Here is a 72,089-nt window from a genome sequence, read left to right on the forward strand (position 1 = left end):
GAGGTACCTGACACACAAAAACACCTTTCGATATATCGACGTCCATTCAGATCTTATTTATGCTTATAACTATAGTTACCACACGACTATTAAATGAACCCCGGCTTCTGTTACGTCCGACAACTCCCTTGAGGTGTGGAGAACGGTCTATTACAAACACTTTAAGAGAAAACCGTCAAAGTTTTCATTTAATGTGGGTGATCGCGTGCGGGTGTCCAAAATAAAGGGAGTGTTTGAGAAGGGATATGAACAGACCTTCACAGATGAAATTTTCATTGTCAAAGAGCGGACCTCGGCTCTGAGACCCTATTACAAACTGCAGGACTACGCAGGCGACAACATTAAGGGCTCCTTCTATGCAGAACAGCTACAGAAGATAAACCCCGATGTTGAGAACGTCTACCGCATCCAAACGATTTTAGCAGCCAGGGGTCGTGGCAAAAACAAACAGCTTTTGGTAAAGTGGTGCGGCTTGAGCGATAAATTCAATAGTTGGGTAAAGGCTTCCGAGGTCCGAGACATATAGAGGTGGTGAAAAATGAACCCCAGTGGTTTCTATGTGACGCTGGCCAGTAATTCATCCTCAAAGATGTTTCCAAAGAACACCAACGCGTGCTTCACAGAGCATCTGGTAAAGGCGATTGACCTGGACGGGAGCTGGGAAGGCCTGGTCGAGCTGCACTATCTGCATACACTAAACACTTTTGATGAAGACAAAGTTTTTTTGTTCGTCAGCGATGAGCTCAAGACTATATGGACATGTACCTTACCGAGAGGGTACTACAGCAACATCGAGCAGCTCTTGCATGAAATGAAACGGGCTGCGGAAAAATCCAAGTTAACGGCTGTAAATCTTAAATACAACCCCATTAGCCGGTCGGTAAGGATTGTTAGTGATAAACGGTTTGTTATACAGGTGCATAACCGCCTGGCGAGGATGTTGGGTTTCAAATCGGGTGTCGGAAGTGTAAAATCACCGCACCCCGTTAATATGACTGGCGGATTTAACACCATGTATATATACACCGATATCATAGAACACCAGTTAATAGGCGACATCTACGCACCGCTTTTGCGTTGTGTGCCCTTCAGAGGCGTGGATGGTGAATTCGTCACAGTATTGTACGACAAACCCCATTACGTGCCGGTGAGCATCGATCATTTTGACAACATCACTATTGAAATAAAAACGGATCAAAACGAACACGTGTCATTTGCATTAGGAAAGGTCATCGTCAAGCTGCATTTCAGACCTGTGAAAGCGACAAACATCTAAAAGGATGACGGTCATCAAGAGCTACGGGGATCCTTCTTTGTATACGCACTACTACAAACAACAGGCTGGTTATGGATTACCAGGATTTTCAGGGCTACCGGTTCAGTACGGCGCGGGTATGGGGGGTATTTTCAGAGCGCTATTTAGAAAAGCCGTGCCTTTCTGAAACGCGGGTTTGAAATAGCACATGGCATCGGCGGCTAAAAACATTGCCAAAGACGTGGTCGGCAACGTTACAAGTGTTGTCATGTCTAAGGTGGCTGCACATCAGCAGGAAGGTTCGGGTCTAGCATACATCCGCAGGGGTGTCAAGAGAAAAAGACAGACGTCATCATCTCACCGTCGGGGGCCTCCGAAACCTGATAAAAGAACGGCTAAGCGCAGACAGTCAACTCATAAAAGCTTCAGGTTGACCAAGAAGGGCGTGACACACCGCAATCAACGAGACACAAAACGAGACATATTTTAAATATGGCTTTTGTTCACGGCGGGTTGGCAGAATGCGCCAAGTCGGAGCTGGACATATTTCAATTAGCGCCTACCCAAACAAGCATCGAGAAAAGCTTTTACATAGAAGTTCCACCCCTCACGGCCCTAACGGAAAACGCACCTCTGGAGTTCTACGTCGCAGGCAATGGAGAAGATTATTTAGATTTAAACAACACGCTGCTCTATTTGACCTGTAAAATAACGGAAGCAGGCGGTCGGGACAATGATGCGGCAGCCCGTGTGAGTCTGGTGAATTACCCCATCGCAGCCATCTTCAGCCAGGTTGACATCACCGTAGGAGACCGATTGATCAGCCAGAGCAACAACTGCTATCCTTACAGAGCCTTTATAGAGTCTGTCCTGAACTACAGTGAAGAGACGCTGAAGACGCAGTATTCAACAGGGCTCTTTTACAAAGACACAGCCGGGCAACACGAGTCCACAATTTTGGATGGTCCCAATCAGGGGTTCCGAAAAAGAGCATCATACATGACGCAAAGCCGAAAACTGGAGCTCCTGGGTCACATTCACGCAGACCTGTTTTTTCAGGACAAACTACTACTGAATGGTGTAGACCTGAAAATAAAACTCACGCGCAACAGAGATGCTTTCTGCTTAATGAACAACGTCGGAGAACACAAACTGAGTGTACTCTCTGCATCTTTGTTTGTGAAAAGAGTCAGAGTGTCACCCGGGGTCAGACTGGGACATGGCGAAGCACTCCTGACGGCCAACGCTAAATACCCCATAGACCGCGTACAGATGAAAGTCTTCAGCCTGCCTGCAGGGAACCGTGTGTGTAACCAAGAAAACCTCTTTCTCGGGCAGTTACCCAAAGTGGTAATTTTGGGGTTTGTGGACAACGCGGCATTCAGCGGCAGTTTTACACAAAACCCCTTCAATTTTAAACACTACAACGTTAACTTTCTGGCTCTCTACGCGGACGGTGAACAAATCCCCACTAAACCGCTTCAACCAGACTTCCAGAATGGACATTGCATCCGTGAATATTTTAATCTGGTGGAAACATCCGGGAAGCGTCTGAAAGACAAACCACTTCTGGTGGACCGCGAGGAGTACGCGCGTGGTTACACATTGTTCGCTTTCAACCTCAGCCCCGACGACGAGTGGACAGGGCATTATTCACTTATCAAAACGGGTAATCTGAGAGCTGAAATACGCTTCGCGCTACCGCAGCCCACTACAGTTAACATGGTTGTGTACGCGCTGTTCGACAACGTGATAGAGCTTGATATGAGACGTCAAGTCATTTACGACTTCAGCTAAAAAGCACGGGAGGCCACACAACCTGCACATAAAGATGAACACCAAACAGCTGGAAGACATTCTAACCCGAGACCACTACACCCGAGACAGTTTTCTAGGCCTGTTCCCCAGTGATGCCCTTCCGCGCGAGAGACTGGCGCGGTGCCCGCTGAGTTTAATAGTTAATACTCACCCACACGACCGCCCTGGTGAACACTGACTTGCTATTTACTTACCCGATGATGAGGGCGCAGAATTTTTCGACTCCTACGGATTTTCACCCAAAGCCTTTTTTCTTTCCCAAGAACATTATTGATTTCTTAAACAGAAATGCTAATTCCATATTTTACAACAACAGACAATTGCAAGATTCTTTTGCGGTGACCTGCGGTCTACATTGCGTTTTTTTTCTATACCATAGATGTAAAGGTTTATCTTTTAGAAACATTTTAGAACTTTATTCTACGAACGCAATCCAGAATGACCGCATGGTGGAAATGTTTCTGAAAAACCGACGTCGTGTGAGACGAAGACCCCTGTACCCTTTCAAACCATTTGAAAATACGAATGTTCAATTATGCGGGTGTTTACGACAATTTAAAACATGTCATAAATGTTAATCGACCGTCTAAAATAAAAATGAAATCGAACCATTTTGTTGTCTGTGTGGTTATTATTTAAAAAAGAACACAAAACATGAATTAAAATCAATACAATATGTTTATTATACATTCGCTGTTATACCGCTCAAGCTTTTTTTAATACGTTACATCCAAGCCATTTTATTACAAACATTTTTAACTATATTGCTCACGCTTTTTAATATACATTTCAAGTCATTTATCACAAACACACATACCCAGAGAAAAAATGTTACAAAGACAACCATGTGGGTCTAGGTATTAATGATCGTCTCCTTTCAGTGGTTATCTTAGAGACTGGGTCGACCATCGACAACTCTACCGGTTGTTTTAAAGTTTTGACCAACGCTGCACACCCCAGCGGGGTAGCCTTGAGTTTTTCAAGTAGCTCTCGGTTACCAGCGTTGGCTAGCAAGGTGCCCGGCACGTTGATTTCTGCCATAGCCTCCATGAACACATCCCAACCTTTTGGCTTCTTACAGACCGCAACTGCTTGCTGCTGCGTGAGAGCCCTGACAAGATCAATCATGTGAGAGCCCTCAACGGGTGCCCCCTTGTACACAAATTCCCCTTTTTCATTCCAGGCTATTAATGGTTCATTGCGGGCCATGGTCTTTAACAATATCTCGGCATTTCTCCGGAACCGCTGAGACACGCTGTCCAAAATATACCCAAAGTCAGCATCGCTCGATGACGGCGGTTGTGCTAACGTGCGTGATAGCTCGGTGGGTGCATTTTCCGGTAGTACAACAGTTAAAGTCCCCTTTTCGGAAGTCTCCTGGCGTACTAATGTCAAATACCGTTGTAACACCTGACTGTACAATTTCACTTTTTCATATTCGGCCACATGCGAGTTCTGAAGAATGTCTCTCATTTCATTATCCAACCGACAGGTTGTTATTTTTCTTACATCGCTTTTGAACCCAGACCGCTCTCGGAGTAGATCGAGCTGTTTCTGAGGTACCAGGTACATTTTTTCAGCGTGCTCCATTATTGACGTTGTAGAAGCCCCATAATCAATGGTACTGCAATACTCAACAGGGTCCCGATAAAACCGCCGGACTGGTTCACCAAGAGTCTCTTTCTTTTAAGAGAAAGAGCCTTTCGACTCAAAGCCTTTATAAGCTTACGCTTTCTCTTCAGGGTCCCAAACTGCTTAGCAGATAACGGTATGTTCCCTTTCAAGGTATTCAAGGCGATTTCAGCTATGGCCTGTACAAGATCATTTGTAGCCCTGCAGAGAATAGCTTTCCGCTGACTGGGGGTGGCTTTTACCAGAAAATGTAAGAGAGTCAGGTTTCTCCGAACGCGTGAAGACATGACGACGCCCCGAACGTGTTTTTTCGACTGAGTCTGTGGTTGCGAGATCACCGACTTTTAGATTTTTTAAATACATAAGCCGTGGGTACATCTGGGGGGAAAAGACCTGTTCGCAAGCGATAGTCATCTGGGGTGTCGGCATTTAAATCCACCAACAAGTAACCAAAAGGTTTTTTAGTAGCGTCATCGAACGTTTCCAAAAAAAATGTGGCTTTACCGGGACATCTGCCGGGACAGGGTTGTAACCTGTAGTTTATCTCTAGGGTTTTTAAACAGCACCATGTACTTTGTATTTAACGCTATGGTCTTACTTTTCCAGCCTTGACAAAACACATTTTGGACGATATACATGATGCTGAGGTTTCGGTGGTGTACGTATTTGGTAAAAGCTTTTTCTATCTCATTATTTTCACACGCAGACTCCATCAAATCGTCAACTATAATCAAATTTACTCTACCCGGCGGCAGTAGCTGGTCGTCGGAAAACGACGTCGGTAGTCCTTCTATAAACTGAATGTATGCAAATTTCACAAGCAACTCAGCGTATAGAGGTTGCCAGCAGCTGTAACACCAGACTATGTTTTCGGGTTTACAAGTCATAACGGTATCACCGTTCTCCAAGAGTTGTTTTATAAAATAACCTTTACCGCAATTCGAGGGTCCGGACAAAATGCATGAAAAAGGGTGTTTTAACCTGACATCCATCGTGTTAATATCCGTAGGGCAACGATGTCAAATTTTCTTACAGCACCCGCTTGTCGTACACCACCTTCTGGGTTTTCTTTAAGGTCCGGGTCTCAATGCGCCAATCCTTTTTAACACGCACGATCATCGGCTGTTGAATAGAAATGTGTTTAAATTCCCGGCACTCTGCATAAGGGTTAACGCCATAGTCAAAAACCAAGTCCCGCAGACTCTCAAAGTTAACTTTTTCACAATTGTTCACATTGAGCGTAATGCCTTTCACCTTTAAACAGGCTTTCCCGCCAGACAGCTTGTACCCGTATGACTTGGGTCCTGTTGACACAAACTCGGTGATGTGTTGTCCAGCATCGATTTCGCTGGTCAGCTCACCCAAATAGTCACCTAGCCCCGGATTCCACTCACCCTCCCGGCTCACAAAGATAACGGAATCTGTGTCGTGGTACAGACAGCGGCCTTGCAAAGCATTTAGCAGAGTGAATAACTGCAAGCGGGCATACAGATGCAGCCATTCAAAGTGCGCGTTACAGACACGTACTGCAGGTGGCGTCGCGCATTGTGACGCAACATGACACGAGGCACCGCAGTACGTAATTGGTTGACCGACAGGGGCACTCGTGGTCCGTTGGTCTGTCGTAGAAAGACTTACAGTAAACGTCTTTGCTGTGCCCGTTGTAGATATTGAATTTTACCACTGAAAGGAAATCTTAGTAGCTGAGCATAAAAAGAATAGGAGCATACTGTAACGCGTGTGAAGGCCATAAACGATATTAATTTTGGAACATAAACATACAGTATATGGTGGTCTTGGTACTTTAAAGAAAAAATACACACCAGTATTCCATTTCTCCCTAAACATTTTAAGCATCGAAGTCTTTAACTAAAGAGATACCGGAGTCAACAGGCATACTTTTAGAATTTGATTAAAAGGGAATATAATATTGAATTGCGTATATATTTTATGAAAGCAAGATTGCACAGCTGGACAAAAGTACACAACCTACCTTTATCAGAAATATTTATGCATCAAAGCCTTTACCGAAGATATTACTAATAGTATTAATAATGAATGACTTTGGACAAGCTGTATACTCAAAGTATAATTTCTTTAGCACATTTGTACAAGCACTTGGAATCTGTCCAAGCCATACTTTGTCAGGCATTTTGTTTTACTTCAACGGGCATAAAAACTCCCTTGCTTTTAACAGGGCGTTTCATAATTTCTAACTACGAAAATGATTTAAAATGCGACACTTATCATTCAACTAGAGCTCAAAACATCACAAGGATCCTCAAGAGCACAGCAAAGACTGTATTAAAAGATACTTGTATGAGATACATGAGAATCCAGGCTTTTTTTATCAATGCTTTCTTTTCCGTATACCAGATTTTATGGAACCACTTCAGAAGGGTGTCAGCCAGTCAGATTCCAGGAATCGGTACTTTAAAGGAAAAATACACACCGGTATTCCATTTCTCCCTAAACATTTCAAGCATCGAAGTATTTAACTAGCATGTGAAATAGCGTGTGAAAAAGTGGTAGTTTTAAGCTTTTCCGCTAATATAATATGGAATCGCGTATCTAAAGAATTTAATAACGATATGATTATATTCGTGTACTGCGACAGGGCTGTGTAGGGCTTTTTCGCCTCCCTCTTCATGCGAGTTGTCTTGTAGCCTACTGGTCTACGTGCCTGATTAATAACTTGTAGGTTGTGTGTTCAAATCTAGCTGGTGCTGGACTTTTCTTTTAACAAACATTTCTTCGAAAAAATAGAATAGCGATATTATGGACAATCAATTGACTTTTATATTTCAAAATATCGCAACATGATCGATTCTAAGTCATTTTTGATAACAATGAATAGTCACCTTCTTCCCTTCTGACAACGGTCCCTGCTTCTGCTTCCTGCTTCTATTGTGTGTGTGTGTAATAGAGTAAATTTTTATAGAGAAATGGAGGCTGGACAGTATGCGATACAATATAAACATTTATATTGATTTAAATAGTGTTTTGATTTAAATCGCAAATGCGTGTTTAATTATATGTGTTTTTTTAATCATAATCAGGCTAATGCAACATAAATTGATACAGTATCTCTGTCTTATTTTAAGTAAATAAAGTGCATTTTTGCACACTATATGTGCAAACGTTTAATGATATGTCGCTGTTGTGAATGTCTGTGGACATGTGCTGGCTGGACAGGAGGCTCCACTGTACACAGAGAGCTTAGAAGACAAAGATATCAATTTATTTTAGTCAAAAATTTATATATCACCTTTAAAAGTGGAATCTCAAAGCAAATTAAATACCCAGCACTGATTGAACCCCATCTGCTGTGCTAATAAAACACCTTGAATTGAATTGAGGGAAAGAGGGGGGGAAGGGCGCGCGGCAAATAAGATACACTCCACAGGCATCCACAACAGCAACATATGAAACGTTTGCGCATATAGTTAAGTTATTACTTGGTTTTCAAAGTCGGGAGACATTAGAGGCTTGCCACACCCAGACTGTTAAACCAACGCATTAGCACGTCAAAGCCCATTGAGGACCCGGGCGCAATAATTGTTTTGTCCCTTGATTTACTGATCTGCATTAATTATGGAAATCGAGTTCCTGCTCTGTGCAGACGACCTGGTCCCGCTGTCGCCCACAGAACAGAGGCTGCGCCAGAACCTGGCACTGCTGGAGCAGCACTGTCAGACCTGGGCGCCGACAGTCAATCTGGACAAGACCAGTTATGGTTTTCCAGAAAAAAAGCCAGACCCCAGGGAAACAGCTACAAATTCACACTTAACAACACATTAACACCTAACAACGGGAGCAGGGACGAATTAGGCCAGTACCCACTATTGTTAAACATACAGAAAAGGATATTAAAGTATTGAATATTAGTATTGGCTTTAGTATTAGCCATACAGAACATTAAAGTGCCCCTTTTCCATTCAGCGGGTGCCTGAGCCGCTGTGTCCTATCTTCTGACAGTCGCCGTTGTGAACAAACATTTCTTTGAAAAAATGAGACGTTTCCCTTGGTCAGAGATATAAATATATAATATATAAATAAATTAAATTTAACTAACATGTGAAATAGCGTGTGAAAAAGTGGTAGTTTAAGCTTTTCTGCTAATATAATATGGAATCGCGTATCTAAAGAATTTAATAACAATATGATTATATTTGTGTACTGCGACAGGGCTGTGTAGGGCTGTTTCGCCTGTCTCTTCATGCGACTGTACCAGGAAGAGGATTTCTTTCTATTCGAAATGTGTATTTTAAAAGTTTAAGAAGTAAAAACCTTACAGCGTACACAGATTTCTAAACTGATCAGGATCGTTATCTTTGTCTTATGCATAATAATGTTCACCGCTCTGTCCAGCAAATTAATAATAAACTTTATTTTATATAGCGTTTTAACGAATAAGTAATTAGATTGCTCATAAACCTAATCACTTGCTTTTTCTTTTTATTTAGGCTCAGATTTCAACTATAGATCGTATTATTAATAACCATAATAACAACCAACCAACAAAAACAACCATATAAACATAATACCAACCAAAAACATAGATAACGACCACAATACAAAATCAAATATATCAAACCATTATACTCTTGCAAATTCCTCCAATTATCATAATCCCGCCCCTTAAGCAAAACCAAACCCTCCTCCCATCCCAGTTTCTCCTCTTTATCATAAACAAAATCCACCTCAATTTTCAACATAAAGCCTTGCTGCTTACTGGGTTTTTGAGACTGGAAATCTCGCCTGCTTCTACTTTACGAGTACAACCCCCTCTCTGCAGGAGTGCTGGCTGTGACGAATTAAACCGGTTTCACAAGTATTTTTAAAGTAGGAAGTACAGTGTTAACTGGTAGCTGGGCACCTCAATTAAGTCGCTTTAACATGCTAATGCGTTGGTGTAACAGTCCGGGAGTGGCAAGCTTCTAATGTCAACTCGACTCGATTGGAAGACAATGAACGTATTTTAGCCCTAAATGAATTAATAGCAAACATGGTTTACATAAAATACATTTTTCCAAGAAAGTTTATAATAATGCAATCTATAGTTGAAATCTGAGCCTAAATATAAAGGAAAAGCATTTTCAGAGAGCAATCACGCTGTGTTTATGTAGAAAAAGCGATTAGGTTTATGAGCAATCTAATTACCTATTCGCCTAAAACGCTATAAAAAATAAAGTTTATTTAGAGATGACTGATCAGTTTCGCAGTTTAAATAATTTTCGTAGGAGGGCTTGGACAGATTCCAAGTGCATTTTTGCAATTTACGTTGTAATACAGTTTAGAATACAGTTAGTCTAAGCTTTATCAGCTTTATTTATGGGTTGCAGCTTAGAAAAAGTCAAAAACCGCACTCAAAATGCAATTTAGAGCTTTCTGGCAAGGGGAGACACCCAAATTATAATGTAACATGCCACTGTTTGTGCATTAACAAAGTTATACTGCAATTTTCCTTAGATACGCGATTAAAAAAATAAATTTTTTGAATCCCCGGCGGAACACACTCCATAAGAATCAGCGCTTTTATACAGTATATCGCCTTTAAACACATATATTTAAACACGCGTTTACGATTTAAATCAAAACGCGATTCAAATCAATATAAATGTTTATTTTGTAACGCATAGGTGACTATTCATTGTTATTAAAAAGACTTAAATTCGATCATGTTGTGATATTTAGAAATATAAATTTGTTTGGTGCGAGTGAGGTTTTATTTAATCTCTGACCAAGGGAAACGTTTCATTCTTTCAAAGAAATGTTTGTTAAAAAATAAAGTGATACTGTACAGTAGTTCCATGGGATTCAATCACAGACCATGTGACATGGGAGTCAGGAAACTAACACACAGCGCCACCAGATTTGATAACGCTATAAAAACGCTATAAAATAATGTGACTAGGCACAGAACAAGTTTACAGCACAGTACAATAATAAATGCTGACCATGACTTTAGAAGCATAAATTACCTTACACTCAATTTAAACACAAGCTGTCTTTAGCCCTCTAAGCTGGTTCATACAGAAATGTAGAGATCCAGGCTCAGAACACACAGCTTCATTAGCGAATACATATGCAGGACAACTAGAGAAGATGTTTTACAGAGGATGGATTTTTAGAAACATCCCATCAGTGACATCACTGAAGTCAACTCCTACTGTGGGTAACTGTCGTGTGGATAGTTTCACAAGAATCAGACAAAGGTTTAAGCATCGCTTGTTCTAGATAAAACTGCAAAAAAAAACAACAACCCATAATGTACTTCTTTGCGGCTCTGTTTGCCCAAATCATATATTCACAACGTTAAATTAGAAAATAATATTACGTAACCAAAATCCGCAATATGGAAACAGAACCTGTGTAATTGTTGACAGATGATGTTCTCGTAACATTTTTACAAGACAAACTACAACATTTAAAAAATGACTTGTATGTACTTGATATCTCTAATCAATCCACGGCGATATAGTTAAAGCAGTCCCCGCACAAAACGAAACTAAAACGCCCTGGGCATACCGTTTCGCACTTCTTATCAGTTGCTCAAAAGTAATTTGACCATATGAAATGCATAATATAAACCTAGAAACATATACAGTACGTGAGCAGTACTTACGTAGTATCGGTGTCAAGACATACCTCTCAAATACTGTAAATCAAGTTAAAAATATCTCAAGACCAATTCTGGTCATAATGAAACCATGTTTCGTGTATGTTTTCTTTAAAGTACCGAGACCAGCCATATACTGTATGTTTATGTTCCAAAATTAATATCGTTTATGGCCTTCACACGCGTTGCAGTATGCTCCTATTCTTTTTATGCTCAGGCACTAAGATTTCCCTTCAGTGGTAAAATTCCATATAAATATTCAATACTTAAACGGGCACAGTTAAGACATTAAATATACATATACATACTGTATACAGTACAGTTTGCATACGGTAATATGTTTATGTTCTTAAATCAATCTCTTTTATGAGCATGTGTAAGGCATGGTGAATCGATTCTCAAAAATTACTGTACTTTGCATGATTGGAAAAAAATGCGTGATTGCGAAATGCTGTGGTGTTACTTTTACAAAGATGGTCAATGAAAAAAAGAATGTGGACCAGGGCAATACTTTGAGTTTACAGCTTGTCCAAGGTCATTTATTATTAATACTATTAGTAATATCTTCATTAAAGACTTTGATGGCTACAGCTCAAACATGAGAGGTTGAGCTTTATTAGCTCCACCTTGCGGAAATTCCGGATACTATTATTTTGCTAGCGGTATTTACCGGTAACTTGCGGTATTTAACGGTAACTTGCGGTAGACTGCGTACAGCGTACTGGAAAATAATGCGGTATCGCCCACGCATTTTGAATGGCTGTATCTGTAGGTGGTTGTAAAGCTAGCGATGAAAATGTTAGTGTTTGTATGGCCTGTATAGTGGTGTTTAGTGTGTTTCCACGTAACACAGGCTGTGTTTTCATCTATAAACTCGCAGGCTGACACCTCATGATATGGCGTAAATAAGTACCTGAACAATTCATCGGGGTTTCTCACAATGGTGGTCTGTGGTAAATTGTCTCTTTGCCCATACTTGCCCCACAAACTGTTCAAGGCAATTTTTGAAAGCTGTCTTTTGGCCGGATTCTTTTTAATGTTGCTGGGGTCCAGCCGGACACCCTCTTTTTCAATATTCGCTAATATATCTTTGTTGTTTCGCGACATCTGTACACCACTCTGGAAACCCTGAAGCTTCCTGTTTCCCTTTCAGATGCAGTTTGATGTAGTCAGAAAAAAGATCGTGTGAGGCCTTTTCGAAATGCCAAATTTAGTAAATTTTACACACTCTATACCCCAGATCTAAGGCCATCTGTAATTCAGGGGTGCACCAGACACCAGTCAAGGTGCGATCTTCATCACTGTGCTCGCAGGGAGTGGTCTGTTTTGTTTCAGCACACGTACGACACAGTGTGAAAAACAGTTTTTTGTCAATTTTGGTTGGAAGAACTGGAAAGTACAAACGTCTGGGTGGGTAAACTTTCACCTTCGCTAAACCGAAATACCGTTTTAAATCTCCAAAGTTGTTATATATTATTCGGGGGTGCCCCAGTGGGTATTTTTTAGTTTTGTTCACAAACGGATACAGACTGGTGAAATCATAGTAATGAATTTTTTCACCGGGCTGCGCTGTGTAATGTAAACAAATAGCAATTGTTCTCCCCCCAAAAAGCGACTCGCGCGGTTGCAGAGGCTCTGGTAACTGCACAGCTGTTAGAAATTTACCCAAGTCTCCATTTTCAACAAGCATGTCTCTGAACTCGTGCTCACACAAAACACGCACGTTTTGGTTTTCATCATCGTCTTTCTGTACAACCAACCAAAAGTAGTGTTTGTCAGCGGATTAAAATCGTTTTCACAATAAATGCTACAACCGTGAAAAAAGCAACCGTTTAACTCAAAGGCTGTCTGCACTCCGTCAATTACAGCATAACCATCCAGAAAATATGGACCAACCTTGAACTCACTGGCCGTGGTTAATGCGTGTTGGATTTTAACGCGCTCTGTGTGTTCGATGTACATAAGCCACTGAATGCTGGGTGTAGAAAATCGTTTTTGCTGGCGGTGGTAATTGTCATGGGGTAGCAACGCTATCGTCTCTTCCTGTAAAAACATAAGTCTGATCATGGCCATGCAGACACTAGCGATGGTCACAAACTGAAAGGGGTCGATGCACACAACACACGCATGTCTGTCTAGTCATGACCTCGCCCGAAACCTGACACAGCCTTCTCTTAGAATTGCCACATCCAACTGGCAGTAACGTTTCAACTCTCTCTGTAAGTTAAACACACTTCCCTTGCATTCTTCATACCAAACCAAAAACTCGTCTTTCTCGCTCGGCAGCATGTAGTTAACGCCGTAAAGTTCTGGCGGCGGCATCGGGCCGACATAATTTTGGTTTTCTGAAGTGTTCATCAAGTGTGGAAAATAACCCTTACCCCCGGTGGAACCCCATGGCTGCCGGCAGTTTGCTTAATTTCATAGGTAGAAAGTTTAAAGAATCGATAAATCTGATGTTCAGAGCTTTTACGGTCATACACATTATCTTACCACCCTGATTAATTAGTTCAACGTCCATCTTTTCATATAACAACTGTCTGATTACTAGGTAATTGTCATATCCCTTGCCATTGTGCGATATGAACGTATGGTTTTTGAAACGTCTATCGATAAATTTACACACAAAATCCTTTAGACAAGTTTCACCATAAAATTCCCAGCTTCGTTTATTGTTAATATGAAGGGCATGGACGTAATTTGGTATGTGTGTCCCTGTTTCTTGCATGCATTCAAAGTCGAAAAAAATGTACTTGTTTGAAATTTTGGGGTTGTCCAAAGGCGGTATGTAGCACAAATGTGTGTCAGGGGTGTCGATCACGTTGTTACAACGCGAGCACAGTTTCTCTTTACATTTGTGACTTGCGAGGTTATAAACCCCACATTTCTCACAAAAGACCCTGCGCTCACACTTACTAACACCCGTCACCGCATTCTGAAAGTGTCTCGCCAAACACTGAGAGCTACGACAAAAGACCTTACAGGCCAGGGAATTCTAAATTTCTGCATCAATTTCGCAACACTGGGGATCTAAACAGGTTTTACAAGCTTTAACACAAAAGCTTTAATATTTAAAACCCCATAAAAATGCTCTTCATGCAGTAGAACAAAAAGTATTTTAGAATTTGGTGGTGTGGGCCCCGTTGTAAAATATTTCCAATCACCCTGGTCGTGGTACAAAATTTTAATGACCACCTTTAAATGTTTTTCAAAAGCGGTAATGTCTGACAAACTAATTTTCCGATTCTCTGGAAAACCCAACTCTTTGTGCATTCGTTTAGCTCCCTGTAACATTTCCCCATCGGTACAACCTTCATTCAACAAACCGTACACACTCCCGGCGAAACACAGATTACCGCCCGTGTAATGTAAGTCGATAAGGTGCGCTTTTTTCCAAGCAATTACCCAGCTGTACAGAACGGATTTGTTGTCTCCTGCGTGAGAACAAAGGTTTGTTAAAACCACCCGCAGTCAAACGCAGCTGTACAAAATCATTCGCCCCGATGTTTAGAGAAAGTTCATCCAATATTCTCTGGACTGCACCATGCACAGCGTCTATAGCCTGTACATACGAGGCTATTCTGTCGAGATTAACAAAACTAAATTCTTCATAGTGCTCTGTTGCTCTAAAATTATTACAAGACCTGTTATAACTATGTATACGCTCCAGGAAAACTAAGGGGTCTCTATTCGCCCCTGCACCACCACCAACCTGATTCAGATCGTTCAGCAAAACCGGTTCTCGGTTTTCAAAGTTACCGACATCCTGTTCTGCTACAGCACCCTCGGGCATTAAGTTATTTTCTACCACTGCATTCTCATTGCGTGGTTCGGGCGTTTCCCTTGGGAAATCTGATGCCTCTCTCTGAATCTTTTACGACGCAGCAAACATGCTTTTGCCAGTTTAATTCTTTTATTAATGTACAAACGCTTGATGTTGGCAAGCGGTCGGTCTTTTAAACACTTTTTAGACCGCATGCTTAGTCATTTATCACCGGAGATTTGCACCAATGAAGCATGAAATATCATCATCATGTTCTGAAATCCTGAGCTTAGAGCTGCATCCTCTGTAGAAATTATATCTAAGAGGTTAGCGGTGAAAACCTGGATCGGTTTTGGAAACAAGCCCTGTACACTGGCTAAAGCCGCTCTTAGACACTCTAAAGCTCGTTTTTTAGACATCTCATTAGAGATCGCCGTTGATAGTGACTGTGTAATACAGCGCACTGAATCTAGCACATCACCCAACACCAAGTCTTTAGGCGCGTTATGATTTCTCTCCGAAGGCTTGACACGTCTGGCTTTGGTCAGCGTCTTAACGGCCGTCTTCGACGCTGTCACCACCTTAGGGCCTGACGTTTCCACCACACTTTTTTCACCGTTCATCGATACAGCGGCTGTGTGAATAAAAATAAAAGACTTTTTAATACCACGCCAGTGTACCATATCTCAAAATCAGAAAACTACACTGTGATAAAAATAAAAGACTTTTCAACACACCAATCAATGCAATCTAAACGGTCAAAATCAGAAAACTACGATAACTAGGATAAAAATGCCACACATGTGGCGCATCCTTACACAAAGGGCTACGGGTGAATGGAACAAGTTACCCGGACATGTTGTTACACCGGTTTCCGTTAAGACTGTGGTGGCGCTACTGGGTCAAGCGGCATGGTTAACGGCATATAGACCCCTGGCACAGACCAGTCGCTTTTAACTTTAAAAGCTAAGCAGTTTTAAAATAAGGCTTTTTAACAATCCCAAACAGAAAAGTACGTGAACTAGGATCTTTCAACGAATTAACATCCTAACAAAAGAAGTAACGTTTGCCGTAAGTGGATCATAAAACATCTTGACCACGCTTAAATTATATTAACCTTTGGTTGTTGATTTCAGATGTTTTGAGCTCGTTGACCCAGTTAACGTGTTGGCACAGCGTCGCAGTTTATTTTTTGAAGGTTCTGGTTCTGCACGGAGTGGGAAAATACCATTAGTGAAAGAACTCAACACCGCAAATTACCAAAAAATAGAAAAACGGTGGGGATTTTTATTATAGACACGTTTAAATGGACATGCTAAAAGAATGTTTTATATAATACTGACCTCTTCTCCCAGGCGATCTGATAATATGCTCCGCACCCTCTGGTATGACGTGAACATCTGCATGTGTTTCCACAAGGTTTTGCTGTGGTATTGTAAACCCCAAACGAGGTTTTTTAAACGTGTAGCGACTTCGCCCGCATCTGCGGAATAGATACATGCATGTATTGGTTTGGAGAAAGTACCCCTGTGTCTTTAAGACTCGCATGGTCGTAAAGCGTTATTCAAAACATTGTCGTAATTACTCACAAGTGTTGGGTTGCGCCGTAACTGGTCTTTTTACAGCTGTGGTCACGACCACATTACGGAACAACTCCCTGGTAATTCCATTATAATAATTCAATATTGCCTAGTATACAAATATTATACAATGTTTTGCAACTATAGCTAACATGAGACATGCACCGTGACGTTGTAATTTTCTCACAATAAGCCAGATACACATACCGCTGAAATTCGTGGAGTCCTCGTCTTCGTCTATCAAATCGAACAGTGTTAAGTCTGTAAATAGACTATCTTCAGACTGTTGTAATTGATCGGCGTGATCCATTCTGACGAGTTAGGTGATAACGCGAGACTGGAAGAATTGGAATCCTGCCAAAACTTCGCCTGTTACACTGCTGGTACTTATACCCCAAACCGATAAACATTCTCTTCTAAGAAACACACATGCCCCCTCCATAAAACCATTAATCTTAGGTATCATTGGGCGTGCACGTACTGGTCTGTAGAAATTATTTTAAGAAACATTTTAGAAAACGTTTTAGACCGTTATAATGTTAAAATCTAAATTATTTTAAGACATACAACGGTGTCTAAATTTCATAGCGGTTAAAACGTGGTGAAAATGTGCCTCGGTGTCTGTGTTTGATTCACCAACAGACCGCTAAGAATATTATCAAGCAAAATGTTTTTTATTAACGGTATAAGAAAATGTATCTATTCTTTATAGCGACGTGTTCACAAACCAAGCTTGACGTTTTGAGGTTTTATTTTTTCGCGATGCTATGTTAAGAACATTTTTGAAATACATGTGGTGATTATAAATTAGAAAACTTTACATGAATATAAAATGTTTATAAACTTTCCCTGAGGTCAATTTTAGCCCCCTCCCCCCCCACTCTGCATTCCAGAGCCTTTAACTAACCCCCCACTGCACGTCGCCAAAATATCTCAAATTATCTCTAATACGTGATTTTAAAACTTTAAGACCAATCTGTTAAAGTATAAAGAACAACACCCCATCATTTGTTGCCTGTTAATACCTTAAAGACTTTTACACTTGCGGTGTGTGGAAATTTATTTCAAACTTTCGAAAAAAGCTGTAGCGAATGTGTTATTAAAAATAAGCTGTGTCTTATTACATTATTTTAAAAACTTTAAGACCAACCCCAGCGTGTTTAAAATTTATTTTCTGGGCAAACACATCATTTGTGTTTGCGTTGTGTGTTAATACTTTTAAAGTTTAAAACTTATAAACTGATAAGTGAATACTTTTCGCTCTCGATAAAACAATGGGGGGGGGGGGTCGTTCTAAAGCAACACAACCAATTGAAAAATGTCTTGTGTTATGTAGGCGTGGTTACACCATTGGCGCATATTCTTAAACGCTCCGGCCTGACAGGGTTGCAGCGTGTCCCTGGAGCTGTCAGACACCACCCATTGTTGGGAGCTACGAAGATGGCTTCTTTGTGTAGAGAAACATCAGGGTCCGCTACTCTACAAAGTGAAGAGGTAGGCGGCTAAAATATTTTTTCTGATCATGGAATTGTTGTATCGGCGCTTAGCATATATCATTTTAATACTTGGTCTTCTTTTTAGCAAAACCCGACCCCGCCCTCTGCGCCGTGTGACAGCGGCAGGCGTGTGAGTTCAGATGGGGTACCAGCTATTGAAGAACTGCCGGGTGTTAGTGATGATACCTCGCTACAAATGGTAAATATTAAAGAAAAACCTTAGCTCAAAAGTACGTTAAATGCTCGATATTTTAGGTACAAAGCATATCTATTTTGTTAAGCCTTCCTTTTCTTTTTCCTTTAATAGAATAAAGAGGAGGTGGACGGGTCAATCTTCAGACTACCAGCACAACTGAATGTTTCGTGTCTATGCTTGTGTGTTTGGCCAAATGTTAATAAAGCTGATGCCCAACCAGGTTTAGCTAACAATGTCCCTAATGAGCCCGATGTTATGGTCCAGATAGTGAAAGCAGTAGTTTATTGCATCTTCAAACACTGTTTAAAGGGGGTCCTGGTTGATGACTGCCCGGCCTGTTTGATTGACCACCCCGGTCAGCGGGGTCACACATGCCTGTCTGTCGGCTACACAGATGGGTTTGAAGATGTGACTTTTGCCGATTTAGAAATTTATAAGTCTCTCAGTTTAGCCCGAATTTTATCGGCTGTTCTGTATACCGCCAGGTGTCTCAGTTCGTACACCATTACAAATGACACTGAGCGGGGCATAAAACATTTGCTGAAAAACATAATTGATGACCGCTCCCCATACGAGCATGTACACACCATACTTGAACAGCTGGATGAAAAATTAGTAAACGTGACTTTTGATGCGTTGCAAAAGAAACACTATTCTTATTTTTACAGACGCAAAAAAAAAGACCTATGTAAAATGTGAATACAGCTTTCACTCTGTTTTACAGACCTGGGTGTGCCATCGTCCGAAGAATGAAGAATTTCGAATGTATACGTCTGAATTCTTACTAAGAGTGCTTTACACACTTCTCTCTACAAAGCTTGATATGCAAAACAAAGAGTCGAATGCTAATGTCCTTAAATTTGTTAAAGAGATAGATGTGTATGTCAAGAACTTGAGTGAAATTATTGCAGATCTGATGTTTTCAGATCAGAAACGAAAGCCTGGGGGGTTCTACAGTGTGTATTCCAAAATACAGCGTGTTTTGCACAGAACCTGTGGTAACACCATCCCGCTGATTACGCCGGCAAATTTTTTTGCTCTGCTAGATCGGATCGCCCAGTGTGGTTCGCATGGCTTTAGACATGGGGAGCGGAAGGGGGTTATGAATGCTTTTTCAGATGCCTCAAAGTTTCTCAGCAATGTTGGGGTGGTGGTTACGCGTACCGAACTAATTTTCGGCACCAACATTTAATTGTTGAATGCAAACAGGGGCCGGTAACGCATGTGTACTGCGATGTTTCTGCGTTTGAAACCCCCACTGTTGAAATAAAGCGGTTCACATTTCATATACTTGCAAACTGGAGTCACAAACAGGGTATCCAATTTACTGCAAGTTACATCCATCAACAGAAATGGTCATACTCTATCACTCAGTGAAACATTTTCATTTAATGTTATCCTTGTTTTACTTTAATTGTATCAGTCTAAAAAACTAAACCAATTTATTTTCCCATTTTAAATAAATCACATTCCTATTAACTAAATAAGAGAAGTTATTGTAGGAAACAGTGAGCCATGGATGATAAAAATTGACGTAGATGAGGTTTGGAGTTAAATTAGGAGCAACAGTGGACAGGAATTACTCCAGGCCCTAATTAGCATATAGGTACAAAGTATTCTAAATTATATTGTAAAATAAAAATATAAAGCCATGCATACAATATCCTGTTCAAAGTGAAAATTTAAATTTGAATGTTCCCTTATGTCTTTTAATGCACCAAGGTTAAAAACTCAGGGATTCATAGCATAATTTTGTATTGTTACCTACCTGACTGTTCCCTTCTCAAGAAGCCACTGGTGAAGATATCCTCTATCCAGGCCTGCAGCTCTGTGTCCTCCAGGACATCCTTGTCTTCTGGGTTTTAATGTTTCAGTATGCCCCCCACAAACCTGACAAGGAAGCACAGAACTTGTTTTTGCCATAATCTGAATGTAAAGAAACTTTTGCGTTTTTATTTTTGAAAGCACTGAGTTTAAGAATGTTTTCACATGTTTTGAAGACATACGAATAGTAACAAAGGAGAGGACCCACTCAGCCCATTCCGGCCTGTTTGCTAATCTAAGGATCCTGTCAGGCCAGTTCTTAAAGGAACACAAGCCTATGCAGTCCTACAAACCGCTGTGTAAAGATTAGTTCTGTATTCACATTTTAAGATAACTTACTTATCCACATAGAGTTTTGTACAATATTTAACCCCAATTAATCTGGTATTTCTTCTCTGCAGTGAATCTAGGGCAGTAATATCTTTTATTTAACGTGTAAAACTTTGGCCATCAGATTGTAAATTATGCTGTACTAGTGCTTTATACAATTTAAATACAACATCCACTGATGAATATGAATTCTACATTATGTATCCTTGTTTATATGCTAGAATTTCCCTTCCCTTTTCCAGTAGATGTATTGTAAATAATGATGTCAACACAAAGATCCTAACTCCTACATAGACTCATGTACGGTAGCTCAGAACCTTTACACAAAATCCTGTGCTTGTTTACATTACATGTCTGTTGGGTTTGTCCAGTCAAAATATTTATGAATTTTTAAAAATTGTCTGCTTAATGTTCACTAATTCTCCTAATGTGGAATAATTTAAAAATATGACAAGTTTACTATGTATATCAGATAATGTCACGAAAGTCTGGCAGGACCAACCGTGGAATGGAAGGAGAGCGATAAAGACCCTATGCGTAGCGGCAAGACGGGGGTTAGCCCGGGCTCAGCTGTTCAGGAGAACCCCTTATAGAAACCTATGCCCTCAGGCCAAGGACAGGAGTGACCTGGTGCTAGGCAGGTCTCACAGCAACTGAACAACAATGCTGAGCAAGTAGCAGAGCAGAAGCAGGAAATAAATAGGCTACACAACAAGACACACCAGAAAGACATGAATAATCACAGGGAACTAGGAACAGAAGGAACGTAGAGTGCCCTCTAGGTGTAACGAGGGTGACAGATAACTGATGTAAATTAGGAGAAGCAATGCAGATTCTTGTGGTACTTCACTAAATAAAACACCCCAATTTGAACATAAACCCCTTAACAGTATTCTATTTTCATGACTTTCATGCATGACTTTGTTCAATCTGAAAATTAATATTTTTTAAAGAAAATGTATTAAAGGCCCTCTGAGAATCTTAATATGCCATATTATACAGATTCAGCCATTCAGATTGATCCCATGAGGGAAACTGCAATACTTCTTTATATCCACTACACCAATCAACTAACATACTTGAACAAATGTAAGCTAAACAGGTACTTATAAAAAATATTTTGTAATTGTTTTCATAGTGTGCTTCTCAGTAATTTTGTGTATTCATTCAGTGTTTATTCATATTGCTTTATCTCCAAATACTTTGGTTTCACTTGCAAGCAATTATAACATTAGTCATTTTAAATGATGGCATTAATATATAATATTTGTATTATGTTTATTTGCTGTGAATTTAATTTAGTGACTACAAATCAAATTCATTCAAATCACTACTGACCTTTTTCCAATTTTGGATTTGTTTAAAATACAATTTGAAAGTATAATATTATATACAGTACATATCAGTCAAACTCTAAAAATGTTTTACTTACTATTTATACACAATTGTCATTAATTCTGTATACTGTATAATTAAAATTGTTATACAGTATTGACAGACAATACTGTAACTACAGTATTAATAATTTTTATGACTAAACTAAGATGTGTGACAGCTACACATTGTACAGTATTGTACATTAAGGATTCATTGTGCCACCTGACTGTCTTACAGAGTAGTGTAGCTCTTCATCAATTTATTTAAATAAAAGCAGCAAAACATAATTGTTTTCCATAGTGTGGCACTTGCTGCTGTATGTTGCCTGACACATTGTGTGTTTTAAATGCTTGCATCTGTGTCCTCTATGCTAACATTTACTGTTCTTGCTTGGTCAAGAAACTCTGGGTAGGCATCACTAAATCCATATTGAGTATTATCCCTCTGATATTATTTCCATGTATTGATCCTCTAGTTTTTTACCAACATTTTGATAACCCTACGTGTCATAGAAGTCATTAGAGGTATCGGTCCATGATTACTTACGTTTTTTCACCCTTCATATTGATGGGCACTATATTAGTGATTTTCAAGGGTAATACCACTGTCACTGCTGGAATAATGACATAAATCTAAATAATTTCTCGATTGAGTACCACTAGTACCCACATCAGTTAAGCACTGAAAATTGTATTAGCTCTTCTCTAATGAGAGGGAATTGGAAATGATAACCATGTCTCCCTTAGTACAAGAGTCCAAATTAATGATGGTTACAGTTGTGTTTCCACATCTCTGCTCAGACGATGCCTATCAGACCCACCTGTTGATCACAGCCCACAGTTTAAGGCCGTCATCGCGGTAATGGTAGTTGGGTATTCCTTCTACCCCACGAGCTGCGATGTCATCCAGCAGACAGAAGGAGCTGTAGGTCAGGGAGTTCAAACCTCTCTGCATCACTTCAAACTTCCCCGGTCCTCCAGTGCTGGAGGCCTAGTTGAGAATGAAAACAAGGGATTTTAGTCTAACTTTCATCCAAACAATTATACTGAATTCCAGCCATTGATTTAGCAGTTATGGAAAACTGTTGTTTTGGCTCCAGGGAAATATTTAAAAAACAAAAGAGAAATTGCAGAAGAACAGAAACAATCCAGATGTATTTCTCATTTAGTCATCTCAAAAATCTGTAATTGGCACTCTAGATTGGTATAGTTTCATTCTTCAAGTGAGAATCACTGCTGAAGAGCACAGATACTGCAACTTACTAGGTGGTTGGTGTTAAGTGTTATAAATAAAAATGTTTACTATAGCATTGTTACATGTTTTTTTTTTAATAATATGCATTTCTGCACAGAGTTTTATGAATTCCCAAAGGTGTCTCTTTGAAGTATTACTGAAAAAGCTTAAATCACAAAGGAAAGCTGGGAGTGCAACCTTAATACCAAAGGAACATGCACATAAAGCTGGGATAACATTCCTATTTTACACTTGTGCATTCAGCCACCTAAACATTTTATTTTGAGCCAAAACAATTTTAAGAATGAATTGGTCTGATTGTTCAACCATTTTAAACAAGTCTCTTGCATTAGTATTTTTCATTTATCTAAATGTTAAATAGGGAATATGACTATAAGAAATTAATAATAGAAATGCAGTGCAGGTGCAATGGTTATGCAGAAATAACTTACCTTGTCAAAAATTCCACCTTCTGACAACAAAGTATTTCTTGCCATAATATTGATGTGAAGGGTGTATTTCATATGAGGAATCAGGAGCTTCATATAAACGAAAAATAATTAAATATTACAACAAAAACAATAGCAAATGTGTCAATTGTGCATTCTTTATTGGCTTAAACCTAAGGTTCAAGACAATTAAGAGGTTCGAGAGATGTATCTTTATTGAAATGAACGCTATAATGTTTTATTTGTACAACACTTGACAAAGAATAACAATTGGTCTATATATCTAGTAAATTTTCATTTTCTTGTCCCTTAAACCTTTCCTTTTCCTGATTCTATTCAAAAATACTAAAACTGTTCTAAGGGGCTAATGAGTAAGTTTAAATTCACATTTAGTGAATATGGAATGATAACAAATTGCAGTTTGAGGAGGCATGTTGCAAAATAAATATAAACTTGAAACACTTACAAATTCAATCTGTCCCACCATAGTAACATGGTAGCATTTAAATGTAATTGAAATTAATATTAATTAATATTACATAGGTATAAATTAATGAGAAATTATACAGTAGAGGAGACCTCCTTGGGGGAGTCTCCATTTTGGCTGAAAAACCCAGGTACAACAGTAGTTTTTAAACAAGATGTCCACCTGTTAATTGGAAATTAACAAGTAAGTGTTAGTACTTGTGAGGACTAGAATTCCAGAAAACAGAAAAGTTTAGGTCTTTCATGGAATGAGCCATGTCTCTATATGATTATGCAGCTTAGAAGAGTCTGGTCAGGAAGAACAATTGTGTCCTGGCTAGAGCTCGGAAGGACAAACTGATAGTATTGTCAATTCATAGGTATAATTCTGTACTAAAACTAAGTGGAGGAATGTGATGTGTTGCTACAGATAGTATAAACAACAGTCTGTTTTTGTTAGATTAACTGAAAAAGTGGGTAGAGAAACACCAGCAAGCAGGTAAGTAACAGCATGAAGAGGCAGCACACTGTTCGCAGCAAGTAATGGAGACAGGCTGGTGAAGAAAAGGCAAGCACAAGAATAAAGTTTCACACTAACAAACACTGTGCAAAGCACCAGAGAAAGAAGCCAGGAGAAGCAAGCGTCTGGAATATAAGAAACAAACAGTGAGATCTAGGAACCCAGAGTGAAGCTTGAAACTGATGACAGATTTCCTGAACCCTGTCAGATCACAGCTCTAAGTAGCTTGAACCACCTTTGGCTATACAGATAATTGCCAAACATGGATCATTCTAGCTATTATTGATGTAAAACGACATACTGCCATTTTTCCTAAACAATATTAGAGTATATTTAGTCTTACTCTACTGTATAGAAGCTAGATTGGTACTTAACAGAAGGTTACAGAATGTGATTGTATCTCTTTGGAATGTGAATAGTGTTAAAATACCCCACAACAGGGGGCTTGGCCCTTTGGCATTGCAGAATTCACCACCTTCTGGCAAGGCACTGCTTGTGTCTTGGGGTTTTAGGATGATTAAGTGACTATGACTTGAATCTCATTAGGGAAGGATCTGCACAACACACTATATTGAAATTAAACTGTATCACTGTTACTGGACGTGATTTGTATTTTTTTTTCCTATCTTGAGCAACATTCATTTTTTTCTGTCATTGGAAAAGTGAAAGATAATGAGTCAACCAAAGATGTGTCTTTGCTAAAATTAAAAAAATATATACATATTAAAGTTTAGAAGGGGCTACTTCATGCAGTTACTTTATTAACATAATGTAGGGTGCATGTAAGTTGTGGTGAATTAACCTTCACATTCCTACTTTTTATGGTCTAGAATATCAAAGCTTGACAAAAATATTTAGATTTAAAAATCCAAACATATCACAGAAGATCAGTATCTGACACTAAAAAATCTTTTGAAATGCCAGAGTAGGATCTTGCTCTTGAGCAACACATTTTATAGTGTCTAGGATATTTGGGAATGATCTTACTAATGGCATCTAAAGGGATTTTTTTAAGAATCACTTGTCACAGTGGGGGACAGAAAACTGCTGTACAGTTTCTGGCCTGTGGCTCTAATTTAAGAAATAACAAAGAAAATAATTTACTGAATTAGTTAATTGTTTGTTAATCTTTTGTCTTACTCAGTGTGACCTTAATGCACAGCTGGAGGTGATCCTCAAGGGAACACCACAATAACTAGCCCATTGTTCGCAGTGAGCCTGAATTGCAAGTGATCAAATGTAATGACCGCTTTGAAAATAGTTCTTTCAGCATTTTACTCCAAATTGTGATATGTGAGGTATTTGTAACTTGTTTGTGCTTTTGTGGATTCAGATCCACAAATGTCCATTCATATAAGGCTAGATCTACTGTAAATTAAGTATTCATTATCTTTATATTTAAATAATTCCAATAATTAATTTCTTTTAGTCTGACAAACATTTTATCTACAAAAATAGGTCCTCTAAAGTCTATGGATTTATAAAGAGAATTACTTTTCATGAAAGATGTAAATGTGTTGTAGATCCATTATTGTCAAGGGTTCAGACCAGTGCAAGGCACAAAATTCAATAAAGTTAAATGTCAAACCCAGCTATATCATATCAACGTGAGATGCATTTACATTTCATTTCAACAATTATAACAATTATAATTAGAAAAAAAATAATGCTTGTAGACGTTTGCTTTTAAGAACCTGACTATTGTTGGATCTTATATTGTATACATTTTGTATTGAATCTGGACATAAATATGATGACTCAAAGGTGAATAAAAGGTAAAAACCTTAGGAAACACTTTCTTAGACTACCTGCGTAGACTAAGAAGAAAGTCACTTACATGAATACAAAAAGATGAGGATTTCTTATGTCAAAAATACACAGGAGCAGTACCTTGAACACAGGGTGCACTGAGGGTAACTGCCTGAGTGTGGCAACACAGAATGCCTCTGCCAACAGGTGGGTGCGCAGCAAGTGAGTAACCAACTCGAAATAGTTAAAGTCAGCACTGCGCACAAAGGTTTTCGCCAAGAGCCAGATGACAGAGTCGCTGGGCAGGAATATGGGGTTTTCTGGTCCTGCCTTCTGGTTGAGCTATAACAAGAAATGATAATGCATTAATATGAATACAGTAGGACTCATAACATGTAGTGTACCTAATTATATTGGCTTCTTGAAGATAGTACATACTGCATATACACAAGATAATCCCTGACTATACATGTACCATGATGCCTAGAAATTTCACAAAACCCAATCCCAGACCTTTTATTAATTATTAATGGTATTATTGATAAACTAGCATAGGATTTATAATCAACAAAACATATAATCAGTCTAGTATAGAACAGTGGTGCAGTGGTTGCCATTTACTGCCTTGCAGCACGGGGGCCAAGGGTTCAATCACTGGGGTGGTATCTGCATGGAGTTTGTATGTTCTCCCTCTGTTTGTGTAGGCTTCCCCTGGGGTGCTTCCTTCCCACAGTCTAAAAACATACTGGTAGGTTAATTGGCTTCTGGAAAGAGTGGCCCTGATATGAATGTGAGCATCTCTCTGTTTGTGTCTGCCTTGAGAGGGTCTGGTCCATGGTGTCTTTGTGCCTGTTGCTTGCTGGGATAGGCACTGGCTCCCCTGTGTGACCCTGAACTGGAAGAAGCAGTTAGAGAATGGATGAATGGAACTAATTTACAAAAGAAAAGAGCTCTCTGCTTCAGACAACTAATCTTAATTCCACCAAATACTTTTTTATCCTTGAATGATAGTCCAAGCATTTTAGACAAGTTAGTAACTGCAGTTAGTCTGGCACCTGAATGGCAATGGGCATCAGGATTTCTTCTCTTTTCAAATGCAGCAAGCAGAGTGGAGCAGCAAGGTACTGCTTCTTCATATTGATGGTGCTGGTTTGGATGCCATCCAGCAGTTTGTAGTCCACCAGGTAGATAGTACCTTTCTGTAGAAACACAATTACTAATTTGCTGCCTTTACAAACTGGAGTTGCTACGGTACTTGTTTGAAAATACAAGACAACCCAAGACTCATAGCACTCAAGACACTGACCATGATTCACACTCAAACTGAAATGCTTATACACTAACTGTCACACCCGACATCCCTTCCCTAGAGGGCACTTCACTACTCCTGTTATTGTTCCTGTGATTGTGACTAAGCTTCCCAGGTGTACCGTTATGTGTACTGTTATTTAAAGACTAGCTCCTCCACTCCTCAGGGCTCAACATTAGGGTAAGGATGTCGCAAGGACCGCCTAGCACCAGGATACCCTACGTCCGTCTCCTGAGGGCATAGGCCTTATCCCCAACACCTCCCGTTTCCTGAACCCGGGGTCTGGAGGATCTCTCCCCATCTCCCTTGGATCTCCATCTTTTGCCCATGTTCGTGTTTTCCCTCTTCCTGGGGATTTTAACCTTGTCGCGTGCCAGGATGGATAACTTGCTGATGGACTCCCGGACTGTGCCCTGACCTGCCTTTGGACCTGTTTGGATTTGGATGCCATTCCCCCCCGTTCAGTGTCTCACGGACTGTCACTATTATTTTGTGCACTATCAAACCTCTGTGTGTTCTCCCATACCATGCCTCCTGTTTTCTCCAGCTCTTACCGCATCACATAGGGTCTACTACAAGACCCGACATGGACTTCTGTCCATGGTCGTAACACTAACAGTGGCATAGACATTGGCGCTGCTGTCTCCTCGATCCAGGGAGCTGGGATTCCTCTTGGTTTCATAAATCCTTTTCCAAGTGCTGGGAGCTGGTTTCCTCTCAACATCCAAAGCTGACTTGACATGATAAGCTCCTTAATTGTCCCTCTCTAAAAAGCTGTGTGATACACTGGAGGGGGAGAGAGATTGCTAAGGCCTGATAAGTTACACAAGTCAAGTAATCCCTAGTTTCACACCACCACGTCCTGGCCAAGATTGTCCAAAGATGTTATGATAAATGAATATTTAAGATTTATTGGTATTACAGACCCTTTAAGAGAATCAGAAGCCCTTTAAAAAGCCAGTTCTAAGAGCATTATGGGAAAGGATATGTGAAGAAAGGAGAAAGTTGATGGCAGGAAGATTTAATTAGAAGTCGAGGAAAACAGGTTTACATTAGAAGTATTGTTTGTTGACTTTCTACCCCAATTCTAGGTTGTTTGTTATTTAGTTCCTAGAAAAAGTCATATGAAACAGACTCTGCTGTTTTTATTGTTTTGTTGTTGTGGGGTGAAAAGACAAAATAATATTAATAATAATTGCTTACACTTCTATAGCGCTTTTCTGGACACTCCACTCAAAGCACTTTACAGGTAATGGGGACTCCCCTCCACCACCACTAATGTGCAGCATCCACCTGGATAATTAAGGCTTCTACTGCATTGTTTCACTACAGACTGGGTGAGTTCTGCCTTGTTTCTCATAACTTTCTGGACACAGGGGATTTCAAGTTACAGTATAGTGCAAAGTTTGGTTTACTGTTTTCTTGTTGACTGGTGCTACATGTGTAAATTAAAAATAATAAATATGAGTAAAAGAGCAGATGTGTGAGTGAGTTAATGAGTGAAGTGCAGAGTGAGGTAGTGTTGACAAGTAGACGTTCACTCTAAAAGGGAAGTACAGAGTGAAGAAAGCTGCTGACCTTTGGCAACTTGTGAGAACCAGAGTAGGTGTGTGATAGAGAGGCCCTCAAGCTACAAGTGAAGTACAGAGTGGTGAAAGGCTTCTGTCTATCTATAGGCCTCTGGTTAGACTCCAGGATGTGTTGTGCTACCCTGTGGGAAGCATGAGAAAGGTATTACTTCTCACAGGATGGTATGTGGAACACAGAGTTGTGGAATGCAAGGTGTAGAGATTTGATGGGTTTACTGAGACAATTATTAATTGTAGCAGTAATCACGAGGTGGTTCGTTGTGGCTTTTAGAAAATCAATCGTCAGAACAACTAACAACGCACACACACGGGTTCAATACACAAGATACATTTATTAATATAAATTGTGCACCAAACATATACTAGTCTGCCTGGATACAAGCGGCAGACCTTACTGTGAGGGTTATCAATATACAAGGTATATAATCTCAAAGAGATGCAAACACAAAGAGATACTCATCAGAGAATATATGTCAATATATCGTTTGGTTACCAAATCGCTAATCATTGTTATTACCCACTTACTCTAAACTCGGAAGTAAATACATTACTCATGAATTAAATTGATAACAACTTGTGTTGAGGTACAATTGAATTCTCGAGACGCAATGTAGAACATGGGGTTTACTTATCCACTGTGTATGGTTTTGGGATTTCCTGGCACAAACACCAAACCAGCTGACAGGCTTTGTTGCAGCCTCTGTTCTAGTGGTTGTCCAATGGGCGTTGTCCCGGCGTCCTCTGGCTACCGGCCAACCAGTCGAGGTGCAGCTTGGAGTAGGACGGGCGGAGGAATCTAACTGCGGTGCGCAGGGCAGTCGTTGCTCCGAGGGGATCTACCAGCAGTCCGGCTGGCTAGTAGAAAGTCTCTATGCACAGAGTGTGACCGCGGGTCCTCGTAAGTCACTCTTTTACCCGGGAAGAAGCTGGTTCGTTCCCGGTCCAGCGCTGCTTCTGAATAAGCTATTCAGGTTGTCGACGAGGGTCCAACTGTAGGCTGCCGTTGATCAAGCGGAGCATTCACGTTGGTAGAATTCTGAATATGTACGGGATCCTCGGCCTCGCGCTTAGAACAAAGTCCAAGTCCCAGTGCAGACAACAACAGTTGTCACGTGATTGTCTCTGAGGATGTGCGAAAATGGCCAAGGAGAGCCCCGATCTGAGCTTGCGCTCCCTTTTGACCAAGACACAGATGTGTGTTGATTGGTTGAGAGTTTGGCGGGCATTGGAGGCTGCACCACAGAGATGGAGAGTGAGATGGGGCCTCATTTAGGAAAGCACAGCAACGCTTAATTCTGTCTTATTAACAAGCATTGCCGCTACATATCTCCCCTTTTTGAAGGTCACGAGGTCCTGAGGCGTTGTTGCCTTCAAAACAAAAACAGAGTTAAGTGATGTCTGTTGGACCACGGTGGATTTTACCACCCAATATTCACATTACCTCTCGAGAATTCGTACAGGAAATAGTGTTTGGAAAGAACATTGCGTATACCTGCTCTCGGTTATAAGGTACATAGAAATGAGGTATCGGGCATCATCATTAGCCCTAGACCTTAAACTGCAGCAGGCAGACGTTTGGGAGTGGTTACCTGATTTCGGTGATACACCATTGCTCCCTTTGTCTCATTCAAACTACCCTGCAAGGCTTTGATACAAGAGAACAGCATCCAACACATTACCCCAGCCATGATCCAGCCACCCAGCAGCAGTGTCAAGATGACCACGTTTACTGTTCCCAGCGCCCCAGAGGATCCACAACGACTGTGCTTGGGACCTACCAGCGTAGTTTGTAAGTTTGTGTCGTTGAGAACAAATTCGACTAACTGTACCCCCTCAAGGCTTACTGTCTCTTGGATTCTGTCATCCAAGTCAATGCTGTGTCCTCTGAAAGCGTCCACAATCTCGAGTTCCGTTTCATACAGTTCCGACTCCAGGTGATATAGTGCTAAATCGTTGAGATGCACCATAGCTCCTTCAGGAACTTGTAGAAAAACTGTTTGGTTGGGTAGCTGCACTTCAGTAGCTGTATCATGTCTGTCATAGGTTATTGTAACAGTTAACTCTGGTGTGCTGACCAGCCATTTCTTTCCCACCTGCTCAACCTGGGGTTCGTTAACCTCACTTCTGCTCGTTACTGTGGCTTTACACTTTTCATTGGCAGCCCCCTTCCTGATACCACACAACCTCTGAGTTGTGTCCCTAAGGAATGGCTTACTTGGGCATACCCAGTGGATATCCTTGGTTGATATACACAGTTCCAGGTTTGGAACAAGGTACAAATTCGGATCATCCTCCTGTTAAGCTACAAGCGGTGGGGTGGTCAACTTCACATGCATGTCCCCCCTCCAGAAGCCAACGTTCGATATAGACTTGAGCCTATAGATATCCTTGCTACTCACAATGGGAAGGTTCAACAGGAAACCAATTTCTTTGGCTTCGGGGTTGACATGTATGGGAATGGCACTGCCTAGACTGTATGCAAGATGTGCTTGCAATGGCTGCACCATCTCGGAAGTGGTTGTCCTTAGTACTTCTTCTACTAAGGGAAGTGGAACCAAGTAGGTTGGGATTTGTCCCATGGCTAGGCTAGTTACCGTGGCACTAAGCTCCCTGAGCAGATCCTGCATCAGCATTCTGACCTGTTGCACATAAGCATAGTCCCACTGTAACACGTCGACAATCCTGCCCACGGTGTGGAGGGTGTTATTTAACACTGCTGCATGAAGGTTTACTGCTACAACTGTGCCCTGTAAGGTTTTCCCTAGGCTTTCCAGCCACTGCTGCTGTTGATACAGCCTGTCATAAATTTCTGGCATTTCCTTATGTAACCCAGACACCTGCCTTCTCAGGGTGGTCAGGGTGACAGTGTTAGCAGCAAACAGACCAGCTGAAAATAGCGAACCCACGGCAGAGGCCGCAGCAATCAGACCCCCCAAGAACCTTTTGGGGAGGCTGAGGCCTGTCATCTCCTCCTGGGTGACTGTTGCCTTCCTCAGCTGGTGGAGCATGTGTATAGTGTCTAGCTGGGCATGCCATACAGCATCCTTAGCCCACTGCCTACCATGACAGGACACCCTACTGTTCATGTTGATGTGCTTCCGAAACACATCACTTGGGTCCAGCCGTACATACACTCGCTGAGTATATGTTCTGCAATTTGTTAATAACAATCCGGGAGCGTCCTGCAGGACTATGCCGGTAGGAGGACCGGGTTCCACAACTTCAAGGGGCTGTGTCGAGGTGATCCACAGTACTGTCAGGAACAGCCGTGGCAGTTTTAGGATTCCCATTCTGGAACACAGATGAGGCACATGGTACAGTTCCACTATAATTTTGAATATATTTTTCTAGCAGGACCTACACTACAGTACCTAACTACCTGCAGCTACAAAGGGGCACCCCCCTTTTGATCGGGTTTGGACTTTAACCCTATTCTGTGTCCTCCGGCGCCGTTTGAGGTGGGTGATACAACCGGAGGTGGTTGCGGTGCACCCACTTGTGGACCAGAGATTGCCTTCCCTTTTCAATCCGAATTCGATAAGCTGCCGGTGATACCTTATCGACAATCTCGTGGGGTCCTGTCCAACAGGGTAAGAACTTCCGGGCCACCCCTGTGGGTTTGGCAAATTGGAAGTACAGGAACTTGTCTCCTACTTGGAGTTCCTGGTTAACTGCCTTTCGGTCATAGTATGCCTTCCTACCCTCTGCACTCCTCCCCAGATTGTTCTGGGCAAAAGCAAAAGTTGCCTGCAGATGTGCACGCAGGTCTGACACATACTGATGGGCCGTAGCAGCCCCCGTCGTGCTCAGGTCCTCCACCCCATAGAGACAGTGTAGGAGAAGAGTCATCTTCCGACCTGTCATCATCTCAAAAGGTGGGACCCCCGTAGAGCAATGGGGCGTAGCTCGGATGGCCATCAAAACCAGGGGCAGCTTAATGTCCCAGTCCCTACTGCTGGTGGAGACAAACTTTTTGAGCATACTAACCACCTTTCGGTTTGCCCTTTCTGCCTGGCCCGAGGATTGAGGGTGGTAGAAGATACGCAACTGGGCCTTGACCCCAAGCATATTCCACAGGGTTGCCATTACCGTAGCTGTGAAATGGGTTCCCCGATCCGAGTCCACGGTCAGGGGGAGTCCCCATCGACTGAACACATGGTTCACCAACAGCACTGCAGTTGTCTCTGCCGTGTCGTTGGGTGCTGGGAGGGACTCAATCCATTTTGTGAATGCACACGTAACAGTGAGGAAATATTTGTTCCCTATGGATGACCTCACCAGTGGCCCCACCCAATCCATTTGTAGATTGGACCAGGGGAATGTCATGTCCTTTTTCTGGAGTGGTGCACGGTGCAAGGGCCGTGATGGTTGGAACTGGCTACACGTCAGACACCCCTTTACATACGCGGCGATGTCTCGCCCCATGTGAGGCCAGAATGCCACCTGCTGGATAGTGTCGTACGTGGCCTTGATTCCCCAGTGACCCCCACAGGGTTCGTCATGAGCGTGTTGGATCATGACCCCCCGATGACAGCGGGGAACTACCCACTTTGGGACACCTTGTGCAACTGGTACACAAACCAACAACCCCTTTATAATTTTTAGGTTGTCTTTCACCTCTGCCAGCTCCTTCAGCTCCGGAGACTGGCTCAGCACCTGCTCCGAAAGAGGTTGGCGCACTGGGTCAGCGATATGCCGATACATTTGCCCAATTGCTGGGTCCTGTTTCTGCATTTCCGCAAGATCGGTGTTAAAACCCTGTGACCCAAGCACTACCGATTGAGGGTCAGCTCCGACATCCTGTCTAGCCCTGCGTCGGGTGACCGCCTTGACCTCAGCCACGGTTTCTGGGGGTAGCCATTCCTGCTGGAACTGCCAGGGTTCACCCTCCAAGGCGCCAGATTTGGCCAGCTGGTCGGCCTCATCATTCCCGTCTTTGTCGGGTCCCTTCACCTGGGAGTGTCCCTTCACCTTCCTCCAGTAAACCATCATTCCAGCCTCGGTCGTGAGCTTGTCACTGGCCAGGAACAACTCTTTGTTCTTTACCTCCTTGCCCCGGGCATTTTTCATGCCGTTACCCTTCCAATACAGAAGATGGGACACGAAGCTATGTCAGGCGTAGTTCGAGTCACTACAGATAACAAACTGTTTAAGGCCATGTGTCAGGGCCTGCTGGAGGGTGATCAGCACCCCAGCTACTTCCGCATACTGACTAGTCTTTGGTCCTAGCTTATAGTGGGTCGGCCCACAGGGAGTATTGTCTTGCCAGACTACTCCTACCCCTGCTAGCACCTGCTGTTCGTGGCGAAAAGAACAACCGTCAACATAGGCCATGGGTAAGCCCTGGCCCACGTTCTCATCATAGTACCGATGATTGTTTGGTAGCTCAGCAGCGGGAATAGTTTCTGGAGCTTCCATGTCTGTGTCACAGCTGTGACACACTTGGCCCAAAGCCAGGCCCTGTCCCAGGTACATTTTCTTGCTCTGTGCATAATGTACCTCTATCTCGTAGCCTTGTAGGGCCATCATCCACGCCACAATCCTGCTATTTGACACCCTGCCCGTTTCAGTTTCTGGCTGTGCAGGAATGTCACAGGTTGGTGGCAGGTTTCGATGATGATCTTTTGTCCCCCAAAATAACTACGGAAGTGTTCTACCGACCAGACCGTAGACAACAGGGCCTTCTCGCAGTCCAAGAACTTTTGCTCCACTGGGCTCAGGGCTAGACTGGCATACGCCACAACCCTTTGCTCTTGGTCATATTGCTGACTCAGAGCAGTGCTCTGAGAACCCCGCTTCAAGGTAGAAGACCTTATTTTTGTCAGGGTAGGCCAAGCACGGTGCACTACCGAGTCTGCGCTTCAGCTCCACTACAGCCTGTTCTTGGGAGGGCCCCTACTCAAAGGGCACGTCTTTTTGCAACAGCTTGTGGAGGGGCCTTGTTATTTCAGCGTAATCCTCAATGAACTGCCGGGAATAATTACATACTCCCAGAAAGCTGCGCAGTTCAGACAGGTTAGTGGGCGACTTCATATCCTGGATAGCTTGGACTCTGCTGGACTGTGGCTGTATGCCTTGGGCTCCAACCAATAGTCGCACATACTCCACTTGGGTCCTACACCACTGTCCCTTAGCCAGGGACAGTTTGGCCCCTGCATGGGAGAGCTGGGTCAACACATGCCTGATCTCTGCCATGTGTTCTTCCCAGGTCTGACTCCGCATCAGAATATCGTCCACATAGACCAGATTGCCCCTGGCGGCTGCATCACTCATGGCTTTGTGCAGAAATATGTTGAACTCTGCTGGGGAGTTGGAGTACCCAAAGGGGCATCGATTCCAGGTGAACTGCCTGTTTCCAAAGGAAAAGGCCAGTTTGTACTGGTCTGTCGGTTCTACCTTAAGGGTCCAGAACCCATTGGCCACATCCACTGTGGTGAAATATTTCGCTGTTGTCACCTTGGCTAACTCCTGATCTAGGTAGATCATTGGCCATCGTGACAAAGGAACCTGTTTATTCAGCTGCCGGTAGTCAATGGTCAGACGCCACTTACCATTGGGTTTCAGCACCGGCCACAGTGGGGAGTTATAAGTGGAGTTGCACTCCCTTATAATCTGACGCTCTAGTAGAGCATCCAACGTCTGCTTTATGGACTCGTATGCCGTGAGGGGAATGCGATACTGCCTGACATAAGTTGGGCGGGCGCCAGGGGCCGTGGGAATGTGCACTGTGTGCAAATCCGTCACCCCGCAGTCATAGGCGTCCCGTGCAAACACTTCCTGGAAATCCTGGAAGATCTGACGCAGCTGCTGACGCTGGCTTTCTGTTTCCAGGGCATCTGCCTTACCAACCTGTTCCTGTACCTGCTCTAGGAACCCCGCTTTTGACGGCATGGCGGTATCCCGGGTCGCACTCTCGGCTGAGTGGTCCGTCGGAACACCTGCGTGTACTGTGTACACAGCCATCTCATCCTTATCGCTAAGGTCCACCCTGCACACCTCCTGGTTGCGGAATCCCTCTATTGGCATAATTGCAATCATCTGCCGGGGGTAGGTGTAGTACACCTGCCCGGTTCCCCCCTCCCTGGCCAAGGGACCAGGGAGCTGCCCCAGTACTGGGATGGCCAGTTCGAAATCATAGAAACCATTGTCAATTACCAGTCCCATGTCAGTGCGAGCAGGGATTTTGACATCTTGTTTTGCTATGTTCTGCACCAACAGGCAGGTGGCTCAGCCATTCCGTTCTAGGTTCAGTCTGATAAACTGAGCTGATGGTTGGAAGAAAACCATCTCAGCGTCCATTCTCTGTCCCTTCTTTAGGACTAGGCGTACCGGAAACCCTGCTGTCGACGCAGGAACGATCAGGTCCGATTCGTTTACTACCGGGCAGGCCTGAGGAATCGTCTGACCTGACCGAATGTTCTCGGGGTCGCCGCTTAGAGAGTGGGCATCTGGGTTCACCCGTGTCCACAGCACACTGTTTACTGTGTCCAGCTGGGCGCCCAGTCGAACCAACAGGTCTGCACCAATACAGACCGAGTGGGTCAGCTGAGGTGCTACCTGGAAGTAGTGAGCAAACTTCCTTTTTCCAATGGAGATGGAAGCTACACAGCTTCCTTTGCTCCAAACGGACCTATGAGGTGGGGGTGCCCACCACAGAACCTGTGACTGCGTCACCAGGGTCACCTGACGGCTTCGCGACAGGTCCTCGAACAGACCTTCACTGATTATGGACTTCTCAGAGCTGAGGCTAAGAATTACATCATCAACCTGCACTTCTGCCACCTGGACGCCTCCCACCACCACGGGGTGGTAGTCCTGGTCCCCCTGAGGTGCCAGGATGCACAGAAAGGACTCCCATTCATTACCGGACAGGGAGATCCACTCTTCTTCAGGGATGAAAAAGGGGTGTGCTTTACCTGGCGGGTCAAGCAGCTGCTCGGAGCACTGCTCCTGTAGTTGGGAGACCGTGGGAGTGCTGGCCTGGGCAGGACTTCCCTGTAGTTTCGGAAAGCAAGAAGAGACATTTATTTCTCGTCCAGAGGAACCAGGAGGAACCTCCAACTCAGCTATAGTGTTCAGTGGGCACTGTGTGAGCACAGCATAACCACTGAACCCCCCTTTTCGCTGTACGACAGGCTTAGGGTCTTTGACCTGAGCCCACAATTTTCCACGCTGGCAGTCCACGAGAGGCTCCAGCCTGTCAAGCAGGTCTTGGCCAATGAGTAGTGGCTCTGTTTTAAACCTAGAGATGTAAACAGGATGCACTACGTTCATTGGCCAGAACCTAAGTGCCACCCACACTCGGTGTGTGATCCTGGCATGATCCTGGGTATAGCTGGAAATATCTATCTTACACGGTTCTACCTTAAGTCTGATGCCTTTTCCTTTCGCTACTCGTTTGAGCTCGCTGAGTAGATCGGCTGACATCAAACTAATTTCAGCCCCAGTGTCAATCAGTGCTTCTCTATCTAAGACGTTTTCAAGAGAAACCTTGATATAAATACGCCTTGCTTCGCCTTTCTGGCTGAGATTCCCTAAGAATTGTTTGAAGCCTGCCTTTTCTTTGACTTCAGGGGCGGGGTCAGAGTCCAACTCAGAGTCACAGCCTTCCTCCAGGCAGGAACCCTCCCACCCAATCAGGGGGAGGGGCTTGGGGCGGATCCCCGCCTCCTCCAGTGAAGAGGGGCGTGGTCCCCCTCAGTTCATTCTCACTTCCGGCAATCGGTGCGGAAGGTTTACCCTGTCCTGATCTCTCAAGCAGGGCTTGTTCAAGCCTGGCCAGGCGTGCTGCAGTCGACTCCCTTCATCCAGCCTTATGATAGGCTCTGCCTGAGCCCTTGCCTTCCCCGTAGTGCTCACGGCGGCTCTGACGCTTAGTGCGGTCCTGCCTGCCTATTTTGCGCCGGGGCTTAGCGGGCTCAGGAACCTCAGCTCCCTCGAGCTGAGGCGAGTCGTCAACCCTGCTGGCTTTAGTGGCGAACACGGCCGTTTTAGAAGGTCTTCGCTCTGAGGAAGCAGAGACTTCAGCTCCCCAGGCTTTTTGAGCCAAACCTTCTAATGTCAGCCATTTTCATCGCTTTTGCATCAGTTTGCATCACAATCATTTTCCTGACTGAGGGATGCAGATTAGCAATGAAAAACCTTTGAAATTCACGTTCTCTTCGCAACCCTCTTCATTCCGCCCTGCAAAATAAGTGCGCCTAAGCCTCTTATAATAGTCGCGAGGGGCTTCAGCTTTTTCGTACTTAATATGGTGCGCAGAGGCCACGGCAGATATGGGATCGATAAAAGCTGAAAATTCTCCGATCATTGCCTGACACACCTCCTCAAAGCTATAACAGACCTCCGGTCCTTGTCTAGACATCCACTCGTGGACTGCTCGGCTAGTAGTTTTCCTTACTAACATAGCCTTTTCCTGTTCGGTCGCTTCGGGCAAAAACTGCAAAGTATATCTCAGCTCATCGATGTAGGTCTCCACATTATTCCCTGACACTGACGGGTCAAACCTTTCTACATCTTTGGCTAGCTGCCTCAGGGAGTGGAGGTTAATTTTTACGGTTTCTCCGCGGGCAGGGGGTCTATGCCTGAATTGAATCGCCCTTGCGTCTCGCGCAGGACTCGGCGATCTCCCCCTTGCCAATCCGACCACGGACCCTGGCCGGGAGAAACCTCCCCCCGGCGCGCTGGGTGAGCGCTCCGGGCTGCTAGGTGGGCTGGCATGCAAGTGGGATCTAGCCTGTTTTGCTTCCAGTACGGCAGCATCTAACTCCTTTTGCCTTTCCTGGCTGAGCTCATTTAAACTCTCAATTTCTTTTTCTTTTTCTTTCAAGCTCGCTTCCAGGTCTCTCCTAGCTACCTCAGCTACAGTTTCTCTAGCAGACAGGTCATCTAATTTACCTAAACCTTCCCTGAGTCTGTCTTCACTTTCCTCATTTTTCACTCTCTTTTCTCTGATTATGTCCAACAACTCAACTCGCTCCGCCTTATATCTTTCTAGCTTTCCCTGAAGCTTTTGAAACTTTGTCAGCTCGGACAAAGACAGTTCCAGCTGTTTAGCTAGATTTAAGGCGAAACTAGATAGGGCCTGAACTGCGTTCACAGACCCTCCTGTGTTAAGCTGGTTCGCTACCTTAGCTACCAAATCTAATTGCAGCTTCTCAATATCATCAAAGTTCAACTTTTCGATATCGCTCCAGTAACCAGGATTGTCGTCGCTAGAAATAGTACTTATAAGCGACTCCACTTCAGATATTTTAGCAGCCATTGTCATTACGTCAGAGAAACTTTAAGAGTATTACTTTTTTTTCCTTTTACCAAAATACAGTATGGAATCTAAACACCCGAGCAGATGGATTTCCAATCAGCACACGTTACACTAAACGCTAGAAAACAGGGGGATTTCTGTACGCAGTTATCAGCACACCCGGTATTCGCGTATAGAAGCCGCGGTGCTGTGCTGAACTTAAACTCACAGCAGCATCAGTTATTCTGTGCGATTGATTCTCATTTCATTCTAAACTCGCCCACCCAGGGATGCCATTAAATGTAGAGGTTTGATGGGTTTACTGAGACAATTATTAATTGTAGCAGTAATCACGAGGTGGTTCGTTGTGGCTTTTAGAAAATCAATCGTCAGAACAACTAACAACGCACACACACGGGTTCAATACACGAGATACATTTATTAATATAAATTGTGCACCAAACATATACTAGTCTGCCTGGATACAAGCGGCAGACCTTACTGTGAGGGTTATCAATATACAAGGTATATAATCTCAAAGAGATGCAAACACAAAGAGATACACAACAGAGAATATATGTCAATATATCGTTTGGTTACCAAATCGCTAATCATTGTTATTACCCACTTACTCTAAACTCGGAAGTAAATACATTACTCATGAATTAAATTGATAACAACTTGTGTTGAAGTACAATTGAATTCTTGAGATGCAATGTAGAACATGGGGTTTACTTATCCACTGTGTATGGTTTTGGGATTTCCCGGCACGAACACCAAACCAGCTGACAGGCTCTGATGCAGCCTCTGTTCCAGCGGTTGTCCAATGGGCGTTGTTCCAGCGTCCTCTGGCTACCGGCCAACCAGTCGAGTTGCAGCTCGGAGTAGGACGGGCGGAGAAATCTAACTGCGGCGTGCAGGGCAGTCGTTGCTCCGAGGGGATCTACCAGCAGTCCGACTGGCTAGTAGAAAGTCTCTATGCACAGAGTGTGACCGCGGGTCCTCGTAAGTCACTCTTTTGCCCGGGAAGAAGCTGGTTCGTTCCCGGTCCAGCGCTGCTTCTGAATAAGCTATTCAGGTTGTCGACGAGGGTCCAACTGTAGGCTGCCGTTCACGTTGGTAGAATTCTGAGTACGTATGGGATCCTCGGCCTCGCGCTTAGAACAAAGTCCAAGTCCCAGTGCAGACAACAGCAGTTGTCACGTGATTGTCTCTGAGGATGCGCGAAAATGGCCAAGGAGAGCCCCGATCTGAGCTTGCGCTCCCTTTTGACCAAGACACAGATGTGTATTGATTGGTTGAGAGTTTGGCGGGCATTGGAGACCCACGTGGTGTTACCATGCCCTGCCAGTCCCTGATTGGTTGATCAAGGTAAGATATGACTCACTTACTCCTGACACTTCGTAATGCAGTCCAGATGTCCATTTGGCACTCCCTAGACAGATAGGCGCCAATGGATGACCATTGATCATGATAGCCAGGCTTAGCTAAGTGCATCCCCGTTTGGGAGCTGTCCCTTATCAAAAGAAAACATCTTAAATCAGCCTGCATGAATACTTTCTCTGTGGCTGCACCACAGAGATGGAGAGTGAGATGGGGCCTCATTTAGGAAAGCACAGCAACGCTTAATTCTGTCTTATTAACAAGCATTGCTGCTACAAAGGTCAGCCAGCAGCTCCGAGTTGTGTGTGAGACAGTGAGGTCTCTCAAAGGAGGTGCGCCGGAACTGGTTAGTGATACAGGGTATGTGTGAATGCAGAATTTGCCTGGCCTCAAGACAGTAGTGCAGTGGCAGTTACAAGTGGACAGCCCTGGGAACGAGGATGAAGTGCCAGTGAGTTCTGAGTTGTGTGTCTGCGATGTGAGGTTGAGAAGCCGGAGACTGTGAATAATGGTGTTATGTGATACTGTGACTAGTGGTGCATTATATGTTGAGTGTATGAGATGTACTCAGGTGGTGCAGCTTTGGTCGTTGCTATGTTGGCCTGCTGGTAAGGTAAAGAATGAGGTAAACTGCCTGAAAGGAGGCTGAAACACAACACTTTTTCTGTAAGAGAGAAAGGAAAAGGAGAAAATTCCCACAAACTGTTTCTTCCAAATGGGCTGTTATAGACTTGTCTGTTGTTATGGGATAACCTGGACTAATGCCTTGTGTCACTCTATGTGGCATCACAGAGATTGGGGGGCAGGAAAAAGAGGTTCACTGGGTGTTGCTGACTTACATCCATTTACTACCAATCTTAGAAAAGGTGGAAACTTAAAACTCTTAAAACACTCGGGGTTGAGGAATTGTCTGGAATAGCGTTCTGCCCATTTCATGTGGTAAACCTAGAGCCAAAGTGGTTCTGTTATGCGATAGTCATCTTAATGAAAGTCTAAGATGAGTTGGTGTAGAGACAAGTTAACGGAAGTTTCAGACTGGGTATTAGAGAAAAAGAAGTTAAAAGATGTAGAAGAAAAGTTGAAAATGAAATATGGTCTGTCTGATGGAACATGGACAGAACCAGGATGAAACAGTCAAATAGAATCAGGTGCAAAGGCAGAAGTTTAACAAATAATTAACTGAAATGAAATAAAATTATATATGCAGAAAAAGCAAAAAGCAAAAGAAGAAATAGAACGCCTTAAAATAGTATCTGGGAGAAGGGTGGGAATTAGTGTGGAGATTTTTGAAAGAGCATTACCCACCGAAAACAGATTGAAGAAAAGTAACAGCATGTCAGCAGAATGAAACTGAGGATATTTCAGATTTTACAGAAAGGGTTATAACTTTTTGGATAGTATACTTGGGGCTAGCCGATGAAACGGAAGTGAATGAAGATACTTCCACAGTAATAAAACAAATTTACCGGAGTGGGTTAAAACCTGATGTTGCCGAGAATGTACAACTATGCTTTCCTGATATTTCAGAGTGGAGACAGATTTTATTTAACAACTTGTGAAGCATGTTTGCAAAAGTGCGAGCACTGCAAATGGGAGGTAAAAAGACTCCCAAGAAGAAGAAAAAGGAGCTGACAGTAATCAAAATTATACCCAGATATAAGACCCCTTCAAGGAAATAATGAAGACTTGGATAAATATCCTGATTGGGCATATCCAGATGGGGTGTGTGTGAACTAGCTCTTTGGGAAAAAGGGGACAAATAATAAACTGGTGTGCAGTTACTGTAAAATAAACAGAGCATTTTTGTGAAAATTATAAGAAATATAATTGATTTCACAGTTAAAGAACATGTCAGAAGCTGAAACAAGAGCCTTGTGTGAAATAATAGATTTAAAGGATAAGTAACCCCTTTGTTACCTCCCTAAATTTATCTCAGGATTTAAATAAAAGAGAAATAATCCTACAGTGTACAGTAAATGGTGTCCAGATTCCCTTGTTGGGGGACACAGGAGCACAGTTGTCCTGTTTATTGACTAAAACAGCAAAAATATATGATATAAAGTTTTCTAAGGGGTGGCAGGAGACTACAGGAGTAGGGGGCCAAGGGTTGTGTTTAAAAGAGATACAAGCTGCCACAATAAGCTTGGGAAAAGATGTACAGTTTCAACTACAGACGTGGGTGGGGGACACACCAGACCTATTGGGCTGGGATGCCCTGCAGAATTTATAAGGAATTACTGTATGAGATAACATTTATATTAACTACCTCAATAAAGCTCTGGGGTATTGTGATTGTTTTACCTGGTGAGGGAATCCATAAGGCTGTGCTACTCCAAGTATTAGATCTTCTGATGGGAAAAAAGGTATATAACCATTTACATAATAAAGCCAGGGTGAATTCCTTCTCAGAACGAGTTCGCCTGGTGATGAATTGGTTTAAGGAGGGTAGTGCAGTCTAAAGACAAAATTGCCTTGACCTCTTCAGTAGAAACCATTTTTAATTATTTGAACCAAGCTTCTTGCAGGCACTGGCCCTGGGCTGGATTCCTTCATGGATCATCTGTATGTAATCTATATGTAAGTGAAAGAAATGGGTTGTAAGCTGCTGTGCTGGCACAGGAGCATGGAGGTAGGCATCGTCTGGTGGGTTATTATTCAGGCCCCTTCAATGCGTTGGCCAAAGGGCCATGTTTATGTGTTGTGCAGGCTACCTGCCTGGCTGTATAAACTGTGAATAATCTGGTGTTGAATCAACAGACTGAATGAAAAGACTCAATTGAAACTTGTAAATATGCTAAATGGAAAACTGTAGCAATTTATAGATTCTATCTACACATGTGGTGTATGCCACCATTTTGGATGGCTGTGGAGGAATAGGAATTTCTTCACCATGGCAGGGACTCCAGTTAAGAATGCTGGGTTTGTCTCTGCATTGTTAGAAGCTTTGCAGCTGCCGACTGAAGTAGCTGTGGTAAATTGTAAGAGACATAATAGAGAAATGTTTCCAGTAACTCAGGGGAACAACTTTGCAGATGCAACTGGCGAGCAGCCCTGGGAGAGCAGGAGTTTGAGACCCTTGTGAAACCTCTGTTGGTGAAAAGGGGACATCTACAGGACATTCAGGCTGAGGCCTCTAAAACAGAAATGGACATGGTTAGAAAAGAAAGTGGAGTTGCTGCATGATGATGGGGTGTGGTGCTGCCAGCACACTGGATGCCTGTATGCCTTCACAGCCTAATGCCCTTTGTAGCCCGACAAATGCATTATGTCGGAGTCCCAGGTGTGAGTCAAATGGTGTGCCGGTTTTCCCAAAACTGGGTGGGGGTGGGGACCAGGTTTGAGCAGTAGCCACCAATGTGGTATCTCGATGTAATGCTTGTTAAAAGTACAGGTGCTACAGCTCAAAAGGCCTGCTCCTGAAGGACTCTTTGGTACTGGCAAACACTTGAAGCCCTCAGTGGGGGCTGCCCTGCTGCTTGTATTATGAAAAAGGGACACACTTCACAGGGAAGGTGTGTCAGGCTGTGGCTGTGTTGTTCGGGGTGAGATGGGACCTTCATTGCCCCCATCACCCTCAGTCTGCAGGAACAGTGGAATGAGGGAACGGAACTCTGAAGGATCAACAAAACATCAGACTGAGGAACACCATGGGTAGATGCTCTGCCTGCTGTCCTGTGTAGCCTTTGGGCTGGATCAAACAGAACTGTGTAACTGAACCTGTTTGATATCATCACGGGCCAACCAACGAAACTTCCTGGAGGGCCAAATTTGGCTTACGGACAGTTGAATTTGCTATCTAATTCTCTATTATAGTATTGTAGGTTGTTAATTGGAGCTGGTGAATAGATGCTGGACGCTTGGGGTTCTCCAGTAGAGGGAAGACACGATCTGGTATCTGGCGAGTGGGTGTGGGTAAAGAAGATACCCTGCCAGTTGTTGCAACCCCGCTAAGGAGGGACCATATCAAGTGCTCCTGACTACCAACTCTCCCATCAGAGTGACAGGATGAGATCGCTGGATCTACACGCGTCGCACTGCCACCGAGCCACTGCACCAGAGACTGAGTGAACAGAAATAATTATTTTGTTACCGTTTCTATGACTGTCGGGCTTCCTGGGGGGGGGGGGGGGTTAAGAGTGCCTGTTAAGCATAAAGAGAGTTACTCTAATGGGGAATATGGAATCAACACCTTCTTGGTGTTGTCATATCAGCCACAAATAATAATCAAAGCTCATGTTGGGTTTGTATTGCTATACATAATGCTCATAGGAGTAATCCCCTTTGATAGAGGTGATTATTGAGGTTTATTGGCATGGGTAAATAGTTCTGTTTTTAGTCTGAGTGTGACTCAAATGTATTAGAATGGAACTAACCATATGCTTTCTGCTATAATCACAGTTTTAGGCCATCCTCTATTAGGGTGATAAGCAGCAGTATGTAGTACTCATATAAAAGATCATATAAAGATATATCTTTGTTTTATATCTTTAAAAAGGTGTTCTGGCCAGAATTATAGTTGATGTAGGTGCAACATTTTTGTCATAAGTTGATTAACACATCTTCAGAAATATAACCTAGACAAGCCTCTGATTTTGACTGTTATTTCTTTCAAAATACAGAAAAATAAAATTAACTACTATCTACCCAATAAACTAGACAAGTCAAATTGCCCACTGTCTTTGTTATTATTTTTAATGTTCTTAAGAAGATGGTCATTGTAATGAAGTACACTAACAGGTTGTGCCAAGAAGCAAAGGTCGCTGAAACCCAAACTGTAAGGATGAAACTGAGGACCAATTTTGCATAACCAGGTTTCAGACCAATAAAGTACATGTATGTCTTTTTAAACAAGTAACTTGGAGAATAAATTAATTAAATAAAAATTGGTCTTACATTTTGCCAGGTGAAAAAGGAAATCCACTCTCTGAGATGAATGAAAACTGCACCTCTGAGGGCAAATCCTCTGGTGACACAAAATCAACCTGTTTTGGTACATTTTCCAGTTTATTTGTCCATCTGTGGGAGAAACATTTAAAACAAAGTGGTAGAGGATCATGCGATTGGGATGCAGTGATGGAGACCTGAGACATAGCTTCCATTACCAGTCCCCACTTGGTCATGTTTCTTGCTATCCCACACTGAGATTATTTGAATCCATCCAAGATGGATGAAAACAGGATAAATCATAGTACACACACTTATTCTTCCTTTTTTTTCTTAACTTGTGAAGCTAATGAACTTGAGATGAAATGGGATGATTGCAGTGACCTCCTGGGTTTCTGCTGAACTTTAATTTGCAGATGTTCACACAAGGATTCAGTAATTGATCTCCAGGCTGGACTTTGTTTCCAGCCATCAATGGGCTCAGAAAAAGATGGTGAAACTGATGCTGGAATGTCTGGAGCTCAGGCCAGTGGAGCTGGATGATCACTAGGGAGGAGATGACATGTGGATACTGGACATAATGCAGGACACTCAAGGACACTAACCCTAACCCTAAACCCTGGAGAACTGAACAAAACAATTCTGAAGTTGTTCCCTGAAGATCCAACTAAAACTGTTAACAGTAAACAGTACGGGAATTAATTCCCGTTAATTAGGATTAGGATTAGGCCGGTTATGCTCTCTCCCTCACAGCTCAGGAAGGCTCCACAGCTGAAATGTGTCTCTTTTCTTTTCAGCAAGGAATAAACCTTTGCTTGTTACCTTCTAGTTAATGTTTCAAGGCCAGGTAGAGATCAGTTTATTACATCATCATAGTTTACATCATTAGATTACCAGTAGACATTACTGGTTCACACCAGATTGGTGTTCTGGTTTTTGATCATGATGGGAAAGGGGCGACTGCATTGACAAGCCTTCACACGGCCAGTTGAGGGGCTATCTGTGTCAGTCCTTTGTCCTTCAGTGGATTGGTCTCTTTGGGCAGGGGTTCTTGTCTAGTTTTTGGAGTTGGGGAAAAGTGCTCTATAAAATCAATTTGATTAATTTGGGGAAGAATATAAAGTGTTTAATTTATAAGAAAGGTGCAGGTTTCAGCTTTCATTTCCCTCCTCTTCAGTTCTCCATTTTAAAAACTCAATTGGCCCTTCTTTCTGGAAACATGTCAATGTTTCCACACACACCTGTCTCATTAATATGAAGAGGCTTGTGTTTTCACTTTGATGAACCAGTGCAATGTTGGTATTCCCAGATTTCATGCCAGGGAACTGAATGAAATGAACAGGTAACTCAAAACCTACTAACAGTTTTTTTTCACATATACTGTATTAGATAGATAGATACTTTATTGATCCCATGAGGGAAATTGCAGTGCAACAGCAGCTTAACACACACAACACAGCCACAGTGTAACGAATTATATAATAATAGTACAATACATCCAATACAATACAAGAGTTACTCACAGTCCGGACGCACAAGAACAAACTAGAACAGAACAGTACACAGAAAATCGTATCACACTCATATCACACATATGAATATAAATATAGATGTAATTGCACAGGTCCCTGGCATATATTGCACAAAAAGTGGTTGTAAACGGGAAAAAGAAAAAGAAAAAGAAAGAGAACAGATGTAGCAGTAGATGTGTAGATGCGTTTAGTCCAGAAACAGGTCACTGTCGATGTTGCCTCTGCCAAGACGCAAGGTGGATGCATTGTACAGTCTTATGGCAGACGGCAAGAATGACCTCCTGTAGCGCTCCCTGTCGCACCGTGGATGAATCAGTCTATTGCTGAACGTGCTCTTCATTCCTGCAAGCCTGTCATAGAGGGGATGGGAGAAGTTGTCCATGATGGCCTCTAGTTTGGACATCATTCTCCTCTCAGCCACTACCTCCAAGGAGTCCAGGTCAAACCCAATGACAGAGCTTGCTCTCCTGATGAGCTTGTTCAGCCTTTTGGAATCTACTGCTCTAATCCCAGAGCCCCAGCACACCACTGCGTAGAAAATGGCACTCGCTACCACCGACTGATAGAACATGTGTAGCATCTTACTACACACATTGAAGGACCTGAGCCTCCTCAAGAAGTAGAGTCGGCTCTGTCCCTTCTTATAGATGGCCTCGATGTTCTTAGACCATTCCAGTCTATCGTCGATGTGCACTCCCAGGTACTTGTACGAGTCCACCATCTCCACGCCACTCCCATGGATGTAGACAGGAGTAGGTTTGACCTTTTTCCTCCTGAAATCTACCACCAGTTCCTTTGTCTTTGTAACATTCAGTTCCAAGTGGTTCACCCCACACCACTCCACAAAGCTGCTGACCAGTCCTCTGTACTCCTCCTCCTGTTCACCCTTGATACATCCCACAATTGCAGAGTCATCTGAGAACTTCTGCAGGTGGCATGACTTTGAGTTGTACTTAAAGTCCGAAGTATAGAGGGTGAAGAGGAATGGAGAAAGAACTGTCCCTTGAGGTGCCCCTGTGTTACTCACTACCTGTTCAGACACACAGTTCTGAAGTCTCACAGACTGTGGTCTGCCTGTCAGGTAGTCAGTGATCCACGAGGTCGTGGAGGCATCGACTTGCATCTCCTCCAGCTTCCTCCTTAGAAGTAAGGGCTGGATGGTATTGAAGGCACTGGAGAAGTCGAAAAACATGATCCTTACAGTGTTGCCAGCCCTGTCCAGGTGTGAGTAGGCCCTTTGCAGCATGTAGATGATCGCATCCTCCACACCAACACTGGGCTGGTAGGCAAACTGTAGGGTGTCTAGTGATGAGCTGACCAGGGGTCTCAGGTGGGATAAGACCAGCCTCTCCAGTGTCTTCATGATGTGAGAAGTCAGTGCAACTGGTCTGTAGTCGTTGAGGACAGAGGGGCGCCCCTTCTTTGGTACCGGGACCAGGCATGATGTCTTCCAGAGCACCGGGACTCTTTCCAAGCGCAGGCTCAGGTTGAACATTCGCTGGAGCACTCCGCTCAGCTGATCAGCACAGGCCCTCAGAACTCTGGGGCAGATGTTATCTGGTCCTGTGGCCTTACCCTCGTGCAGCCTCTTCAGCTCCTTCTTCACCTGGTCAGCTGTGATGGTCAGCCTGGCCTGGGGGATGGTGCTCATAGTGCTTTCAGTGCTGCAGGTGTTAATGGCGGAGGTGTTGGAGAGTGGCAGCTGTGGGGGATGGGTGGGTGAGTAGCCGTCGGGGGTTGTGGCTGTAGGCGGCCATGTTTGTGGGGGGATGGAGGAGGTATTGGGCAGTCGCAGCTGTGAAGGGTTAGGGAGCGTGTGGCTGTGGGGGGATGGGTGTTGCACCACAGAGGACCCAGAATCAAACCTGTTAAAGAACTGGTTCAACTCGTTGGCCATCTCCAGGTTCCCTTCTGTTGCACCCCCAGCCTGTTTGAAGCCAGTGATCTCTCTCATGCTGCTCCATACATCTCTCACCCTATTCCTTTGCAGCTTGTCCTCTATCTTCTTTCTGTATGCGTCCTTGCTCTCTCTTAACTTCTGCTTTAGCTCCCTCTGTACACGCTTGACCTCTATTCATATTGAGTCAGCAGCCATATTACCCTGCAGCTCTGAACTGGCTACCCACTTGAGCTAAGCAGGGTTGAGTCTGGTCAGGACCTGGATTGGAAGCTATGGTTGCTGCTGGAAGTGGTGTTAGTGGGACCAGCGGAGGGCACCCGCCCTGTGATCTGTGTGGGTCCTAACGCCCTCGGGACACTATACTGTAGTGGACACCGTCTTTTAGGTGAGATGTTAAACTGAGGTCCTGTCTCTGAAACTGGGCATTTCTCGTTAAGTGTAGGGAGTTATCCCGGTGTCCGGGCCAAATTTCCCCCCTTGGCTTTTACAGTGGCTTCCAAATTGTCCCCATGTATGAATAGCTTGCATTTGCCCTGCGATGGACTGGCACCCCATCCAGGGTGTATCCTGCCTCGTGCTCATTGCGTGCCAGGTAGGTTCCTGCTTTCTGTGACACCTTGGGCTATAAAGCAGTTTGGCGAATGACATGACATGTATTCATATTGACCTGATTCCTATATGATGCAGTGATCTGTAATGCATTTTTCACTAATGCCCAATAAGCAACCACAGGAAACATTGTAGGGAGTGTGTACCTGAGTTGTTTGCTCCACACAGACCTGTGTTTTATCATATCTACTCTGCTCTTGCGGTTCTCCAGCTCACTCTCTCTGTGTTTCTGCAGGATGGGAAGTTTATCTTCCTGGGGTTTCTTAGCTGGTAGACAATGCATAGGAAATTTTAATGTGTAGACGTCCATTAGTACTAAAGTTAAAGTTTAGTATTGCTAAACATGTTCTGATTCTGATGTTGGACTGCTAGATTGGGATGTTTTGTTTTTTGTGGCATTTTTCAAATTCAGACTAATATTATTGGAGAATAACTACATGCAACAAGTGTTACCATTTTGCTTTAAACCAGTGAATCCCAATCCTAGTCCTGGTTTTCATTCCATCCCACCTTTATTAGAATTGAAGCCTTATTTGATCTAAGAAGTAACTATTGAAAATCAAAATATTAAATATTTTGTTTCAAGTCACAATTTGAGGATTTTATTACACTTACAACATACAACGGTTAAAGTTGAAACTTTTTAGAGATGGGAACAAACAGTTCACATTAATCACATTAAATTCATTATTGTTAAGTCAATGAAGGGTTAGATTGTGTAATGGAGAGCTCGACTGGAACAAAACCTAGCAGGTGTGTGGGTCATTGGGAACCAATGCTCTAAAGTATTCAAAAATCAGTAAGATGTTTTTCATGTCAGGATTGTTTAGAATAAATTATAGATTTAGAACCTACAGTGGTAGAGGGCTCACATTTCAGGCAGCACTAACGAATCCATTTCAGTTCAGTTTTCCATTTTTTCCCCCAGTATTACTAGCTGGCTAGTTTTCATCACTCATTCAAGCTACATACATTATATGCATTTCCCTTCATATTTGTTCTGTGCCTATTGAAACCTCTAAGCAAACAAAATCATCACATACACAGGTTTGGATTATTTCCTTTATTGCACTTATCTGTTTGTGTGTGGAACGCATCTGTCTTTCTTTCTATATTTGTCAATTGGGTTTGGGAGAGTGGAGAGGCTTCTGTGTTTCCCTGCTGAAGGACCCAAGCTGAATTCAGGCTGGCTATATCATGCCTGAGTCAAGGCACTCACCTACATTATTGCAAGTACGGAAGAAACCATTTAAGAAGAAGCATTGACACGTACATTGTTTAAAAACAAATACATTTTGTTAAGATTTATGATAGTGATTTGTGTGTTATGATTGGTTTTATTGTGTGTTTATGTATTAATTCTTTTGAACCTTTCTTTGGTATTGTCAAAGCGGGAGTAGTTTCCTTCTTCACATTATTTCTGGATAGGCTATACAGTAAATGAATGATTTCCAATTAATTTTTAAAGATACATAAAAGACCACCCAGCTGGACGACACACAGCAACCATTCTGCTCCTGCAGCTTCCACTGCAGAGCAGCAGTGATGTAGAAGAGAGATATTGTCCCACAAAGTGAAGTAAGGGAGATTTTTAGAGAGGCCAGATTGTGCAAGCCCAGAGTGGAAATGTATCATGACATCAGAACTGTTGTAAAGTTCTGAAAGGTCTCTGAGTAGTTCTCCCCTACTTTTGTAAACAGTGTCATTTGATTTTTAAGGACCAAGTAGTCTGGACTGTGTTCCTCAACACATCTGAAAGACAGCATCTCCAACAAAACTGTACCCATGTTCTTGATACTGGGGCATTGGTTTTAAAAATGTGTTGTACAGAGGGTAGAGTGCCACCTACTGGTCCACAAGCACCATATACTGTACATCTTAGATGTCGAACCAGAGCCAGATACAGATGCAGCCATTCAAAATGCACGGTACAAACCTGTACCGCACGCAACTACCCACAAACCACCGCGGCGTACCGCGGTATGTGATTGGCTGGCCAAAATGACCGACAGGGGCACTCGTGGTGCATTGGTCGGTAGTGAAAAGATTTAATCATTTAATCTCTTTACTGTGCACATTTTAATCCACTTAGTATTGAATATTTATATGGAATTTTACAACTAAAGGGAAATTTGAGTAGCTGAGCATAAAAAGAAGAGGAGCATAATGCATCTGAAGGTCATAAACGATATTAATTTGGAACATAAACATTATGTAAACTGTATATTGCTGGTATTGGAAGAAAATACACACCAGTATTCCATTTCTCCCTAAACATTTTAAGCATCAAAGTCTTACATGTGGTTATTTCGGAAATGTTTTTACGTGCTCCTTCTGACCATATTACTGTACATTTATATAGTTTGTAAAGAGTGATCGTTTAACCTTTTCTGCGAATACGCTCATTATCGGAGTAAACATACTTTAAGAATTTGATTAATAGGGAATATAATATGGAATCACGTATCTAAAGAAATTAATAACAATATAATTATATTCAGGTACTGTAGCACAAACAGTAGTATAAGATTTTCTATTGATATGTGTATGGCTGTTTCACCACTAGGCTCCATCACTGCGTCTGTAATGTGATAGCTTAAGTGCCTGACTTCTAAGCGTGAGGTGGTGTGTTCAAATCCAGTAATCGCTATGAGCTTTCTTTTAACAAACAAACATTTCTTTGAAAAACTATAATAGCAAATATTATGGACACTATATTGACATTTTTTTATATTTCTAAATATCAAAACATTTGTACACAGCAGTACCGCAGGGTGTAGGGTGCAAACCCATGTAAGCCCGAAGCGCTACATAATAATAATACAGTAATATCTTCCATGTCGCATTAACAATTTTAAAAGGAGGAGACACTTTACACTTTAACTCTTCAGTTCACAGAGAAATTTCACCAGAGACTCAAAACATTGTGTAATAATACTCTTCGTGTGTCAAAATTTTAGTTTAGCAGGATTCAAGCAGGATTTCATATGAAAAGGAGCAACATCACTGCACTGACCAGCCGTATTAAAGTTTAACCCATTCAGAGTCTATATTACATTTTAGCGTTTCATTTTGAGCTGAAGACACTCACATCTGAAGAAAGCTTCACAGCCGAAACGTTGCATTTTCTCTCTTCTCTTTTCAGCATGGAATAAACCTATTACTTGTTCCTTTGCAGACTACGCAGGCTGAAGTAGTGTTGTACAGTAATAATAGACGTGGGTAATGTCATCTCCATTAAACAATGTGCTTATCGCGCAAATCCTGCTAAACTAAAAGTGTGTATTGTCTGTTTAGGGTTCTGTAGCATTCCAGTTTATGTTGTGTTTGTACTTGCAAGAATAGAGATTACAACCATTAAAATCATACTTGCTTTATACTGTCCAGCTGAGCAATCTTGCTTTTATAAAATACACCGACTTTTTCATGTTTAATGTATACAATGCTGTAATCTAATTTAAAATAATTAAAAGTCTATAGAGAATCAACTTGAATTCTTATCTTTATTAATATAACTTAATCTAGTGTTTTATCTTTATCTTTATCTAGTGGTTTCATTATCAAGTGGTATTAAATAAAGACAGCTTTTTATGATAGATAGCACTTTTCTAAAATGTATTTTAAAAATAAAAACGATTACAATCTAATCTTTTCACATTTGATCCCAAGAGGAAGTACAATACGCTCCTGCTTTGTTTAGCGATGGTATGAAAAATAAATCTAAATGGAGAGAAAACTATGCTGAAAGTTGATTAAGATACTTAGAAGACAAAGATAACAATTTAAGTTGCATTGTCAGATTGTGAATAAAGGCATTTAATTAAACACACGTTTATGTTTTAATTTAAAATGGGGCTAATGGGGACTCTCGTATTATTTCTCTCTTCTCTCTTATTGTCAAAACTCGTTCAATCGTGGTTATTTTGGTTTCACGGAGGGCTTCTCAGATAGTTGGGCATTCAGGTAGATTGCCAGGCGAAAGGATTAGTAAATATATTTTGTTAAAGCAAGTCAGTTTTTTGCGAAACATAAAAGACATATTGTGGCATTATTATACAGCTGGTATAAAAGAAAAGAAACGCAAACCCATTTTTAATAAAATGCTTTTTTAATTCATAATCTGACTCATATAACTCACATTCCTGAATGCCCCCCCCGCTCAACGATCTTAGAAAGAACATGAAACAGCCTGTTAATAAAATTGTTGCAATTTTGTTCTGTCAGTTCTTCCTCCCAGAACCTGTAAATCGCATAGATCAGTTCTTGCTTTGTGCTAGGTTTAGCCATTTTCTGAATATAGTCTTTCATGGAATGCCATACCATCTCTATTGGATTTAAATCTGGGGATTCAACTGGAATTTTCACCCAGTTCACTCCTTCTGCTATAAGCCTCGCCTTTGCTGCCGTGTGTTTTGGATCGTTGTCCTGAAAGAAACGGTGCCTTGATCCAAAGTGCTCCCTGATATATGGGGCAGAATGCTGTTTGATCACGACTTCCTTGAAGAATTCACGATCCATTATTCCTTGGAAAACAAGAAGTGGTCCCGGGCCTCTTCTAGATATACCCCCCAGACGTGAACCTTCAGTGGATTTTTTTGCTTTGGCTTGTCCACATGCGATTTGACATGTTCCTTGTAACTACACTGCTGTCAATATCGTAGCAATAGCCAAAATGAAACGCTTGAAGTTTGTATGTAGGAATTTCTATACGTCTTTATCTAGTGGTTTCATTAGTGACAAAGGCTAAACCGACCTGCCTGCCACACACACACGCCTCCGGATGGTGACGTCACTGCCTTTCATATTAATCCTTTCATATGGAAACATTTTGACACTGCGCTTAACAGTCTTAGGAAGATCACAAAACAAGCCTGTTAGCCTGGTTTTTGCCTAAACAAATCATGCCCAAGAAAGTGTACCCAACTGCCACCCTATCCCTGTGTAGCTACCTGAATAGACCCCTGTGTGTTGCTCTCTCTCTTGCTCTCACTCTCACTCTGTCTTTCAATTCAATTCAAGGTGCTTTATTAGCGTGACCGATGGGTACAATCAGCTTAACTTAGACATTGCATGATTTTAAAAGCAGCTTTGATAGTTAATAACCACTTTTTATGCACTAAAAACAAGTGATTTTTCTTCCTCGTCATCAGATCTTTCTTGGAAAAAATGTATTTTTTGTGTTGCAAAAAACTTACTTGCTTTAACAAAATATATTTACAAATCCTTTCGACTGGCAATCTACCTGAATGCCCAACTTTCTGAGAAGCCCTCCATGAAATCATGTTCACTGATATTATTAGTGACAACAAATATTATCAACACTATTTTGTCATTACAAACATATATGCCATACGGCGTACGTGTTACTGAAGCTAAAAGTTGTCTTTGTCACTAATGTAACCACTAAATAAAGACATAAATATAGAAATCCCTATGTTACAAACTGTATATGGCTGGTATTGGTATTTTAAAGAAAAAATACACACCAGTATTCCACTTTCTCCCTAAACATTTTAAGCATCAAAGTCTTACACGTAGTTATTTCGGAAACGTTTTTACGTGCCCCTTATTAAGTTTATATTAAGTTTAAGTGCCTGCAGGCACTTTTCCTTTCTGTGGGGGAGGGTGGACTGTCTTTCATTAGAAGGTTAGCGTATTCTACTCTGAGAATGTAGAGGGGGTGGAAAGTGCCCACGGTCATTTAATTAGTATTAAAATTCGCACTGATTCCCTTGCAAAGATAGGGACATAAGAATATTCGTGCGTGGTCAAAAAATTGCATAAAAACGACAAAGTGAAGGCTGTGAAAACATTCACAATGTACTTTATACACAAAGCAAGTGTTCTCACAACTCTAGGAGGTTTTGTGAAAATTCTACAGGCATGCCAAAATCGTTTTTGAACTTCAAGCTAACTTTACCCCAGTTTGCATTGTCAGATTGTGAATCAAAAAAGGCATTTAATTAAAAACCTGTTTGCGATTTTAATCAATTACTGTATTGATTGAAACACACATTCCATACAGATACAGTACAATCACATTCTCCTGTCTTCCCGTGGTGTAAAACGAATTACCAAGTGATGGAGATAACAATGCATCGCCCACTGAGTGGAATGTTCATAAGTGTAAAAAGAGGTGATAATTCTTAATAATTCCGTGTCGCATTAACTAACTCTTCAGTTTATTCCACCAGACAGTACATGAATATAATTATATCGCTATTAATTTGTTAAGATACGCGTTTCCATATTATATTCCCTGTTTATCAAATTCTAAGACTATGCTTTTGTTTATGCCGATGACAAGCGAATTCACAAAAAAGGTTAAAAGACTATCACTATTCACAAAGTATATAATCTTAATATGGTCAGAAGGAGCAAGTAAAAATGTTTCTGAAATAACCACATGTAAGACTTTGATGCTTAAAATGTTTAGGGAGAAAGTAGAATACTGGTAAGTATTTTTTCTTTAAAATACCAATACCAGCCATATATAGTTTACATGATATGTTTATGTTCCTAAATTAATATTGTTTATGAGCATGTGAAAGGCATGGTGAATCGAAGGTTCTCAAAACTTACTTTGTATAATTGGAAACGAATACGTGATCGGATCAACGAAATGCTGTGGTGTTACTTTTTGTCAATGAAAAAATAATCTTTTCGTTTACAAAGAAGGTTACAAAGTAAGTGGACCAGGGTAATATTTTGAGCTTACAGCTTGTCCAAGGTCATTCTTTATTAATACTATTAGTAATATCTTCGGTAAGTACATTGATGCATAAAATATTTCTGCATAATTAAAATATTTATGATAAAAGTGGTAGGTTGTGTACTTTTGTCCAACTGAGCAATCCTGCTTTTATAAAATATACCGATTTTTTAATGTTTAATGATTAACATGCTGTAATACACAGTTTAAAATTAAAAGTCTAAAGAGTATAGAACATAAATTCTTAATTGGATAAAGATTGTCCCTCAGCAGTGATCGGGATTCAAAACCTGGTGTTTTCTGGTAACAGCTCAAATGCTGTACATGAGAGGTTAAACTTTATTAGCTCCACCTGGTGGTTTTACAAGGTAATTCCGGAAGACGCCAAAGGAGCGTTAAGACGCATTTAAGTGCGACACACCCACTGCGTTGTACTGCAGCATACCCAGCTCATTTTGAATGGCTGCATCTGTATGCTTAGGTTCTGAGATTTTGCAACGTCAAGCTACAATGTGACTGCACTGATGGCATGTTATTAGATATTTAGCAGCCCTCAGAATAACTCTGAAAGGTAAGAAACTTCCAGTTCCTGCCACTTGTATGTGCTCAGTGTTACAATCTCAGTCTGTACAGTACAAATAATCTGCTGATTTTAAAATTAAATAAACATTATTTTCAGTTAAGTTTACATTAACACATTAAACAGTAGAAAACAGTTGAATACCTGTATCCTTTAAACCCAGAAATGTCTACTGTTTATAAAAGGAATAAATACAGTACCTTTGCCCTCCCTCAACTCAAGGCTCTCTTTCTCCTTTAGCCATCTGTAACAGGGGAAGTTGTAGGTTTTCTCCTCAAACTCCACTGTCACCATCGAACAGAACCAGTCATCTCCAGCGAGAATGGGGGACTTTTCCAGCCTGATCAGCACAATGTCTCCCAGATGTTTTTTGCAAGTTCAGGAGGAATGACAGCAGCCGAAAGCTTGGGAGAAATTAGTATTGTTTATTGGGATGTGGAGATTTGGCATAACCTGCTTGGCTGAGGGCCAACCTCCCCGCCGTTGGATGGGGAGGATAGGACCCCCATGCGACCAATTGGGTAGCTGAAAGGTGGAGAGGGGGTGGAGGAGGGATGCAGAAAATGAACAAGGAAGAGGAGAGGGTGACGTTTGATATATATGGAGACCGGTTGCTTACGTCGGGATTAGTGAGAATTGCAGCAGCTGTGTCGAATGAGTGCGGCTGCCTTCATTCCTCCCGAACTTTCATTAAAAACTCCATTTAAATAGTACACGTCAGTCTGTAAAGAAACACATACCATGTACAGTATCACAACTAGATGTTTTTTTTTAATTGTACTTCTGTTTCTCTGTGGAGTCTTTTGTCAAGATGGTACATGTATAGTGGATAATGGATCTGACTCCTGAATGTAGTTTTATAGTTTTCACATCACGGTAGCACCCTTCCCAATGGATTCTCCCAGAATGTTGCAGGAAAGTCCATTTTAGAGATCCCATTGCTTAACCAAAGCTTCTTTTCATGTATTCCAATTCCTTGCCAAAGTCAGACCTGCTACCTTTCACAGAGCCAACAGTGATACACAAACCAGAGGAAACCGATGAAAAACTACTTGGAAATGCATGTAATACTGATAACAGGAGGCAATTATTTACATAATGGGTTGTGGGAGTATGGAGCATGTTGCACACCTCTTTTCTTGAATTCAAATGTGGCATAATCTCTTTTGTATTCTGTTTTACTTTCTTATTTTGCACTGAAGAATTTTTTTTTTCTCATGAAGTAATGCTACATCCTGTATACTGTATGTTATGCTTCATATACAATAGTTGCTATAATCTTTTCATAGATTTGGTTGAACACTTTCAAAGCTGTGTTGTTCTTTCACTCAGACAGAAAGAGACAAAAACTATAGGTGTACAGAGGAATGCTCTGCTTAACCAATGTGTTTATTGTCTGTTTGTTTTCCTGAAGGGCTATGCTAGTTCAATCCTTTTCCAGTACTTTAAAACTGGGTACTACAAAAGTCTTATTCCCCCATGGAAAAAAAATATTATAGTGTAATTACAACATAATATTACATTATTTCACAACAATTATAGTATATAATGTTTAATACAGGGAAGAAATATGCTATGCTTAAAACTTAGGATATAGCATTTGATATGCTGTATCTAATGTCCAGGCCTATTAACATCCATACAAATGTAGCCATTTAAAATGTGCAGCACCTTCTCTCACCATCATACACACAGACGTGCGTCAAAGCATTTTTATATTTTCAAATAATCTGGTGCAGGACTACACTACTCTATAAAACTGCTAGTTGGTGCAGTGAATCCTCAAAGTACCACAGCTACACGCCAAAACAGCTGCAGTACACAGCCACTCAAATACCAATATCAGATACCCAAACCACCAGAACAATGTATTGGTGGTTCAGTGGTAGAATTCTTGAGAGGCATGTGAGTGGTTGGGGTTTGATATACAGTACGGCCAATACACAAATTGTACTTATTTTCAACAAATTGCCCCTTGTGAATAATAAACACTCTATTTATAAAAATAAATGTAATAATTAACTTCATTGACCTTAGAAAGTAGTGTGACAGGGGAGATGCTGGAGGTGGTCACTAGGATACAGGGAGTAGGGTAATGGGGAGAGAATACAGCCTTGAGATGCACCAGTGTTCACAGGTAAGTAGTCTGACAAATAGGAGCCCATTCGCACATGTTGCTTTTTGTTAGGAAGTTGATGATCCACTGACAGATGGGGCAGGGAACATTTAAATTAGACAGTTCATTGCAGAGGAGTTCTGTTGGTGAAAATGGAGAACTAAAATCAACACAAAAAAAAGAGTCTCTTATATGTTCCTGGAGATTCCAGATGATACAGGTTTTAGTGGAGGCAAATATAAACTGCATCACGCTCTGGCCGACTGACTCTGTATGCAAATCGTAAGGTTCTGAAGATTTGAATCTGTGATAGTCCGGAGGTATTGAAATATCAGGCTCAACGTAAATGCAACTGGCACAGATGCAGCCATTCAAAACAAGTGGGCGATACCGCATTATTTTGCGGTGCGCTTCTCGCAGTGTAACGCAAGTTACCGTATTAATACCGTATATTCTCGCATAGTACCGCATGATACCGCATGTAAAATAATAGTATCCGGAATTTCCGCAAGGTGGAGCTAATAAAGCTCAACCTCTAATGTTTGAGCTGTCGCCATCAAAGTCTTTACTGAAGATATTACTAATAGTATTTATAATGAATGACCTTGGACAAGCTGTAAACTCAAAGTACTACCCTGGTCCACATTCTTTTTTTCATTGACCGTCTTTGAAAAAGTAACACCACAGCATTTCATTAATCCAATCACGCATTGGTTCCAATCATGCAACAGTAAAGTAATTTTTGAGAATCTCCGATTCACCATGCCTTTCACATGCTCATAAAAGATATTGATTTAGGAACATAAACATATTACTGTATACAGTATATATATATATTTAATGTCTTTATTAAGCCCGTTTAAGTATTGAATATTTATATGGAATTTTACCACTGAAGGGAAATTTTAGTAGCTGAGCATAAAAAGAATAGGAGCATAACACGTGTTAAGGCCATAAACGATGATAATTTGGGAACAAAAACATACAGTATTACAGTATATAAACTGTATATGGCTGGACTCTGTACTTTAAAGAAAAAATACACACCAGTATTCCATTTCTCCCCAAACATTTTATGCATTGAAGTCTTTAACTAACGTGAAATAACGTGTATAAAAAGTGGTAGTTTTAAGCTTTTCTGCTAATATAATATGGAATCGCGTATATAAAGAATACACTTCAACCACACGGCTGGGCAGCTTGTCCCCCCGCCCCTCTCTGTGTACAGTAGAGCCTCCTATCCTGACTGGTGAAGCTCATTCAGCTGTGTCTGGACAGAGCCCCCTGAGCCAGCTGGTCCTGAGGCTCACTGACCTGAGCCACACCGACACCAGCCAGCCTCAGGACAGCACTGCTAGAGCACCACAACTCGGACTCAACCACATCACAACACAGATCAAACAGCAATATCTCACACACTGGGACACACACACACAAACACAACATAAACTGGAATGCTACAGAACCCTAAACAGACAATACACACTAGCCGAATATTTGACCAAGATAAGAAGCAACAAAAAGAAACACACCATGACGAAGAACAGGCTCAGTGACCACAGCCTGGCCATAGAAACCAGGTGACACAGGTAGACCTGGCTGCCCAGAGAGGACAGGTTGTGCTCCAACTGCCAGCAGGGAGAAATAGAGACAAAGGTGCACTTCCTACTGCACTGTGACAGATAGTCTGGGATTAGAGAAACATTCTTCCCTTAATTCAGAAATCTAGTCCCAGAGTTCCCACACCTGCCAGAATCACAACGGGTCCCAATCCTACTGGGAGAGGGAGGAGGGAACGCAGTGGAACTGGCAGCCCAGTATGTGATCTCCTGTCACAGCCTGAGGAACAGTGAGTCTGTCTCCCAATAATGCTCCTTCTGTCTACAGTATATGTCAATATTTTATAATGTCTTTGTTGTAAATGTCTGTAGATTTGATATTACTTTTATTTTTTGTTTTGTTTTATGTGAATCTCATTTTTTTATTTGCTTTGGCAACACTGATTGTACCCATCGGTCATGCTAATAAAGTACCTTGAATTGAATTGAATTGAAATTGAGAGAGGGCGAGCGAGAGAGAGAGAGAGGGCGAGCAGTGAAAACATTTGTCTGTCTTTCCGTGGGGGAAGGGAATCTGATCTGATCTGCAAGGCCCTTTGGCTACAAAACTAAAAATAAGATACACTCTACAGACATTCACAACAGTGACATATCATAAAACATTTACATACATTGTTAAATTATTACTTGTTTTTCAGGAAGTTAAAAAACGCTTGAATTACTTATCCAGTCTCTCGAAATAAAATTATTTTTCAATTTCATGTAATGCAAGATGCTTTCTAACGTCGGGCAATGTTGATAGATTGATTTAATTGATAGATTAAAAAATCATTCCAAATAGCAATTATTTACCTGCATAAACTTATAAAGATAGTATTTTCACACAGTGAAGAGGTCTTTTTTAGTTATACAGTAGTTGTGCAAGCTCTGGTAAGTGTGTCTTTTTTGATAAGTTTCAAAGGGAAATAGGTTCTTATTCATCTTAACTGACGCAAAACAGGGTCAGGGGGCATGTACGGTTAGAATGTGTTAATTGTCTTCCAATGAAAGACGGGTTCCTTTTGCCGAAGTCAGGAGACATTAGAAGCTTGCCACACCCGGACTGTTACACCAACGCATTAGCAAGTTAAAGCTATCCCATTGAGGAGCAGGGCTCAATAATTAATTTGTTCCTTGATTTTCTGATCTGCAAGGCCATTTGGCTGCAGTGAATGTGAATTCTGTCTGGCATTGCCAGATTGTGAAAAAATAAAAGTATTTAAATCAAGATAGGGGGTAAGGGACTAGTCTCTATGACACTCTCCCTTATAAAATTAACGTGAAACAAAACAAAAACTAAAAATAAGTTACAATCTACAGACATAGACATACCTTAAAACATTTACATATATTGTTAAATTATTACTTTAAATATATACTTTAAGTAATTGAAACAGCCAGTTAATAAAATCGTTGCAATTTTGATCTCGTTTGGAGGTGGGGATATTCTGACAACAATTGATTTAAAGACAATCTGTCAAAGTGCAAACGTTCCGAGGTCAGATTCTTCCATGACGGGGGTACCTTTAAAGGTCTAAGCCGGAACACATCATTATATCTCATTTTTAATTTTCTGTCTTCCAAACGAGAAAAAAATTGCGACAATTTTATTAGGAGGCTCAGGTCCTTCAATGTGTGTAGTAAGATGCTACATATGTTCTATCAGTCGGTGGTAGCGAGTGCCATTTTCTACGCAGTGGTGTGCTGGGGCTCTGGGATTAGAGCAGTGGACTCTAAAAGGCTGAACAAGCTCATCAGGAGAGCAAGCTCTGTCATTGGGTCTGACCTGGACCCCTTGGAGGTAGTGGCTGAGAGGAGAATGATGTCCAAACTAGAGGCCATCATGGACAACTTCTCCCATCCCCTCTATGACAGGCTTGCAGGAATGAAGAGCACGTTCAGCAATAGACTGATTCATCCACGGTGCGACAGGGAGAGCTACAGGAGGTCATTCTTGCCTTCTGCCATAAGACTGTACAACGCATCCACCTTGCGTCTTGGCAGAGGCAACATCGACAGTGACCTGTTTCTGGACTAAACGCATCTACACATCTACTGCTACATCTGTTGTCTTTCTTTTTCTTTTTCTTTTTCCCGTTTACAACCACTTTTTGTGCAATATATGCCAGGACCTGTGCAATACATTTATATTTATATCTATATTTACATCTATATTTATATTCATATGTGTGATACGATTTTTCTGTGTACTGTTCTGTTCTAGTTTGTTCTTTGTGTGTCCGGACTGTGAGTAACTCTTGTATTGTATTGTATGTATTGTACTATTATTATATAATTCATTACACTGTGGCTGTGTTGTGTGTGTTAAGCTGCTGTTGCACTGCAATTTCCCTCACGGGATCAATAAAGTATCTATCTATCTATTAGCGGCCTGTTTCAGTAACTGAAAGTATTTATCTAAAGTAATAATTTAACAATAAATGTAAATGTTTTATGATATGTCGCTGTTATGAATGTCTGTAGAGTGTATCTTTTTTTAGTTTTGGTTTTAATTTTTTTAGCCAAAGGCTACATTATCATTACATTATCATTCTCACAGTGCATAACAAGGAAGATTAATAAAAACAGACATAAACATAATCTCATGGCTAAATAGTCAAGTCTAGCCAAAAGAGAAAACATCAACTTTATTTAAACTCCAACGAAAGTATTGATGGTTTTTAATTACCTTACTTTTATGGAACATGACTTTGCCAAAATGTATTTAAAAATAAAAACGATTGTGATTGGCATGCCTGTAGCTTTTTCGCACGCCTGTAGCCTGTAGCTGAATAGGCAGTGAAAACATTTGTCTGTCTTTCCCTGTGCGGGAAGGGGGACTGTCTTTGATTGGAAAGCACAACTATTCTACTCTGAGAATCCCCATTGTCTTTTCACTGATAAACTTGTGTTAACAGAAACCACAGTATGCTTAAGTATACTTAAGAGTCGTCAAACCGGTTTTTATTTATAGCAGTGCTGTCCTGAGGCTGGCTGGTGTCGGTTTGGCTCAGGTCAGTGAGCCTCAGAACCAGCTGGCTCAGGGAGCTCTGTCCAGACACAGCTGAATGAGCTTCACCAGTCAAGAAAGGAGGCTCTACTGTACACAGAGAGGGGCGGGAGGGGGGAACAAGCTGCCCAGCCATGTGGTTGAAGCTGATACCCTGGATTCTCTCCAGACACAGCTGTATGAGCTCCACCAGACAGCACAGGAGGCTCTACTGTACACAGGGAGGGGCGGGAGGGGGGAACAAGCTGATACCCTGGCTTCTCACACACACCATAAGAATCAAGTAATAGGTTTATTCCATGCTGAAAAAAAGAAAGAAAACACATTCCATAGGAATCAGTGCCTTTATATAGCGCCTTTAAAGGTGGCTTCTCAAAGCGCTTTACGGGATAAAAACAACAATAACAACAACAACAATATTGTATTCCATTGCACTTTGACAGATCGTCTTTAAATCAATTGTTGATTTAAAGTTTGACAGTAAATGTTTATATTGTAACGCATACAGCCGCCATTTCTTTATAAAAATTTAAAAAATAATTTGCGCAGCCTAAGGGGGGGGGGGTCTGCTCTCAGTGACAGCTGACAATCCTCCATACACTCAAGTGAAAAATTAATAACACCAATTTAAACGTATTTACCATTTTGTTGATAATAAAAATGTTATGTTCTCTAAGGCTTTGTGATAGTTTACCCAGGGAGCTGTGTAAGCATGCGTGGTGACTATTCATTGTTATTAAAAAAATGACTTAGATTCAAACATGTTATGATTTTTAGAAATATAAAAAGTCAATTAATTGTCCATAATATTGCTATTTTATTTTTTCAAAGAAATATTTGTTAAAAGAAAAGTCATGGCACTGTCTGGATTTGAACAGCCAACCTCTTACTTACAAGTCTGGCACTTAGACTACAGCACTACTCACAATGTCGCATGAGTACTGGTGAAACAGTCCTACACATACAGTATTAACAGATATTGTACAGCATGTACTATTGTGTTGTAGTACATGAATATAATTATATTGCTATTAATTTCTTTAGATACGCAATTCCATATTATATTCCCTATTAATCAAATTCTAAAAGTATGCTTGTTTGCTCCGGTATCGAGCGTATTCACAGAAAAGCTTAAAACTACCACTTTTTATACATGTTATTTCACATGTTAGTTAAAGACTTCAATGCTTAAAATGTTTAGGGAGAAATGAAATACTGGTGTGTATTTTTTCTTTAAAGTACCGAGACCAGCCATATACAGTTTACATACTGTAATACTGTATGTTTTTGTTCCAAAATTAATATTGTTTATGGTCTTAACACATGTTATCCTCCTATTCTTTTTATGGTCAGCTACTAAAATTTCCCTTCAGCGGTAAAATTCCATATAAATATTCAATACTAAAATGGGCACAGTAAAGACATTTAAATCTTTCTACGACTGACCAACGCACCACTAATTCCCCTCTCGGTCAACAAATCCAGTACCGCAGATATGACGCGTTATGACCGCGATGACGTAACCAAATGCCCACGGTACGTGTTTGTGCCACACACTTTGAATGGCTGCATCTGTATATAGCCATTAAAACTTTGGAACAGGGATGATAGTAGAGGAGTTGAAGCAGGCAAGGACCTGCACTGGACCAAGGACTGGTTTAATAAGTCTGTGAACACTGGGGAGAGCTGAGCAGTACAGTGCTTCAGGGTGTTTAGAGAAACGAGATATGGACCAGCAGCTTTCTTGCAGTTTTGGTTTGCAAAGAGTTGAAGGACCTCCTTTTCTTAGATAATAAGGGGAGAGACACAATTTGGAGATTCAGAGATTTTAGGTGGCTTCAAGAGAATGGGTACGGGGGTGAGGGGGAAGGTGAGGTGTTACAGATTTAAGGAGATAACAGGTTGCATGATGAGCCATTGTTAAGGATCTGCTTATCAAATCTGCAATAAAACTGTAGGGACAGGTAATTTTTTGGAGGGAAGGGGGCTTATATTTGTAGTTTGTAATAGTTTGAAGGACCCTCTACATAGTAGATATTAGACAACTGCAATTCTTTCCCTTCCATGTGTTTGTCTTTTGCTTTTTGCATGCCTAATTGCTACAGATGCAGCCATTCAAAGTGCGCGGCACAGACACGTACCAGAGGTAATTAGCTACGGCTTCGCGCATCGTGACGCGCGATGACGCCAAATACCGCGGTACGTGATTGGTTGACCGACAGGGGCACTCGTGGTGCGTTGGTTGGTCGTAGAAAGATTTAAATGTCTTTACTGTGCCCGTTTTAGTATTGAATATTTATATGGAATTTTACCACTGAAGGGAAATCTTAGTAGCTGAGCATAAAAAGAATAGGAGCATACTGTAACGCGTGTGAAGGCCATAAACGATATTAATTTTGGAACACCCAACCTTCTGCAGTACGCACATAATATGATCTCTGTTTTGGCTGTCTGAATGACGACTGCTGGCTTCCATCGGTTGGTTTCCTGGATGCGGATAATGTCTCCTTCCTGCAGCAGAGAGAGTGGTTTGGTTGACCTGTTGTAATACCTTTTCTGGTGCTTCTGCCTCTGTGTCCTCCTTGCAAGTACATCCTTGTAGCGGATGGTCTGGGGCTGAAGTTGCTGGTTGGTGCATGGGAGTATTGAACGCAGGCGGTGGCTCATCAGTAGCTGTGCTGGGGATTTGAAGTTGTCAATTGGGGTGTTCCGGTACTCTAAGAGACTGAGGTAAGGGTCTCTTTTGTCAGATCTGGCCTCTTCCATCAGGGCTTTTGCAATTTGCACATATTTCTCTGCAAGGCCATTACCTTGAGGATAATGTGGGCTTGTTGTAATGTGGGTGAATCCCCATGCACAAGCAAAAGTTTCAAAATCGGCAGATGTGTATTGGGGGCCATTGTCGGATATCACAGACTCTGGGATGCCATGTCTGGTAAAAGCTGCTTTCAGCTTATGTATTACGGCTGTGGACGTGGTACTGTAAAGCCTGTCGAGCTCGAAGTACCTGCTATAGTAATGCACAGTAACCATGTACTCTTTATTGTCCCAAGTGAAGAGGTCGGTTGCTATAACTTGCCATGGCCTGTCTGGTATCCTGTGGCTGATCATGGGCTCTTTTACCTGTGCTGGGCGGTTTTCAAGACAAATGGAACATTTACCAATCATTTCTTCAATTTGTTTACACATCCCAGGCCAAAACATGATGTCACGGGCTCTCTGTTTACACTTCTCCATTCCCATATGCCCTGTGTGAATGTGTGACAACATCTCTGCTCTCTGTGAGGCAGGAATAATGATTTTTTCACCTTTGAAAAGGATGCCATTCATCTGTGAGAGTTCATCTCTGTGATTCCAAAATTCCGTAATGCTCTGGGGACACTTTCTCCTCTCCTTAGGCCATCCTTCCTGTATAGTTTTTCTGAGCTTTGCGAGCTGTACATCTTTTGCAGTTTCTGCGCGTATTTCATTCAGCTTTGTGTCGCTTACTGGTAGACTGCTGCACACTGTGTGTACTTGCACATCCATTCCTTCACTGAGGCTGTCATCCTGGCAGGATAGTGACTTCTTGGAGAGTGTGTCTGCGACAGGAATGCTCTTCCCTGGGCAATAGAGGATTGTGAGGTCATACCTCTGGAGCTGTAGTATCATCCTCTGTAGTCTAGGGGGTGCAGCTGCTAATGGTTTCCTCATGATGGATTCCAGTGGTTTGTGATCACTTTCCACAACAACGTGACGACCATAGACATACTGATGGAAACGCTTGCATCCAAACAGGATATAACTCTTTCTCGATCTGAGCATAATTTGTTTCACTTTCTGTGAGGGATTTAGATGCATAACTAATGAGCTTGCCTTCTTGTAGCAGAACAGCACCCAAGCCATGCTGTGATGCGTCCACTTGAAGTCGGAGCTCTTTGCTGGGATTAAAGTATGCCAGAACTGGACCTGGTTCCCTTGTGATAAGGTCCTTCATTTTCTGGAAAGCCTTTTCCTGCTGTGCATCCCAAACAAACTCACCGGATTCTTTGAGGAGGTGACGCAGTGGGGCGTTGATGTCAGACAAGCTAGGGGCAAATTTTGCTTAGTAGTTTACCATGCCTAATATTGTTTCAAGCTCTCCTTTGTCTTTGGGAGGTTCCATGTCCTTCACAGCAGTGAATTTAGCTGGATCTGGCTTGATCCCATCCACGGTGAAGAGATGTCCAAAGTAGCTGACTTCAGTGGCGCAGATCGTGCTTTTCTCTGGGTTGAGTCAGACTCCACGCTCTCGGGACCATTGTAGCATAGTGCGAAGGTTCCTGTCGTGCTCCTCCTTGGTTCTCCCATAGACCAAGATGTCATCAACAATCGCTGTAACGCCTTCGAGGCCTTCATATGTCTCATCGATTTTCCGCTGAAACTTGTCTTGAGCTGAAATTACCCCAAAGGGCAAGTGTAGGAATCTGTAGCCCCAAACAATGTGTTGAACGTGGTTAGTTTTGATGACTCTTCTGTGAGCTTGACAGCCCAATAATCTGACCTAGCATCCAGGACACTGAAATAGCGTGCTCCAGTCAACTTTGGTGTAATGTCCTCAAACGTTGGCAAGGAGTAGTGTGGACGTTTGATAGCCTTGTTCAGAACCCTTGGATCAAGGCATACTCGGAGTTTACTCGTGCGAGGTTTCTCCACCACCACAAGTGCATTAAGCCATTCCGTTGGCTCTGTGACTCTGGCAATGATGCCAGACTTCTCCATGTTGTGCAACTACTCCTTAAGACGGCTCCGCAGTGCAATAGGTATGCGTCTCGGTCGGTATACTACAGGAACTGCATTTGGTTTGAGGTGGATAGTGCATTCACCTGCAAAAAGCCCAATTCCTGTAAAGATATCTACAAAATCTTGTAAGATTGGCTTTGTCTCAGTGGGAGGGGTGGTCACAGATAAGACTAGTTTAATAAGGTCCATGTCTTAACATGCTTTTAGTCCGAGTACTGGAGGTGCATGAGTGTCTACAATATAAAAGTCCAGACACATTTCTCTGTCCTTGTACTTGCATTTCAGAGTGCATGAGCCTTTTACAGCAAGTTGCTCGCCACCATAACCTGACAGTCTGCGAGATGTGGGCTGTAGCACAACGTCACTTTTAAACTTGTCATATTCATGCAGAGGAATGACGTTAACTTGAGCACCTGTATCTAACTTGAACTTTATAACCTTTTCTGCATTTATTTTAATGTCTACAAACATCTGTTAAATGTCAGAGGTCTGATTTTCGTGTGACATTGAATCGACGTACAGCTCAACGTTTTTGGATTCACAGCTTGCTTTATTCTCTGCCACGGAGTGCACTCCTTTCCCTACGGGATTAATAAAGTATTATCTATCTATCCCTCGTCTGGAGCGGCACGCTTTTGCAAAGTGGTTTAATTTTCCACATTTTAGGCACTGCTTGCCTTTTGCCAGGCAAACGTCCTGTTCGCCGTGAGCCTTATTTCTCCAGTAGCCACACTCTCTTTGGCACTTTGCTCCCCACTCCGGTCTAGCGTCTCCTGCTCAGGCGGGTTTCTCAGCCCTGACATGGCGCACTTCGCGAGCTGCCTGTTTTGGCGCCTGCCAATTAATTGCGAGTACTGCGCTCTCGCGCGGGCTGCTCGCGATGCCGCCCATCGTTCTCAGCTGGGTTTGCGCTAAATCGTGAGACTAAACGATGTCTATGGCCCTGTCTAGCGTCAATTCCGAACCAACATTCAACAGCTTTTCTCTCACTCTCGGTGAATGTATTCCGAAAACGATGCAATCCCTTACCATCTCCTCGCTATCAGAGTAATTATTGTCTTTCGTAAGGAGCCGCAGCTCTGTTACAAATTGTTCGAGCGGTTCGTTATCTCCCTGTACTCTCTCGTGAAATTTATATCGAGCAAATATAACATTTGTTTTAGGCTTAACGTGCGCTTCAAAATGGTCATAATAGGTTTTGAGTACCTTTGCCTCCTCCTAATCGAGTGTCCATGTGTTGTATATGTCTCTCCCCTTTTCTCCGACCCACAGGAGAAGATAACTGCATTGCTCTTCCTGTCCTGTCTTTTTGAACGGACCCGAAAACATCAGTTCCACATGCTGCTTGAATTTGCACCAAGCCTCGGGCAGGTTGTTCGCCTCCCAATCCATTTGTGGTGCCGGAATTCCAGCGACGTTCATTTTAAATCTTTTGTCCTGGCTTGAATCTGACACCATGTCTTGTTTTGCGTACACGTATAGTGTAGAAATTAACAACCCAGGACGACAATGTGACACTCGAACAAACTCTTTATTATTTAACCTGTAACTCCGAACCCGTTAGCTCTTACATTCCCTATGACCTGTGAACCTGAGCAACCGTTATTCCCGCTCAGCCCTCCACCAATCCACATGCAGTTTCACTGCTGACGCACATGAATATTACAACATCTTATTTCAAAATCAGTTCCTGTTACTTGTAGAGACACAGACACAAAATCTGAAGGTCTATCGTTATGTTTCTGTTTATTTGTACTTAGTTGTGTAAGAGAGCACTCTGTTTGTTTGTCTCTTCCGTGTTGCTGTCCGACTTTCGGGTATGGTGGCCTCATTGGTCCAAACCCAATACTCGTTTTCAGCTTGGCTTTGTATTGTCAACGTTGAGTGGTGCATGCACACATCTTCCGGTAAAGGAAGTACCATTTTTACAGGTGGTTAAAAATAAGTAAAATGTATTCAGGGTTTGTATTTTTTTTGTTCAATCTGAATACACTATTGTTTAAAAAAATGAAGGAATTTCCATGTTGGAAATTAGTTTATCTTGGGTGAATTGCAGCTCCATAATTATGTAATAGTGGTACAGTCCGAGGGGACAGGGCTATATGATACCTATTTAGGACGCGGAGGGGATAATCTAACAGAAACTTAGTCTTGCTATAGCTGCAGTGGGGAGCTGATAGGACCTAAGCGTGGTAGGATTCCTGGTCTGTATTTCTAAAAGAAAGGGTGTGGGTGTGTGTGTGTGTGTGTGTGTACACTACTTGTTTTTTTTTGCTATCTATAATTGTTTGTGGGGCGTACTGTCCTAATAAACCATCGCTTTTGCACCTAAGTGCCCTCCTGGTGACACTTTAAAAATAGTTAAATGTAATGAAGGTAGTCGGATCCCAATTCACTTTTAAACTTCAGTTTATGTAAGGTCACCTCCAACATTATCAACGTGTTCTCTTATGCTGCACATTTGCCATAAGTTTTGAAATTCTGTAGAAAAAAGAAGGTACAGTGAGTCACTTTTGACATCAAGTGTGTTTTGGCGCTTATTTTTGATCCTCAAAAGTGCAGAAAATCCAGCCTCACACAAATAGGTGAGTGAAAATGGGATGAGGATGTGCAGAGTTTGCTCAGCGAATTTTGGGTAGACAGAAAATGATTTTAACCAAAACATATCGATAACTCCAAAGTTATTGTCATGATTACAATGTGACATTGAAAGAAAGAAAATGCATCTTGGCTTAATTCATAATGTTACCTCTAGTGTAGATATTATTTGTTGTGACTGTGTGATTCAGTGCCTGCATAAACTCTGCTAACAGATTATGTAGCAAACAGCCATGCTTGCTCAAATCCAAAAAAAAAATGACAAGCAAAGTAAATGCATTCTTCTCGAAAGGTTTAATTAACTGTTTTTATTTTTCATAAAATAACTGTAATTGGATCAAGCTGAAGACTGTATTTAATTTGGTTACCTTTTTCTTGGATTTGGGCCCTACGCAAAACCAGGAGGAGTCTTATAAGAATGGAGACATTGTTGGACTACAGGAAAGCTAAATCTCATGTCAATATAGCAATTAGGCATGCAAAAAGTAAAAGACAAATACACGAAAAGGCAAGAATTGTAGTTGTCTAATATCTACTATATAGAGGGGCATTCAAACTATTACAAACTACAAATATAAGCCCCCTTCCCCAACAAAAAATGACCTGTCCCTACAGTTTTATTGCAGATTTGATAAGCAGATATCATAAGGTTCCTTAACAATGGCTCATCATCCAACCTGTTATCTCCTTAAATCTGTAACACCTCACCTCCCCCCTCACCCCCGTACCCATTCTCCTTGCAGCCACCTAAAATCTCTGAATCTCCAAATTGTGTCTCCCCCTTTATTATCTAAGAACAGGAGGTCCTTCAACTCTTTGCAAACCCAAACTGCAAGAAGGCTGCTGGTCCATATCTCGATTCTCTAAACACCTTGAAGCACTGTACTGCTCAGCTCTCCCCAGTGTTCTTGGACCAGTGCAGGTCCTTGCCTGCTACAACTCCTCTACTATCATCC

This window comes from Atractosteus spatula (assembly GCF_055471065.1).
Source record: "Atractosteus spatula isolate fAtrSpa1 chromosome 16 unlocalized genomic scaffold, fAtrSpa1.hap1 SUPER_16_unloc_1, whole genome shotgun sequence".
Classification (NCBI taxonomy): Eukaryota; Metazoa; Chordata; class Actinopteri; order Semionotiformes; family Lepisosteidae; genus Atractosteus; species Atractosteus spatula.